At 39.1% G+C, this 72,089-nt stretch overlaps 1 protein-coding gene and 1 non-coding gene across 2 annotated transcripts; one reads left to right on the forward strand and one right to left on the reverse strand.

The window, feature by feature from the left end:
* Positions 1-9,338: 9,338 nt before the first annotated feature.
* On the forward strand, positions 9,339-9,411 carry trnar-ccg (transfer RNA arginine (anticodon CCG)). Its single transcript has one exon. It is a non-coding gene; the product is annotated as a tRNA-Arg (tRNA).
* Positions 9,412-10,885: 1,474 nt separating this feature from the next.
* nol11 (nucleolar protein 11) lies at positions 10,886-57,666 on the reverse strand. The gene is made up of 18 exons (XM_067459469.1): positions 57,487-57,666; positions 57,161-57,274; positions 57,024-57,080; positions 35,802-35,950; positions 34,733-34,790; positions 34,494-34,635; positions 34,211-34,414; positions 29,280-29,356; positions 29,051-29,171; positions 28,858-28,955; positions 28,506-28,556; positions 12,669-12,853; positions 12,448-12,573; positions 12,073-12,300; positions 11,891-11,969; positions 11,498-11,590; positions 11,298-11,405; positions 10,886-11,201 (listed from the first exon to the last, which is right to left on the reverse strand). Exons 1-18 carry the CDS (start codon positions 57,631-57,633, stop codon positions 11,088-11,090), a joined length of 2,151 nt encoding a protein of 716 aa, XP_067315570.1. The 5' UTR covers positions 57,634-57,666; the 3' UTR covers positions 10,886-11,087.
* Positions 57,667-72,089: the final 14,423 nt, after the last annotated feature.

Below are 72,089 nucleotides of genomic sequence, written 5' to 3' on the forward strand. Positions count from 1 at the left end.
ATACTCCCACCTGCTGGTTATTCTATATATCACACTGTTTTTTGTTTTTTTTGTTTTTTCAACACTTATGCTCTCACTTAAATGACCAGTAGAGGGCAATATTGTATAAGTTTTCAAGCAAAAAACCTTGCCTCTGTGTGTGTGAATGATTTTCTAGCCTGGTGGGGACTTAAACCTGAATGCACACAGACTCATGGGGACTTCCCAATGGGTAGAAAAGCTTATAAATCAGACAGAATGAGTTACTTTGAAAATGCAGAAAGTTTCCTGTGATGGGTAGGGGCAGTGTAGGAGGACAGAATATATGGTTTGTACAGCATAAAAACCATTACGTCTATGCTGAGTCCCCAAAAAGATAGTGAACCAGACATGAGTGTGAGTGTGTGTGTGTGTGTGTGTGTGTGTGTGTGTGTTGGGAGGGGGAGGGGGGAGGGAGGGGGTGGATGGGCTGAGCTTATAAGGGTTGCCTGCAGCATACTTCAGCATTACTACTGTGTGTGTGTGTGTGTGTGTGTGTGTGTGTGTGTGTGTGTGTGTGTGTGTGTGTGTGTGTGTGTGTGTGTGTGTGTGTGTGTGTGTGTGTGTGTGTGTTATTTTTTCTAGCCTGGTGGGGACTTCAACCTGAATGCAAACAGACTCATGGGGACACGTGTCACTGATTTCTACAGTGTGTGTGTGTGAGCCACTCTTCTGTCTAAAACGATTACCTCTCAATGTTGTGCTTTGGCCTGCATTAAAGGATTAAACATATTCTGGGTTTGAATAAAAAAATAAATGTATAAAACCAGTTTATTTGTAGGGCATTGAGAATATTGTTTTATATAATTAGTTACCCCCCCCCCCCAGGATCACTCTCTCTGTGTGTGTGTGTGTGTGTGTGTGTGTGTGTGTGTGTGTGTGTGTGTGTGTGTGTGTGTGTGTGTTTGTGTGTGTGTGTGTGGAGGGGGTCTCTCTCACTCTGTGTGTGTCACCTTGTCTCTTGTTTTTTAATAATTTAACAATTTCATACAGGCTATCACAAATATCTATCACTTTATTGTGAAAAATAAGTAAAAAACTAAAACATATATTATATCTTTAATTAAATACTGGTCTTCTGAACTTACAAAATTTGAGCTGCAAAAAATACATTTGCACATAATTAAAAGTGATATCCTAATACTTTTAATTGTTTTCTATAACATGGGCTTTAAAGAAGGTCATGTGCTGTGTTTGCAAAGATCACGTATGACACCTCTTTAAACTAATTATTTATTGATAGAATTTAAATGGATAAAAAAATAATAATTTCATATGATCTTATAAAAGTGGATGTTTATAATAAACTTCCATAAATTATATGCACGCATATTACTCTTCCCTGACACTGATATTAAAATCATTGTTGCGGTCTCTGTGATTTGGCTTAATTTATTTTTAAGAGAAGTGTAAGGATAATACAACTTCAGCATTTGGACAGTATTCTGCAACTCATTTTGAAATTGACATTTGACATCACCTGACATAAAATTAAAGAATAAAATGTAATTGATCTCATAGATGTGACTGTTGTGGTTCCTGGTCATAGCAGCACCAGTTGCTGCAGTTAATGAGGTGAATTCAAATGACTTTGACATAGTCCCTTTATTTATTTTTTCCCATATTAAATGCCTATTGGCCTGATGTGCACAGTTAAGCTGATGCCACCGGGGTGGCGGTGCCCCCGACTTGGGCCCGTCATCGCTGCTCGCAGCTTTAATTTATTATTATTTTTTTACGCGACTATTTGGGCATTTTTGGGGCCCTTCCCATGGTCGAAAACTCTTGAAACTTTGCACACGCGTCAGAATGCGCGGCCATCAGGGCCGGGCTGAGGCTGGGACCCGGGCGTGGCAGGGGGGCTCGACAGCGCCCCCTAAAGTGGGGTCTGAAAACGGGGTCTATAAATCAAACACACTTGCACGTACACATATGAAACTCGGTACACATATAGAGCTCATCGGGCCGAACAACTTTCGTGCTCTAAGTCATGCGTCAGCACAACAGGAAGTGAGCTATTATGGGTTGTTCGGAAAACGCATGCTGTGGAATTTGCGATACTCCTCCTAGACGATTCACCCGATCAGCACCAAACTCGGTCAGCAGGAAGTTAAGACACTGAGGATGCTAAATTGCGAGCAACTTTTTGATATCTCAAACGGTTTGGCCGTGGCGAAGAGACGAATTTATGGCGAGAAAAGGGAAACAGGAAGTGTGTAATAACTTCTGCATACATTAATTCATTTTGATTAAACTTCAGCTGTGTGTTCGTTGTAAGAGGCCGATCACATGGATATGACTTTTGTGAGTCAAAGTTATAGCGCCACCAACTGGCAGCAGGAAGTGTCACTTTTGTCCAAAGAGGAGGGTTAGTTTTATCTACATTCACCAAACTCGGTATATATATAGTACTTTTCGAGCCGGACAACTTTCTAATTTACAGTCATTAGCTCTGACCAACAGGAAGTCAGATAATTTGGTTGGAAGATAACACAAAGTGGAAAGCGAGCTCTGAGTTTTTACCTTCTCCTCAAAAGCGATTCATTCAATCTCCTCCAAACTCGGACAACATGAAGTAAATATACAGAAGATGCTAAAATGCGAACGGTTATTGGATATCTCAAACGGTGTTCCCGTAGCAAAAGCCTAAAAAACACAAAATAGGGACACACGTGCCTGGTTCATAAATAAGGCTATACTCCCACCTGCTGGTTATTCTATATATCACACTGGCTGTTTTTCTGGGGGGTTTTTTCTGTTTTTTCAACACTTATGCTCTCCCTTAAATGACCAGTAGAGGGCAATATTGTATAAGTTTTCAAGCAAAAAACCTTGCCTCTCTGGGTGTGTGAATGGTTTTCTAACCTGGTGGGGACTTAAACCTGAATGCACACAGACTCATTGGGACTTCCCAATGGGTACAAAAGCTTATAAATCAGACAGAATGAGTTCTTTTGAAGAAAGTTTTGTGTGATGGGTAGGTTTAGGGGCAGGAGCAGTGTAGGAGGACAGAATATATGGTTTGTACAGCATAAAAACCATTACATCTATGAGTCCCCAGAAAGATAGTGAACCAGACATGAGTGTGTGTGTATGTGTGTGTGTTTGTGGATGGGTGTGTGTTTGTTGTGGATGGGGGATGGTGGATGGGCTTAACTGATAAGAGTTGCCTGCAGCATACTTCAGCATTACTACTGTGTGTGTGTGTTTGTGTGTGCGTGCGTGCGTGCGTGTGTGTGTGTGTTCTTTTTTCTAGCCTGGTGGGGACTTCAACCTGAATGCACACAGACTCATGGGGACACGTGTCACTGATTTCTACAGTGTGTGTGTGTGTGTGTGAGTGTGTGTGTGTGTGTGAGCCACTCTTCTGTCTAAAAAGATTACCTCTCAATGCTGTGCTCTGGCCTGCATTCAAGGATAAAAAAAATTATTCTGGGTTTGAATAAAAAAATGAATGTATAAAACCAGTTTATTTGTAGGGCATTGACAATATTGTTTTATATAATTAGTTAAATAATTGTGTTAATACAAATAATTATTAATAAAAAATATAAATATAAAAAAACATTACTAACAAAAGAAAAAACCCATTTAATTGTCTTTAAAAAAAAAAAAAAAAGTAGTGTGTGTAACTTAAAAAAATGAGAAGATTAATGCCTTTTGTTTAAGGACAAAAATGAGAACCAATGAGCTACCGGCATATAGAATAACCAGAAGGTGGAAGTGTAGCCCTATTTAGTAACCAGGTTGGATATGTCCAAGGGAACACTGTTTTGAAGATTAAACTATTGTTGTTATTGAAAAACAGTGTTTTCAGACAGTGAAATAAAAACAATGTTCTCTCACTGTTTAGATTTTGTGTCTGTCATTCCCCTCCCCCCTCACTCTCCCTCTCTCAGGATCACTCTATGTGTGTGTGTGGAGGGGGTCTCTCTCCCTCTCTCAGGATCACTCTATGTGTGTGTGTGTGTGTGTGTGTGTGTGTGTGGAGGGGGTCTCTCTCACTCTGTGTGTGTCGCCTTGTTTTTTGTTTTTTTCATAATTTAACCCTTTCATATCATAGGCTATATCAGCAATTTCTATCACTTTATTGTGAAAAATAAGTTTAAAAAATGTATTATATATATATATATAACACTGGTCTTCTGAACTTACAATATTTTGAGCTGCAAAAAATGCATTTGCACATAATTGAAAGTGACCTATTATATCCTAATACTTTTAATTGTTTTCTATCACATGAGCTTTAAAGAAGGTCATGTGCTGTGTTTGCAAAGATCACGTATGACACCTCTTTAAACTAATAATTTATTGATAAAATTCAAATGGATTAAAAAAATAATTTCACATGATCTTATAAAAGTGGCTGTTTATAATAAACTTCTATAAATGATATGCACGCATATGATATGACACTGATATTAAAATCATTGTTGCGGTCTCTGTGATTTGGCTTAATTTATTTTTAAGAGAAGTGTAAGGATAATACAACTTTAGCATTTGGACAGTATTCTGCACTCATTTTGAAATTGACATTTGACATCATCTAACATAAAATTAATGAATAAAATGTAATTGATCTCAGAGATGTGAGTGTTGTGGTTCCTGGTCATAGCAGCACCAGTTGCTGCAGTTAATGAGGTGAATTCAAATGACTTTGACATAGTCCCTTTATTTATTTTTTCCCATATTAAATGCCTATTGCCTGCTGTGCACAGTTAAGCTGATGCCACCGGGGTGGCGGTGCCCCCGGCTTGGGCCCGCCATCGCTGCTCGCAGCTTTAATTATTTATTATTTTTTTACGCGACTATTTGGGCATTTTTGGGGCCCTTCCCGTGCTCGAAAACTCTTGAAACTTTGCACACGCATCAGAATGCGCGGCCATCAGGGCCGGGCTGAGGCTGGGACCCGGGCGTGGCAGGGGGGCTCGACAGCGCCCCCTAAAGTGGGGTCTGAAAACGTGGTCTATAAATCAAACACACTTTCACGTACATATATGAAACTCGGTACACATATAGAGCTCATCGGGCCAAACAACTTTCGTGCTCTAAGTTATGCGTCAGCCCAACAGGAAGTGAGCTATTATGGGTTGTTCGGAAAACGCACGCTCTGGAATTTGCGATACTCCTCCTAGACGATTCACCCGATCAGCACCAAACTCGGTCAGCATGAAGTCAAGACACTGAGGATGCTAAATTGCGAGCAACTTTTTGATATCTCAAACGGTTTGGCCGTGGCGAAGAGACGAATTTATGGCGAGAAAAGGGAAACAGGAAGTGTGTTATAACTTTTGCATACATTAATTCATTTTGATGAAACTTCAGCTGTGTGTTCGTTGTAAGTGGCCGATCACATGGATATGACTTTTGTGAGTCAAAGTTATAGCGCCACCAACTGGCAGCAGGAAGTGTCACTTTTGTCCAAAGTGGGGGGTTAGTTTTATCTACATTCACCAAACTCGGTATGTATATTGTACTTTTCGAGCCGGACAACTTTCTCATTTACAGTCATTAGCTCTGACCAACATAAAGTCAGATAATTTGGTTTCAATCTTGAAAAATCATAAAAACAAGCTCTGAGTTTTTACCATCTCCTCAAAAGCGATTCATTCAATCTCCTCCAAACTCGGACAACATGAAGTAAATATACAGAAGATGCTATAATGCGAACGGTTATTGGATATCTCAAACGGTCTTCCTGTAGCAAAAGCCTAAAAAAGACAAAATAAGCACACAAGTGCCTGGTTCATAAATAAGGCTATACTCCCACCTGCTGGTTATTCTTTATATCACACTGGCTTTTTTGTTTTTCAACACTTATGCTCTCACTTAAATGACCAGTAGAGGGCAATATTGTATAAGTTTTCAAGCAAAAAACCTTGCCTCTGTGTGTGTGTGTGAATGGTTTTCTAGCCTGGTGGGGACTTAAACCTGAATGCACACAGACTCAAGGGGACTTCCCAATGGGTACAAAAGCTTATAAATCAGACAGAATGAGTACTTTTGAAAAGGTGAAAATGCAGAAAGTTGTGTGATGGGTAGGTTTAGGGGTAGGAGCAGTGTAGGAGGACAGAATATATGGTTGTTACAGCATAAAAAACATTACATCTATGCTGAGTCCCCAAAAAGATAGTGAACCAGACGTGTGTGTGTGTGTGTGTGTGTGTGTGTGTGTGTGTGTGTGGAGAGAGAGGGAGGGGGGCTGATTTCTACCTGCAGCTTACAACTGTGTGTGTGTGTGTGTGTGTGTGTGTGTGTGTGTGTGTGTGTGTGTGTGTGTGTGTGTGGAGAGGTGGGGGGGGGGCTGATTTCTACCTTTAGCTTACTACAGTGTGTCTGTATTGTATAAGTTCTGAAGCAAAATAAACTTGCCTGTGTGTGTGTGTGTGTGTGTGTGTGTGTGTGTGTGTGTGTGTGTGTGAGTGGTTTTCTAGCCTGTTGGGGACTTCAACCTGAATGCACACAGACTCATTGGGACTCGTGTCACTGTAGGGACCTAAACTGAGGTCCCAATGGGTACAGAAGCTTATAAATCATACAGAATGAGTTCTTTTGAAAATGTAAAAATGCAGAAAGTTGTGTGATGGGTAGGTTTAGGGGCAGGGGCAGTGTAGGGGGACAGAATATATGGTTTGTACAGCATAAAAACCATTACGTCTATGAGTCCCCAGAAAGATAGTGAACCAGACATGAGTGTACGTATGCAAGTGTGTGTGTATGTGTGTGTGTGTGTGTGTGTGTGTGTGTGTGTGTGTGTGTGTGGAGAGGTGGGGGGGCTGATTTCTACCTTCAGCTTACTACAGTGTGTCTGTATTGTATAAGTTTTGAAGCAAAATAAACTTGCCTGTGTGTGTGTGTGTGTGTGTGTGTGTGTGTGTGTGTGTGTGTGTGTGTGTGTGTGTGTGTGTTGTGGATGGGGGATGGGGATGGGCTGAGCTGATTTGAGCTTGCTCATAATTGAAAGTGACCTATTATATCCTAATACTTTTAATTGTTTGCTATAACATGGGCTTTAAAGAAGGTCATGTGCTGTGTTTGAAAAGATCACGTATGACACCTCTTTAAACTAATTATTTCACTGTAAAAAATTATTTAGAAAAAAAGTTATCTGGTTGCCTTAAAATGTTGAGTTCATTGAAATTGGAATTTTGAGTTAATATAATGAAATTTTTTTGAGATTCGACAACCTTTATTAAAAGATTATTAAAATATTTTTTAAGCATATTAGGTAATTGTGTGTGTTTTATTTCTGATGACGCAGTGAAACATGCCAAATAGTGCTATTTTCATGATTTATCACATTTTTTATGTGGTTCAGATACAATAATATTTTGAGTTTCTATTTATTAAACAAATTTCCTTCATTGTATCAACTCACATTTTTAATTTCAATAAACTTAAAATTTCAAGGCAACCAGGTTACTTAGTTTTTTAAGGTAAACCAACAAAAAACAACCAACATTTTTTACAGTGTTGTTGATAAAATTCAAATGGATAAAAAAAAAAGATTCACATGATTTTATAAAAGTGGCTGTTAATAATAAACTTCCATAAATTATATGCACGCATATTACTCTTACCTGACACTGATATTAAAATCATTGTTGCGGTCTCTGTGATTTGGCTTAATTTATTTTTAAGAGAAGTGTAAGGATAATACAACTTCAGCATTTGGACAGTATTCTGCACTCATTTTGAAATTGACATTTGACATCATCTGACATAAAATTAATGAATAAAATGTAATTGATCTCAGAGATGTGACTGTTGTGGTTCCTGGTCATAGCAGCACCAGTTGCTGCAGTTAATGAGGTGAATTCAAATGACTTTGACATAGTCCCTTTATTTATTTCCCCATATTAAATGCCTATTGCCTGCTGTGCACAGTTAAGCTGATGCCACCGGGGTGGCGGTGCCCCCGGCTTGGGCCCGTCATCGCTGCTCGCAGCTTTAATTTATTTTTATTTCTGTTTCCCTTTTATCCAGAGAGACAGAACTATTTGCACTGTATTTATCAATGAGAAATAGGCTATCATCTCAAATAGCCTAATAGACTGTGGCTTACATTAATGGGGTCCCTTGCAAATCGCAACAACACGAATAATGTGACCAGCAACATATTTCTGCTTTAAATATTGTGTGTAGTTAGCAGTGTGTGGTGTTTTCAGACATTTGTTTTATTAAATTGCATTTGTCAGCCCCGCACTCTTATTCTGCCTGTTTTCAGCTGTTTGACCAATCAGATGAAAGAGGCGTTTGCGCCGCCCACGCGTGGAAACGAAATATCGAACCCATAAACCGATTTATAAACCACAAACGAAACATAAAAAATCGAGCCAAAATCTCATTTTTTAGTTTGTTATACTGAACAAAAAAACGAATAAACACCCGATTTATCTGTTCTGGTGATTCCATTCCAAACAGGAAATTAAATGATCAAAACGTACACGGACCGACCTGCCTAGTATAAAATCAATTATAGATATCTTTAATTACAATTTGTACTAGTCAAAACTCATTTGAAGATATCCATAAATATTTTCCAAATGGAAGAATATGACTAGTAAAAATAGCATTATAGATATCTTGAATGTATATTATGACTAGTCAAATTAACTTTGTAGATATATTCAATGCATATTTATGACTAGTCACAATCACATTGATATCTTAATTGCAATAACGACTAGTCAAAATTGCAGAGGAGATATCTGGAACTGGAATTATGACTAGTCAAAACTGATTTATGACTATGTGGGAAGATGTATTTAATGCTTAAAAAGGCTTGCCATAAAACTGCATCCTTCACATGACGTGTCCTCCGGAGGACGCAGCCTTCTAAATTTAACGAAGAGACACAGCTACAGTGTGGGTAAGGTTTAGGGATGGGGTCGGGAGAAGGGGATTATTTTCATTTCGTGATTTATAAACACCCATCAGTTTGAACCGCACCCAAAGAACCGGAAGTGATCGGCGCTACTATACGTGTCAACACTGTAATATGATTTCTGTTCAATAAAAAAATAAAAAAAAATAAAAAAAACGTGTCAACACTGTCTATGGTCAACACTTCACTTTTCTCCGTTCAAGTCTATGGGGTCGCTGTGTCATTGTTTTTACTATCTACTATGGGCACTTCACGTCTTCCGTCTCCGTTTTCGACTCCTCCCTCGCCGATCGGTTAAATCATTGCTCCAATATTCACAAAAAGATAATTATTGGCCCAAAAATGCTACTATTTATTATATAATTATTGTATGTTTGGCCGCATATACTATACATATTTCAAACTATCATGTTTCCACCCTATGTGTTGTGATGACCCAGTGGCCTAATGGATAAGGCATCAGCCTCCGGAGCTGGGGATTGTGGGTTCGAGTCCCATCTGGGTCGATATTGCTGAGTAAACTTTTTTTGCTCAGTACTAGCAAATAGTATGCATATAATATAAAAATAACGGTATGTCCAGTATGAAATTGTTTTTTTTTAGCATGTTCTTCACCCACTTTAATGCACTGACATATTTTAGTTTACTTAAATTAGTCCCTTTGAAGTGAATTGCTGCTTTGTTTTTATTTTGTAAAGACTTAACAAGAAAATAATTAATATTTGATCACAAGTTCATTTGGAAAACATAATTGGACCAACTGATCTCATACATTAAACCTTGATAGAATGTGTCTGTTCAGAGTCTTAACTATTGCTCATTTAATCTGATTAAAAAAACTGTCAGACCAAAATTGTTTTAGAGATTAAGTGAAGTTGAATTAATCCTTTAATCACTAAACTTCATCTTACTTTTAAATGAAAATTACCCTGTGATTTACTTACCCTCAAGCCATCTTAGGTGTATATGATTTTCTTCTTTCTGATAAACAGCTATATTAACGAACACCCTAGCCTTTCCAATCTTTATAACTGCAATGAACAAGTTTGAAGCTCAAAAGAGTACATCCATCATACACGTACTCCACACAGCTCTATGAGGCTCTATAAAGGCCATCTGAAGCAAATAGATGTTTTTTTGAAAGAAAACTATCTACATATAAAACTTTATAAACTTAATTATAAGTTTAATTTATACAAGTAAAATATCTAGCTTTCACCAGACCGCCCTCCCTATTCAACATGCAAAGAAAGGGTGACTCCTCTCGTAATTCAAAACGTTTGTGCTATGTCCTAGACATGTCTTGTCAATTACACCTTTTCCACTTTTCCTTCTGAAATGTTCCATAACTCATGGAATTATTAAATTACCAAATTAACTACAATATGTTTTAACTAAACAAAGAAACCAACATGCCATTTTTGGACATTTTTGTGTGTCAATTCAGGGAAACATCTTACCCCTAAAGTTTAATTTGTTCTCTTTACTTAAAAGTAAAAATATTTTTTACTCTGTATTATAATGATTCAGTTTTTTGGACACATTAGATTTGCAATTTCACATATCACTATATTCCAGGGACACAAAATTAAGGTCAATTAATCAATTATAGCATACATTTATAAAACTTATAGCAAGGGTTGAGGACAACCCGAATGTCTACCAAATCTAAAGAGTGTTGAATTTGTGTTGGTTTTGTCGACTCCAACCCTAGATTAACAAACTCAGAGTAGGTTTAATGCTAAAGTTTACAGGAAGGTGTTGCTACAGTAGTTTGGCATTCCGGTCGCAGGAGCATTAGTGACCATCAGTGCCTGTTGTCCATTGATTAAAAACCTTGTTATAAAATAATTTATTTTATTTAGGTTTAAACATTAGGCTTTAGTTGACTTGATTTATAGATTTTGTGAATTATACAAGTTCCGTAGAGGCCATTTCTGGTGTTCAATTAATTTATAAATAAATAAATTAGAACATGAATGAAGAATGTTAAACATGTCTAATATGTTTTTAATTATTGAAAACATTTTGTATATTCATTGAAAAACATTTTCCATGAATTTCAGCCTTTATTTCATAATTGTTTGGAAGATAAAAAAAAAATCAAAAGAATTTAAATCCATTTTACTAAAAACAAACCAAGAAAACTTTAATTTTATTAAAAATTATTTGTGCAAGCAATCTAAAAGATTTCAATTAGTTCTATGGAGTACATGCCAAAATCTTCAGATTGTTTGGACTCTTTGAGCACTTGAAGACTTCCCTCAATTTTGCCAAGTTCAGCATACAGTTTTACCTGAAAAGGGTTGCAAGACACTTTACATTGTTATTTCAGCTTCACACAATACAATAACTGTCATTTACAATTAGCAGTAAGGGATCTGTGTCATACCTGTGCTCTCACAAACTTGTGAAGATCAGACACCAAGCTTTTGGCTTCTGGTGCCACAGCCAAGACTGTAAAATGAGCATCTAGTAACAAGCAAATCCAGTCTATGATCTTAAAAAAGAGGGGGAGGGGGGGGGGGGGGGGGAATAGTTAGACAGACGTTACCTAGATATATATTTGTTCAAAACTGTTTGATGACAGACCTGAGAAAAACTTGGTTTCCTTAGAGCTGGGATTTGTTTGTGGGCATCATGAGAATATTTGAGATGAAGGAAAAGTAGATACTGTAAAAAGACCTAAAACAAAAATGAATTGAGAAGGCAAATGTCATTAATGACTTTAGTTTTTTTACAAGCCTAATGGAAAGAATACTGATAATTAATGAACAAATAAGCAATATGCTTTATAATAAAATATTCCACATCATGCCCAATGTTTAGTGTAGCACCATTTTTTCCCCACACTAGAGATTAAGGCCCCATCTCAAATGGTGGGGGTGTTTGGGGGGCATCCACCTCTGTTCCACAAATTGGGATACTAAAGAATGGGAAACTCTATACCAACCTAGGCTAAATGTGTTGGTGTCAGATACTCACAATGACCTGCGGAACCGCGAGATCTTTTAGATGTGGTAGCAGGGGCTTTTCACTGTACGCTGTCTGCAGAACCTCATTTCTATCCAATAGGTTAAAAGAAAACATGCAACCAGAACAACAAACAAAAATCTGAAAAATACTCAAAGCACACTTTTTAATACACTGGTTTTGATGAAGGATACAGTAGAGCAGCCTTGTGTAACCCCACAGGACATCTCATATTCAGAGCTAAGGGATGTCTTTGTAGCTTGATGCTGGGGGCATCAGGGACATCACTCTCTAGTGCTGATGGGCAGAAGCCATTCTGTTGTCCATCCTCCTCCAATTCACTTTGTGTCTGAGTCAGCACTTTCATGAAGATGACACTCTCTGTGTCAAGATTCACAGTCTCAATCTCTGAGTCTGGAGTACTATAGTCAGACAAGATTTTGCATAAAATTAGTTTTACATCAGTTTAAAATGAAATCACCTCTTTAAAAAAAATGAAATGATCAAAAGCTTAGTGCTGCTGCTAGAGTGGGCTACCGTTATTAAGTGTGTAAAAGTGCAGGACTCACCTGAGTATAATTTTAAGACAAGCACAGGTGACCGCTTCAGGAATGTCTGGAAAACACTGGAAAGCAACCTGACAGAGATAGAAGTCTTTCTGCACCATGGCCAGAGACAGCAGTTCAGGGCACACACTGCATTAAAAAAAAGAAAGAAAAAAAAAAAAAAAAAAGACAATAAGTAGCTGGAAGACATCGGTGTCCACAGAACTGATCATGTGTGGTCAAACCTGTAGCAGAGGAATCGAGTCTCCAACAGCTGTAGAAATACAGACTGAGGGTAGAAGTTGGCCTCTGTCTGGGATCTTGACACTAGCTCTAATGCCACCCTGCCTGATGCCAGCTGGAGGTCAGTCTCAGTCATCAGGCGAATAAACTCACCCACCTCTGCTTGTACATCCTCTACGGCACCAGTCTAGCAAAAATAAATAAATAAATTAAACAAACACAATCATTGAAAATTGTATTCAAACAATTTTCAAACAATTGTGTTCAAACATTGAACACAATTGAAACTGCAAAGGCTGTTGAATATACATACATGTGAGCCTTTATTTGACAAACAACCAACCTACATGCCCAACTAGATCTTAATGTACAGTACTGTTGCATCCTTGAGCATCTATGGGTTTTGGAACCTATTGTAATAGTTGTGTTTGGGCCCTTCAATTGTTCTCAGAGTTAATACCGGCATCTCAACATCATATTGCAACTGTTGTGAAAAACTCAGCAAGGAATATAATGGAAAACCAACATTTATGCCAAGGAAAAAAGTACCTGGAGGATTCTCTTACAGTGAGCAGTGGGTAGTATTACAACATATCATGGACACAGTGTCCACACCAGACATGACAGTTCAGTACAGCTTGAGGTGGTCTATGCTGGATGTGACAAATCAATTAGAAAATATTGTTTCTCTTTCGTGTCATTAGCAGCGCGAGTGCTTGAAGTATGTCAAAAATAGAACAGGGCAACAGTTTACTGTCAAGAATTTGTGAAACCACACTGCATCCAGTGTAGAGAGCATTACTGATAACAATGGATTTTAATTGCTTTTGTTGCGTCCGGTGTGTAAACACTAGGGGTGTAACGATTCGTTTTTATCAACAATTCGATTCGACTAAAATAAATCAAGTCACACTGATTGAAATTTTTGGCTAAAAAGTTACTGAATCGATTTCAAGTCACTGAATCGTTTCTGATCATATCGTTCTAAATGAACCAATATAGTCCTTAAATCGTATCGGCGACCTCAAATCGCGATACGAATCGAAGTTAAAACGAATCGTTACACCCCGAGTAAACACAGTGTCCTGCAGGGCCGGCCCGTGGCATAGGCGGAATAGGCAAATGCTAGGGGCGCCACTCGTCCATAGGGGCGCCAAAATGTGATTTTTCCGGTTTTTATTACTGCTACTTTGTATTAATATTAATTCGAAATATTACCTTAAAATCCCCAGACCATCGCATCAATCTCCTCCTGCCCAGCGAGTGCTTTAGTGTGTCAGATATTGAACGCGCAATCAGTTTAACGTTGGGAATTTGTTGTTGCGTCGCCTCTTGCGCATCTAATAGACAGGAATGTGCTTGTTCGCTCGCGCCAGTGAAAGTTGCCTATTATTTATGACGGATGGCTAATGTGTCAAAAAGACTGAAGCCCTCTGATACAGGAATATAAAGGAATAAGGGGATAAAGACAGAGGTAAAGTGATGACATGAATGAACAGTTTATCTAAATGCATTATCTAAATATGAATGTTGGCTAATTAATTCCAGTTATTTTATCTTAAGCTTTATGTAAGCAACTGTTCTGGGTGATCAGAATCTGTAAAAAATGTTTATAAACATATATAATTTTTTTTAATAGCCTAATGTTTTTACTCAGTTGTGCAATTGTAAGGGTACATATGGCGTTTTTAAAATGTATTTTCTGAAATTAGTAATATTTATATACAGGATCTAAAATAACTAAAAAATTAAATAAAATGCACACTAAATATAAAAATTTCTTAAAAGTTTAATTCATGGTGAAAACATGAGCATGCATAGTTTAGTGGAGGATGTGTGTGTGTGTGTGTGTGTGTGTGTGTGTGTGTGTGTGTGTGTGTCTGTCCTTGTTTATATTGTGGGGACTGATAGTAGTCACTTTTCGAGCCGGTCCCCACATTTAAAAATGCTTATTAATCATACAGGATACGTTTTTTTGAGAAAGTAAAAATGCAGAATGTTTCCTGTGATGGGTAAGTTTAGGTTTATGGGCAGTGTAGTGGGATAGAAAATACGGTTTGTACAGTATAAAAACCATCACGTCTATGGAGTCCCCACAAAGATAGTGAACCAAACGTGTGCTTGTTTATTTTTATTTAAAAATTATAAAAAACAACCAACATATAAAAACTTTGATAGAAGGGGCACCAAGTAAAATCTTGCCTAGGGCAGCAAATTGGTCAGGGCCGGCCCTGGTGTCCTGCGTTACAAAAAAAAAAAAAAAAAATTCAGTAACACTTAACTAATGTTAAAACATGAGACCTTACGCCCGTTTCACACATACTCTGTCTGCAGTGCGCGTGCGGTGCGTGTTGCGTTGCAGGAGCCCCACACCCTGTAGTGCTTTCACATATGCTGCGTTTGCAGTCCGCAACTGATCCACTGTTGCATACAAACACAGCATTTATTCATTATTTTTTAATTTAAAATCCAAAAGTTTTTACTGAACGTGCCTTGTCAGAATTCAAATTCTCTTTGTTTACTCTTTAATAGAAGTCAGGTTACGTAGCCTACTACATTTAAACAACATTTTATTAAATTCATGTATTCATATTTATATACTTTAGATTTAGCTCACACAAGTGGCAAAACATTTAAACACAGGTTATAGCCTTAAATCACAAACATTTTAAATTAGAAACTTACAATAGTCTATTCAAAAACAGCCAACTCTTCTTTCATTTTTTAACTGTGCGTTTACTTAAAGGGGCTAGGAGATTGAACCCGCCTTGCCCTCCCTCTGTCCCTATTTGGGACCTCAGGCCCCTTCAGGCAGTCGGACCAGCTCTTTGTTTGCTTCGGCGGCCGCACTAAAGGTTGTGCTGTCACGAAGTAAAAACTCTCGCACTGAATAGTGGAATGCGATTTCACTAGCATATAGGTCTAAGAACCTAACCTGCCCTATAGGCATTAAAGCCCACTCCACATGGCCTCATCTTGGGCTTGGTCACATGGCATTTCCATGGAAGATATCTGTGTGGTGGCGGGCTGGGCCTCTCCATCCACACTTTTATCAGATTCTACAAATTGGAGGTCCCAACTCTACAAGCAGGGCTTCTCGCTCATGCGACGTCAATACGGAGTGGGCGGTCGAGTACGTTGGGTCCGCAAGACCCCATTTCGCCTGGCAGTGTGCAGCGCATTTTTTGTAACAGTGCGCGTGGCTCCGCATCTGAAGATGAGCGAGTTCTAGGCGAATCTAGCCGAGAATGACGTCTCATCACACCGGCACCAGTTTGCACATACAAATTAGGTTGCTTATATTTACTTAATGAGCCTACAAACGCAGAAATAAGCCCTTTTAAATAAAGATCCATGTTTAATCAAATAAAAAATAAATCACGACACTAAAACGTTTACTGAAATTAAGAAATCGTTAATTTAGTTGCATACATATAGTTTGTTCTCATGTCACAAGTAATAATATTACGGTTTACCGAGTTTTACGCAAATCTTTAGCAGTGTGGTTTTTTTTGGTGAAATGTACTAAAATAAATATAATTACCTGTGTACATTAGCCCACTTCTCGCCGCTGTGTCCACCTCTGTTGTTTAAAAAAATAGCACAACTGCAAGCACGTCAAGTATAAACACCTTGTCTGTTTGGGGAGGAGCGCACGCAGTCAGCGGAGGCTCGCCCCGCGGAGCCAGGCGAAAGTATAAACAACGGCTCTATCTAGACCCTGGCAACATGATTGCTTATCGTGTTCGGCCTATACACAAATAGTTCCTAAGCACCATTTCACTCTACCATAGATCCGACTATGTCCAATCAAGTCTTTAAACGAACCGACTCTTCTGGTTCTTTTCATTCCCCTTATGAAGCCTGCCTATGTCTCTCTAGAGGTTTTTTGACACATTCAAAGGGGAATTCTGGGTCAGTCAGCACACACTGCATTTTACATTGTGTTCCCATACGCAATATGAGGAACCTCTCGATAGGGAACATAAGCCCCGTTTCCACCACAGGAACTTTACCCAGGAACTTTGGGTGGTACTCGGTGTGTTTAGACCTGCAGGAACCATGGTCTAAATGAAGTTCCGGGTAAATATTTCCCCCTCCAAACGGCCCTGCTCGCGAGGTAGTACTTTTTCAAAGTTCAGGATCTTTCGGGGGCGGGACTTGGGCGCTAAACATGCTGATTGGTTGAGCTCAGGCAGCATTTTATTTCAACTCGGCATTTTTAAGTCTTTTGCGAGGTTCGGTCTACGTTCAGTCATAATCAGTCTTACACGCCGCACTCATGTTGACAAGAGAGGAAACTTAATTTTTCTGAGGGGTTAACTTTTTATTTCGTAAGTTATGAAGATAATGTTGGAGTAATGACACAGCGTATATTGCCCCAGGCTTTTACTTTAACTGCGCCTGACAGAAGATTTTTTTTTTTCTCAGATGATTATTTAAAAAAATAAATAGCTTATAATATAACACTGTATTAGTCCTGGTGGCCGTTAAGAGTTGCTATGGCTTCAGTTAACACATAGCTGCTGGAGAAAACAGCATTGACATTTTTGATGTGGCAGACAAACTGCTTGTGACAAAATGATTGCGATTGAAAGTCATTACATGTAAACACCAGATCGGTTTAGATAACGTCTCATGTAAACAGTCCACTAAATCTTTCAATCGGTACACACAAAAATGATTACTGTCCGTTAGGGCTGTCATTTTTGAAAAAAATCAAATTTAAACGGAATTAAAATATCAAGCAATGCATTCGAATATATTCAATTATCTACAACGCATCATCTCCAGCAGCTGGAATGTGTTTACGGATGCCATAGCAACTCTCAACGGCCACCAGGACTTATACGGTTTTATAAAAGCTATTCATTTGTTGTAAAGTGTAATAATCATCTCAGAAAAAATAAATTCTAATGTCAGGCGCAGTTTAAGTAGTTAATGATTGTTTGCTTACATAGGCTTAGGGACAGTGTCATTATGCCAACATTATCTTCATAACTTCTTTTGAAATAAAAAGTTTATCCCTCAGAAAAATGTATTTTCCTCTCGTCATGGTTGGTGCGTGAGCGCGACGTGTGCTCTTCAGTGGAGAAGGCGCGCTGTGTACATCACATAAGGACGCACACTCAAAAGTAATCCGGTCAGGTCGTTTACATGGTGAAATGTTTAGTTTGATCGATTCATGAAAAGGTTTATCCACCCATCTCAAAACGATTACAATTTCATTCAGTTTGGGCATTTTTATTACGATTGAGGTGTTTATATGGAGCATTTTCCTTCAGATTGGACTTTTAAACTGATTACAGTGGTCCATGTAAACGCACCGACAGTAAAAAAATTGCGCTACATGGCACTTTAAAAACCGGATAGTTTATTTATAGTTCGATTACGGATATTTCACGTCATCTTCGAATGCATATTCGAATATCGAATAAAAAGTGACAGCCCTTGTCCTTCACTGGCTTGGAGGAGCAGTCACGTGCAGTCCTACATCACCGGACTAATTTGCCTAATCTTCTCGGAACTTTATTGGGGTCGAAACGCAGGGGGGGAGAAAAGTTCCTGTAAAAAAGTTCCTGGTACAAATTGTTCTGGGTAATTTTGGTGGACACGGGGCTATACTCTGTTACTTTCGTAACCTCGGTTCCCTGAGAGAGGGAACGAGTATTGCGTCCCACGCCGTGTTCGTGCTTCTCAGGTATCGCTTCAGTCGATTTTTAAAACCTGACACCTATGGCAAATATAGCCTCCTGTATGCTAATATAAGCCCCTTTTCCGGTGGTCTTTCCTGCAGTTGCTGCGGCCCGGCCAATCAGAGCGCTCCTCGTGCCGGGCTATTGCCATGCAGCGACACTGCGCTTTACATAGATACCTTTATTAATAAAGTTTTGCTTCATATTCTCGAGAAAAGGAGTTTTTCCCATACGCAATACTCATTCCCTCTCTCAGGGAACCGATGTTACGAAAGTAACCGAGTACGTTAACTAAGGTTTACAAATGAAACCTTATTGTAAAGTGTCACCAAAAAAATACTGTCATTAATCAGAGGAAGCAACACACCAGAATCAGAACAAAGACAATGAACCAGCTAATGTGTAAATTCTGTTTTGTTAACCGTTTGGTACGGCATTCACGGTTCAATACGCACTGGTAAATTTCATTTTTGCTTTTAATTAAATATTTCCATTTCTCTCCGTTTTAAATATTTATGTCAGTTTATTTCGGCTCTGTTTGAGTGTGCCTGTGAGTCTACGCGCTGATATGAGCAAATATCCAATCATATGCACTAAAGTTAGGGTGTGTTAGCCGTGTTTTAAAGCCTTGCCGGTTAAACATTTAATTGGCATGCTACGTTGCATTGAGTACGCGCACTAAACGTCTATCAAACACACGTGATTACTGGACAGTTTTACTGCGCTAATACTGTCAAACACACAAAGTTAACATATAAACTCAGTCGGTTATGTCTAAAGTGAAAATTGCTTGCATCTATGAGATGCGAGCAGGTCTTCAATTGACAGCAGCACAGCCTAGTGAACACGCTGTCCTTAAAGGGACAGTTCCCCTCTAAAATGATTTTAATAAATAAAAAACAACTTTAAATACAGTAGCTTTTAATGAATGTTGTATATTGAAGGATATGTAGTTTTAATTTTAGCCTATATTTATTCATTCAAATTCATACTTAAATGCTAATGTACATCTCTGAGCTGCCACTGCAAATCTTTTTATATGTGTACAAGAGTGTAAGTAAAGTTTTATGTTTAAGTAAGGGTTTTCAAGTCTTTTAAGTGAAATAAAGAAAAGAGTATTGCAATAAAAACATTTTCTCCTTAACCTCTTTCTGTTCCTGTTGCCTAAGAATAGACTACTAAAAAAAACGAACCAAAAAACTGCAGTTAAAAACCGAGGTATGTATTGAACTGTCGATTAACTGTATTGTTGCATCCCTAATCCTTATATATCATATATATATATATTTGTGAAGATTGTGAAATACTCAGACCGGCCCGTCTGGCACCATGCCATCCTCAAAATTGCTTACATCACCTCTCATTCCCATTCTGACATTCAGTTTGGAGTTCAGGAGATTGTCTTGACCAGGACCACACCCCTAAATGCATTGAAGCAACTGCCATGCATGATTAGTAGGGCTGTAACGATTCACTCGTTTTCTCGATGCATCGATTACAAATCCTGACGATGCATATGCATCGATCTTGAAACATGTATTTTGAATCGTGAATCGTTAATTTCGGCCGATACTCGATTTTAAATGCTAAGAATCGGATGAATCGCGATTCAATAACGATTCAGTGCTTTTAAAATAAACATTTGATTATATCTACTACATTAAGATGAATTAATAGAGATGTTGTGTTGCGACAACTGCGTCATCTGTGACCCTACAGTCACAGCTGATCTTCTTCACAGACATGCATGCGCTCTTTGCCGCCTTCACTGGATTGCTCGCGCTACGTCGTATTATAGCTAATTTATATAAAATAAAATACTAAAGCTTTAGGGAAATGGGTCATACCGACCAAATTATTTTATTTTATTTTATTTTTCAGTTTTATTTATTTATTGTTGTTGATTGTTTTTTTTTAAATTCTGTAGCACTTTGAGATTTTGTTTAATATAAAGTGCATTATAAATAAAATGTATTATTATTATTATTATACCGGAGCATTTGAAATACAACCCGCTTATTCAAGGATGCACATTTATTGCATGGACGGAGCAAACATTGTTGTAAGTGTCTAAAATGCATACGCACAGTTCTGATGAATAATACATGAAATGTAACAAAATGTTTTTTTAACTGAATTTACGCAGCAAACTGCCAAACCAGTTATTTAGAAGAAGAATTTCGTTATTATTTATTTTATTATTATTATTTAAAAGAAGAAGAATGATATTTAAGAATATTATTTAAAAGAAAAAGAATTTTTTATTATTTTGTGAGTCTGAATTGTTTTCAGTCCCAGTCCGTGCGCAGCTGTCGGCCCTACCCTGAAACGTCATGCATATGCCTACAAATCAAATGCTTTGGTATAGTCACACAAATTAAACATTGAAGTCCATGCTGCACAAAAAAAAAACACTGAAGTTTATAATTACTATGTTGATGTTTTTTTTACAGTGGGTCATATTATAGCATATCTTTGCCAGTGTGTTTTGTGGTGTTAAGAATTGTTTTTCTGCGCATTTTCGCACTAACTCAAAACGTGCGTACACCACCTCCTGAGTTGGCGTAGGATTTGAGCGTGCCGTACGCCAACGTCCATATCGATAAATCTCAAAGTCAGCGTGGTTTTGGTTGTAAGCAAGGTGTACGCTGGAAATTTGGTGTACGCACTTTTGATAAATAAGGGCCATTGATACCTGTATCTGAATTATCAAATTTTGCCGCACAATCTGCATAAATTGAAAATAAAAAATTGTGTGTAAAATGGAGATTGACACAATTCTAAAGAGAGGGAAAAAAACAGACAACTAAACAATATACATTCAAACTAGAGGTTCTGACAAAATGGTCATGGCGGAAGTCTATTTAAAAGGTCATGGTCACTTTATTTATAAATAAAATAAAGTAAATAAGTATAGAAATAAATAAATTGACCTATTTAAAGGGATAGTTCACTTTAAATGAAAATGTTGTCATCCTTTATTTAGCCTCAAGTTGTTTTAAAACTGTATGAATTTATTTCTTCAGCTGAACACAAGGCAAGATATTTTTAAGAATGACAGTAACAGTTAACTGGAACCATTGACTTCAATAGTATTTTTTTTTTCCTACTATGGAAGTCAATGGTTCCAGTTAACCGTTTGGTTACTGACATTCATCAAAATATCTTCCCGTGTGTTCATCTGAAGAAAGAAATTCATACAGATTTGAAAGAACTTGAGAGTGAATAAAGGATGACAACATTAATCTTTTAAAGGGATTGTTCACTTTAAAATGAAAATCCGACTCCATTCAAATTATTTTTTGTTTTGTTCAATGTCTCATTCAAATTATTTTTTGTTTTGTTCAATGTCTCATTTATCACAGCTTGTTTTATTATTGGATGAATGACTGTTTGTGAATAAATCTGTTACTTTGTTACTTTTAAATCTGTTAACTCACTTGTCGAACCCTCCTGGCGTAAAAATAAGCAATACAAAGGCATCTTTACACAGCCGAGTTAAGGCGGGTCTAAAGCGGGTCTGTGTCTGCTCAAAATTCTGTGTAAAGACGCGATGCCGCATTAAAGCACACTTAAAATATGCCGGGTCTGACCAACCTCGGCCCCTAGTATCAAAGTCGACATAGAAACGGTTTTGATTCAATGTAAATGAATGCAAACTTGTGCCGCCTTAAACGACATCATTGTCATGACAACCGCCTGTCAGCCAGCTCACTAGGCGCAAGAATCAAGAAGCAGCTAGGAGACAAACCATCTAGGAATTAAAGTAAATGATTTCGGTACTCACATCGTCAAACTAACCACTGTAGTGTTCACCGTTTGTAATCTTCCTTTAAGACTGGCAGATCAACGCACTGCAACATTTTCCCTCAGAAACAGTAAATGCTTAACCAAGTCGGCGTCACTGTGCAACCCAGTATTATAATCTCTTTGAGAGAACGATATTTTATATTAGATTTGATATTTTCTGATATATTCTATCTGCTGTCCTACATGTCATTAAAATAGACAGAATTTTGGATTTTTCCCTTAGGCATAGTGCAGCCTAACAACTTGAAATAGGCTATAGCCTATAGCTACTCAATCATTATTAGGGATGGGTATCGTTAAGGTTTTAACGGTATTACTACTCTTAACGATACTGCTTATTGGTCCGGTACTTTAACGGTATTTTTTATATATATATATTAGGCCACATTATTTAGGCCTGCACATTATAAGATACACATTATATAGGCCTGCACAGTGCTTTAATTTCAGGAAGAATTCTAGTAGGCTAATCAAATGTAAAATGACACTAGTTTTATCATAGATAGGATAAATTAATGCTTATTAAAGCTGAAGTTATTCATTCAAGAGCTGCGAGTGATTTTATCTTTGCATTTGGTTGTTTAATTCGCAGTAATTCATCAGCATGTTTATTTACCATGCTGCCTCTTTAAGACAGACGTGCAGATCTATAGGCGACTGATAATCGGCAGATGCACTACATTTTCTCCCAACTATCCATATAATAACAACGTCCATTTTAGACACAAACTGTGTTTAAGAGACTCTCTAAGCCGGTCATTTTGACATAGATGTTTGTGTACATTTAATCGTTTAGACGCGATTGTGAAACCGAAAGTGTAATTTGCTCGTCTCGTTGCGGGCTGTTTCGGAGCTCGCGCTGACTTGGGAACAATCTCTTGCACACATTTTTGTGCTTTTAAAGGGGGGGTGAAATGCTGTTTCATGCATACTGATCTTTTTACACTGTTAAAGACATGGAATCCCATACTAAACATGGACAAAGTTTCAAAAGTTAAGGTGGACGTTTGATGGGAGTATTTCTTTGTCAAAAATACTACTTCCGGTTAGTCATAAGTTTCGGCAAGTTTTTTGCGATCATGCGTCCCCTTTGACGTTAATGGGGGCGGAATTTCCTTGTATGGGCCTTACGGACAATTCTACCGGAAGAGCGTGAGAGAGAGAGAGGGAGAGAGCGAAAGCAACAGGCTATGCCCATCAAAGCGCTGGCTCGTAGGCTGCGCTGCACAGGTAATGTGCACAATTAACAATGACATCAAAAAGTGCGTTTTTGGTTGCCAGACCAAGACAGTCCTGCACAGATTCCCCCAAAACCCCACGGTAAGGCAACAGTGGATGGAATTTGCTTTTCCGGATCAGCAACTGAGTTGCGCGAATGTTTATATCTGTTTGCTGCATTTCGGTGCCGACTGTTTCATAAACAAGGCCCAGCTTGACGCCGGATTTTCCATTCGCCTAATGCTGAAGGATGGAGCAGTCCCAACGTTAGAACCGCGGGCGGTGAGTTAGACTGCTTCAAATGTCTGTGTCTATGCTCATCAAGTAGCCCAAACATGATCACGTATAGTTACTATATATATTACTATATATAGAAATTGATCAATGGAGCATGCGATGTGTAGTGCGTGTACATTTGTATAGCTGGCCACTATATGTGTAACTTTATGTTTGTGTATTGTAAAAGCACTCCAAACAACAATACACAAAGAGTGGGGAAATATGTTGAACTAAATAAGCGCGCTTCTTCATTCAAATGTGCTACTATTCCGTGTTGTCTACACAAACCACGCGTAAACACACACACACACGTGCACAACTGCACTTCCCACGTTTACACCTTCAAAGACAAAAATACGACGATATAATTCAAGTATAAATATGTAAATAACACAAGCCGCTAAGCATATTATATAGTTAGTGTATAACTTGTACCACATAGAGACGTCCTGCTCTAGTCGTTTTTGCTGCTGCTCCTGTTCAACTGCAGCCTCTGGGTCTGATTCCAGATCATAGATGTATGGCTGTATCTGATTAAAAGCCATATTTTTAGTTTGAATAAAGTTTTTCCCGCTGTTAGGGATGACACAGCTTTACGACGCACTCAACACGGCGGCGCACACGTCACTATTTAGCTCCGCTCACACGATACGCCCCCACCCGCTCGGCTTTTTTCGGAAAGACTCGGAACAGCGCATCTTTCTTATATAATTATTAAAAAAATAAAGACTTTTCGGAGATATGCAGGATGCAATGCTACTCTATAGGTACTCAAGATTGACATGACACTGACTGAAACTGAGTGTTTCAACCCCCCTTTAATCACTCTTTTTATTATTAAATGCGTCCCACAATTTACCAACAGTAGCTAGACTGTATTTTACAACAATCACTGATCGTGCTGATTCTGTCATTACGTTTGAGTTATAGGGAGAAATGACAGCGTAGGCAACTGCTGCAAGGGGAATTAAGTTGCGCTAGATATAAATATCAAAATTATAATCTTTGCCAAAGAAGCTAAAATCTAAAATAAAATCACATTATCACAATCTAGTGTAAAGTGAAACTAGGCTATATTTGAATGTTTAGTTCTGTCCTCCGTGGGCTGTCGTTTTGCTCTCTCTCTCTCGTCACGTCACGTGCATTTTCAGAAGTACCGACAGCAGAACCGATAACGTCCGAGCTTATCGATACAACGGTCTTTCAAAATTCAGCCCCGGGGCCCGTTTAATACCGGGTTTCGGTACCCATCCCCAATCATTATGGTATTGTAATTTGTCTATAAGCAACATTGTGTAATATTTGAGTTTATTTAAAGTTGTGTATTTTTTAATTATCATTATTATTAGGCTATGTGCATATTTATTTAGAACATTTAGCTTATTACCGTTCCCCAGTCGGGTTATAGCCTAACTGCCAGAGAAGGGCTAAATTTAAATTTGCATGGTGGTAGTTTTTATCATTTCGTTATTTTGGCTCAAAATTTCGTTTTTTGGAAATATTAACTGAATTTAGAAATCCTTTTGAACAATTTTTATTAGCCTAATAATACAAAAAGAATTAAGACAGCGTTTGGAAATTTTGAAGTGCATAAACAATATTCCCAGAATCCACGGACTTTGTTGTTGTTGTGACATAAAAGTAGAAAATGTATAGATTTATATAAAACATTAAAAAATTATATATTTGTATTTATTGTATTTATTATAATTATTATATCTGTATCATATGGCAAAAAATGACAGAGTGAGTTGTTCCCGCTGTCATAAAGGAACAAAATGCTTAATTTCGTTTAATTTCGTTGGACAAAGGGTTAAAGAAAACGTAGCCTATAATGTCTTAGTTAGACTATGTTTAAATATTAGCCTATAACATTATTTTTTAATTAAATAGCCTAACTGTCTGTAGGCTATATAGGTCTATTCAATAAAGAAACAAACAAAAATCGTCGGTAATGGATTGACGTGTGTAATGTTTTTCTGTTCACAATTAAACAGAATTGTCAAATATTCGGGCTCATGTTATACGAGCTGAGAACTAAACTTTGTTTTGGGGAAATATTACATTCCTGACCACTTTTACACTCTATGGGCTCAGAGAGATAGGGTATGCAGCCTGGTGCTATAATGGAGATTCCAAAGCGCTCTTCTTTGGTCAGAACCACGGAGAACGATCACGGACAGGTCCGCCCTATGTACCGAAACTTTTCACAATGCGACAACATATTTAAAGAGCATTAAGCTATAAAAATATCTATTATATAATACTACTAAATTATTATTATTATTATTATGTAAAGGGAGGGGAAGCAGCCGCAGCGAGCGCAGACACAGTGCGGCCAGAGAAACGGAGGAGCGACTGCAGTAGGCTATGGTGTTTGTGCAAAACTACGGAAAAACTGCAGAAAAAGACCGGGTGTTGAAACCTGTCACAGAGAAAAGAGTGGGTGTATCCCCACGGATGCGATGCCCCTGTAGCCTACATGTTGTGAATGCTCTAAAGTGACTGTTTCTTTGAAAAAAAACTTTGGACCACTTTTAATCCTGCGGTAATCTACCTGTAATAATGTAGGCTATACTTTCTTTATAACATTGTCAATCAGGCACAATTTTATTAAGAAATATAAAATAACTAGGCCTATAGCCTACCGTAGCCTACAATAGAATAATTGAGACCTACAGAATTATGCCAAACATCAAAAGCGTTATATAGCAGGCAGAACAAAACCTATTTTAGGCCTATTTTTATACATTTCAGTATTTGTTTTAAATTAATTTATAACACTTTGTTAAAACAGTAGTTTTAAATAATGTTCAACGCATTGTTACCCACAATTTTAATTCCTGTGTAAATGCATTTATGCCGCTTCAGAGAAGGATTAAACGGTCTGTGTAAATGCACATTTTCACATTTAAAGATGCCTCAAGTGTCAAAATGCTTTTACTAAATATTTACTCTTATTTTGATTATTACTGTATCCCATTATTTAAACGTTTTTATCACATGAATAACAATAATGTGTGGTTGAAAAGAGTGCTGTTTGTTTGTAAAGCTGCTTCATATGGAAGCTGCTCTCTCCGGATGAGCAGCAGTGCCAACACAGATTTGAATGTTGCAGTGTGATGATCGTACTTTCAAAGGTTAACCAAAGTCTCATTTGAAACTTCACACTTTCGCTTCACAAGCATTTACATCAGTGGCCGACCCTCTCAAATAGTGACAATAGGCTAGTGTAGTAGTAACAAATAGTGAGGCTGTCTTCTGGCGTGGAACAGAGTGAGCGTTTTCAATTAATTCCTATGGAATTTCATGTGTAAGTCAAGTCTCAATGGAAAACTTGCTCTGCTTGCTGTGGACATCCGACATTCATTAACATGAGCAGCGGAAAAACACGCACAGTTCATGCTCTGCTGATGCTTGCAACGTAAAACAGGCATAAAAATAAATAAAAACAGCAGATTTGTAGTCATTTAGGGGGGGGTGAAACACTCAGTTTCAGTCAATCTCATGTCAATCTTGAGTACCTATAGAGTAGTATTGCATCCTTCATATCTCCGAAAAGTCTTTGGTTTTATCATATTTATAAAAGAAATATAGGCTGTACCGAGTCTTTCCGGAAAAAACCGAGCGCCTGGAGGCGTATCGTGTGGGCGGAGCTAAAGAATGACAAGCGCGCAAAGCGGTGACGTCCTCAAGCGTGGAGAAACCCATGGCTATCTCAGCTAATACAGATAATGATCCAGAATCAAATCTGAGGGAGAAATAAATTGAACAGGAGAAACGGCAACATAAGGACGTCCGTCTCTGTGGTATGTAAGTTACTGTATTTAGTGGCCTCTCCACATTTCTGTGTGTTTACTCGCAGTGTATGAGGACATGATTCGGTTTATGGACTATTGTATGCGACTAGACCTTAGAAGTAGCAAGCAAAACGGTTTTGCACGTCAGAATACTGTAACGTTATACAGAGAACAACAATGGAGTAACCGTTAGCGCATTTGAATGATGAAGCACGCGATCGTGTCGTTTACTGATGTTTACTCATGCGTCTGTAGCCAAAAGCAGAGACATTTGAAGCAGTTTAAGTTTACTCACCAGCTGCTTCCAAAGCAGGACCGAAGCTTTATCGCTGGGAGTGCTCCGTCAAAAACACACTTCTTTGGTATGATTTGGTAAAGGCCTGACAGCAGTGGCGTGTAAATCCATTTTGAGACGCAACTGAAACGATGGTGTGAAGCTTCCCGTCATTTCTGCGTTCAAATCGGTTCAAATGCAGCGCTGCCTTCCCGGAATGCTGTGCTGAAGCGTTGAAGTCGCTCGACGTCACCCATAGGAATAAAGAGAAGCGCGGCGCCACATAAGTGTTCACGGACGACTGGATCTGCATCTGAGAGACTGTTTACGGCGTGCTCTAGTCACGCGCGCGCACCCTACCGGGAGAAGAGCCCGTACAGCCCATACAAGGACCTTCCGCTCTTATTAACGTCAAGTAGACCCATACTCGAAAAAAACTCGCCGAAACTTGTGAGAAACCGGAAGGAGTATTTTTGACACAGAAATACTCCATCAAACGTCCAACATTAGTTTTTGAAACTTTGTCTATGTTTAGGATGGGAATCCAAGTCTTTAACAGTGTAAAAAGCTCAGTATGCATGAAACAGCATTTCACCCCCCCCCTTTTAGGAATTAGATTGTGTGGGTTTTTGAATAAAGATTGCGATTCTTTTAAAGATAAATCGTGCAGCTCTAATTAGCCAAGTAGGAATTTGTGTGATTATATGAGCTAATTTATCTTGAAAGTTCTTTTTTGAAGTTTCTGATAAAGCAACCTTATACCTTAATGTGTTCTATAAGTTGATCCACTGTTAGTCCAGACTTGACAATAGTCTGGAAGAAAAAGTAAAGCAGAATATATTAAGTGACAAAAACAGTCAGAACCAATACATTTGAAACCCAAATGTTGCACATTGCAAAATTGCACATTTTAATTACAAAATAACAAAATTTGGACTAAATTAAAAACATTTAAGAGAATCAACAAAATTCGGAAAAAATATTTTCTGCATACTAATAAAGAAATAGTGTCACACAAAAACAACACAGTTCAATATATTCACAAGATAGTTAAATGTATATTCACAATAAATAATCAGTCAACTAAACATTTACTTATTAGAGTGTATCTTACTTTTCTTGTAGACATCCTGCTCTTGATTCCTGGTGTATGTGTGATGTCAGCATGAGGTTGGGCAGTCCAAGTAGTCAAAAGGCTGCATGACTTGGATTCTGAAGAAAAGTCATGACAAGTTTTGCCACATTTCATATATGCTACAATAGAAAAGAACACTGCAGATGTTTCATATTTCAACAAAAGTATTTACCACTCTGGCTCTGCTTCAGTTTTCCCATAGTAGATGCAAGAGATGACTTCTGGCACTCAAAAGGAACTACTGACAGCATCTTCCCATGAGGGACGTATAGCTTCCCAAAATAACACCACAACTGTATTCAGGAGAAAATGTTACACTGCAGCTTTAAACTTATGTATTATCTTTGTGACACATAAAAATAAATAATAGAAATTAATAAATAAATAATACATTAACCCACCTGACCACAGATCCTTCCAGCCATTTCTTTACTAGCCTGAAGAGTTTGGAAATGTGTGTTCCAGATGCAAAGGTAATCTATGAATGACAACATTTCAATGATCAGCGGGAGAAGAGCCAATCAGATATTAAATAATAAAAGAGGGGAGTAAAACTTTTTTTAAAATCCAGCATTAAACATCATTGGTAAGAATGTGAAGAGCATGGGAGAGTAAATAATAGCCCGTAGTTGGAAAAACAGAGCAGTCATAGACGCAAAGGATGCAGCAGCAAACATTAATAGGGAAAGAAAAGGGTTGATATTAACATTACTATTCTAAACCAAAAGTGCAGTTATTGCCTACAAGCTACCATATTTTCATTGTGCCGCTCAGTGACAGCAGAGGGCGCTGATGAACTGCAGAATGCGGCCGGTTACCCCGGACACCCGGAAACAAACAAAAACCGCGTGTAGCTTTTAAAACATCCATTCGTTTTTGTAATCTCAATGTTGTTCATCAAAGCACCAAATACTTAATACTTAAAGACTTAATAAGCTATTTATTTTCAAACAAACATTTTTATGTTTTAATCTGGACTACAACATGCCCTAATAATTAGAACGTTCTGTTATTGTTCAGTAAAACTTTGAGACATACGACTTCATTAGTTAACATGTTAATTCATTATTCACCAAACTGACAATGAAAAATACTTATAAAGAATGAATCATTCTATGTTAATATCTTAGTTACTGTTTAATAACATTAAAATCAAAATCAAAATAACTTTGTTAATGGATCTAAGATAAAACTAACAATGATCAGTATTTCTTAACTAACATTAACAAAAACATTATTTTCTGTACCAAATGTAGCTATTGCTCAATCTTAGTTAATGCATTAAATAATGAGACCTTATTGTAATTTGTAAGCCTACCTGTTGTTCTTTATAGCCTACTTTTTTTGCAATTTAATCTGTTTGAAAATTGTACTTTTACAGCTCTGAAAAATATCAAGAGACCACTTAACATTGATTTCTCAATGAGGGGTCTCTTAATTTTTTTTCCAGAGCTGTATATATGCATTATTGTATTTAAACATTCAGTTATTTTTGTTCTTACAATAATAGTTCTTAAAGCTGTTATGCTATGGCAACACTTTTTTGCAACTTATTTCAATATCGTATATCGTGATAAAACTTCATCAATTAATCGCAACATGAAAAATTGATATCGGCACATGTCTCTCTCTCTCTCTCTCTCTCTCTCTCTCTCTCTCTCCAAAATGGTTTGGGTAGAAGGTGATCGCGTTGAAAATAAAGGCATTTGTCTAGCGTAAGAAGCTCATTTGAAACATTGCCGCGGCTCATTTAAGAAAATGACAGCTCCGAAGAGACGCCGCTTTAGTTCGAGGTAGTGCTAACAATAATAAAGAAAGACGATCAACACCTTATGTGTTACCACTGAAATGTAGATGTAATATATTTCCAAAAGTAAGCCCATCTTAAGCAAAATGCACGCTTCATACTGTCGTCTGCCCTGGCTCTAACCTCGAATGTTTTAGCCTGTTTACTTTTTGCAAACCTTGTGAGCGCACAAACCCAAACGCTGTGACCTCGCGTCAAATGTTTTTGTTGGTTTATTAAGTACAAACAGGCGAGTTATGAAATTGAGTGCGAGGGATATGTTCACTTCACACAAAAAGATTTTTGAATGAGATGGCTAACTGTAGTAGCGTCTAGTCCACTGTATAATAGCCTAATTTAGAGATCACTTTTTTTTTAACCGACAACTTTGATCGGTTAACGTTGATACAGTCAACCATCGGTCAAAATGTCATCGGTTAACATCCCTAGGCATGTGTTAACTTTACCAACTGTCTTGCTTGAAAAAAAGGTTCTAAATAAAATAAAAATGTACTAAATAAAATAAAAATGTAGTCCATACTACCTTTATTTGTTTTGTATATCATTTCAAACTGCATTTCCACATTGCAATTTTGTATAGACTATTCATAAACTGAATTAACAGAAAAATTGCTATATCATTATGTATATTGTTATCGGGATATCAAATGAGCTATATCGGGATATGAAATTTTGGCCATATCGCCCAGCCCTAGCTGTAACAATATAAGACCTGAAATATTTCAGTTGATGTGCAATGAATCTAAAATACAGGACCTAGCTGACAAAAAAACAAAATATGTATTGAAATCGAATGCGTTTCTGATGTGTTTATATTTCTGTCGGATGCATGACCATACAGTCTGGTTTCTTACATCACTAGTTGTTACATCGCTTTAACTGCTTGAGGTAAATGTTACTGTTAATTAGGGATGGGTATCGTTAAGGTTTTAACGGTATTACTACTCTTACCGATACTGCTTATCGGTCCGGTACTTTAACGGTATTCTTATCGGTACTTTTGGAGATTATATATATATATATATATATACATACATACACACACACACACACAATTAACAAAAATACACAGCCTACACATGCAGTGCTTTCCTTTTTTTAGGAAGAATTCTACTAATCAAATGTAAAATTACACTGTTCATCATAAATAGCCAAATTAATGCTTATTAAAGCTGAAGTTATTCATGCAAGAGCTGTGAGTGATTTTCTCTTTGCATTTGGTTGTTTAATTCGCAGTAATTCGTCAGAATGTTTATTTACACCGCTGCCTCTTTAAGACTGACGTGCAGATCTATAGGCGACTGATAATAGGCAGATGGACTATATTTTCTCCTGACTATATCCATATACTACGTCCATTTTCGACACAAACTGTGTTGTGTTTAAGAGACTCTCCAAGCCGGTCATTTTGACAGATGTTTGTGTACATTTGATCGTTAGACGCGAGTGTGAAACCGAAAGTGTAATTTGCTCGTCTCGTTGCGGCTGTTTCAGAGCGCGCGCGTCGACTTGGGAACAATCTCTTGCGCACATTTTTGTGCATTTAATCGCTCTTTTTATTATTAAACGCGTCCCACAATTTACCAACAGTAGCTAGACTGTATTTTACAACAATCACTGATCGTGCTGATTCTGTCATTACGTTTGAGTTTTATGGAGAAATGACAGCGTAGGCTACTGCTGCAAAGGGAATTAAGTTGGGCTAGACATAAATATTATTATAATAATCTTTGGAAGACAAAATCTAAAATAAAAGCAGACTATCACAGATCTAAAGTGTAACCAGGCTATGTTTAAATGTTTGGTTCTGTCCTCGGCTGTCGTTTGTGGAGCTCTCTCGCTCTCTCTCTCTCTCTCTCTAGTCACGGGCATTTTCAGAAGTACCGACAGCAGAACCGATAACGTCTGAGCTTATCGATACAACGGTCTTTCAAAATTCAGCCCCGGGGCCCGTTTAATACCGGTTTTCGGTACCCATCCCTACTGTTAATGTTAGCATTTCCTCTCAGCCTCGACGACAAAGTAAAGTACATACATACTGCTGTTCTTTCAATGCTAAAGCATCTAGTCACCAAAAAAAAAAACTTTATAATGATTTGGCAACATGTACTGAAGTGTTCTGTATTCATACCGTTTCCCTTTCGCTGTTTTAAACGCGCGTCAGATGTGTCAGCGCGCTCTGTGCAGCATGTGCTGTGAAGCGCGCAGCCTCACGAGTCCTCACATGTTAATGTAAACAGTGATAGTTTTTTATTTGGCCTCTAGAGGCTGCTTGTGCACTATATAATACCAGCAGCCCCTTCTCAGCGCTCTTGTAGGCTACTGTGCAATGATAGCACCCTTCTCAGCCGCTCCCGCAATGGAGGCAAACCCGGAAAAACTATCTGTATTGATTTTTGACGATAACCGATTGTTCCACCAATCAGCTAACGGTGCCGATTAATCGGGCAAATCCGATTAATCTGTTGACCTCTATTAAACTGTTATTCCCTTAACTAAAACGAGTTGACACATACCTCTCTCACCTGAGTGCGTGCACTTAATCTGTTACGCGCAGTGACGATCTGATAGCATTTAGCTTAGCCCACACAAGCCCAGTTTATTAACTATGGTACCAAACAGAGATCAAGTTAGAAGCGACCAAACACCTCCACGTTTTCCCTATTTAAAATATATATACACACACAGTGATGGGAATAACCGTTATAGATAAACGGCGTTACTAACGGCGTTAAAATTTTCAGTAATGAGTAATCAAACGAATGACTGTTTCACCCGTTACAACGCCGTTACCGTTACTGAGAATAAAATGTGGCGTTACTATAATTGAGCTCACTGAAGCAGTTTTCATCCAAACAAGCGCGCTCTCAGCGGACCTGCAGCTGTGTGTGGGATGAAACGATTACCGGTTTCACGATAAACCACGATAAAATGTACTGACGGTTAGTAATATCATTTAAAATTTCATTATCATAATATTGAACCGTTCGGTTCGGCCTTCACGGTTCAATACGCACTGGTGAATTGAGTTTTTTCCGGTTTTGTATTTAATTATTTATTTCCATTTTTCTCAGTTTAAAATATTACTCTCAGTTTATTTTGGCTCTTTTTGAATGTGCCTGTGAGTCTATGCACTTACATGAGCAAATATCCAATCATATGCACCAAAGTTAGATGGTGTTTACCCACGTTTTAAAGCCTTGCTGGTTAAACATTTCATTCACGTGCATGCACTGTTTTGCATTAAGCACATGCACTAAACGTCTGTCAAACACACGTGATTACTGGACAGTCTTACTGCGCTAATACTGTCAAATTCACACAAGGTTAACATATAAACACACTGTTATGTCTAAAGTGAAAGTAAAATCGCGTGCATCCTATATGAGATGTGACCAGGTCTTCAATTAACCGCAGCGCAGCCTAGTGCACGCGTGTCCTTGAAGGGAAGTTCACCTCTATTATATATATAATTAAAAAGCTAGCGAATAAGGTGAAATATCAGGATTAAAGATGGAGCGTCACCTTTACAAGCTCCCGCAGAGGGGTGGGGGAATCCAACCACAGCAACATGAGCCTCATCAAGTGCAACAGCAGCACCAGATATCAGTTTTTCCTGCCCCAGAGGCAGATTAAGACAGAGGGAGCGAGGTAGAGCTTGGACACCTTCAGCTCCTGTAGCTGAACTTCTGAGTGGCAACACGCTCTCATACAAGCTTCCATTCAAATCTGAAAATGCAGAGTAATCAAGTTGCTTGTAGTACAAAATTCTTTCTGTTAAGATGACAATGAACGAAAGGAGACTTACACAAGCACAACAGGTGTATGTTATGACCCCTGCATGTGGCAGAGAAGCTGATAGGTGCAGATTGACCAGGTTCAGTCTCAAATCTGTGTTTCACAAGAATGTTGGGGTTACATCTTTGAGCATACAGCCAGTGCTCTCCTCTCTGAAACAAACAAAACCTTGAAGTTGATTTACAGGATCTCTTCATTAAGCACTGATAGAAAAAATATCCACAACGAGTCGAAAACTTCAAAGAGAACCTGTTCTGTGCTAAACAAAACAACAAGCTGGTGCTCCGCCTGAACAACAGTACTCCATCTGTGAAAAAGAGAGAAAAAACATTACACCAGGAAAGCCCGAAGCGTTTTGCCAGATTGAACATTTTAAAATGCTTGTGCACTATTCGATACTCGGTTATATATATATATACACAGGTCCTCCTCAAAAAATTAGCATATTGTGATAAAGTTCATTATTTTCCATAATGTAATGATACAAATTAAACTTTCATATATTTTAGATTCATTGCACTCCAACTGAAATATTTCAGGTCTTTTGTTTTAATACTGATGATTTTGGCATACAGCTCATGAAAGCCAAAAATTCTCAAAAAATTAGCATATCATGAAAAGGTTCTCTAAACAAGCTATTAACCTAATCATCTGATTCCTGAGGCTTTTAAAAACTCCCAGCCTGGTTCATTACTCAAAACCGCAAAACAAATGATACCTACTATTTGATCATCCTTGCTATATTTTGAGTTATGAGTCTTTAAATTTGTGAATGTCACTCAGAAAACAACAGTTTTAGAAATGTCAAGGACTGAACAAAGAGGCTAACTTTGTTCCCAATGCTGCAACTTTTTCTTACTTTATGAAATATTTACTTTATAAACTATGTAATATTTTTTTTTTTTTTTTTTGTGAAAGTATGAATTATAAATTCTTACTTTCACAAAATTTGATCCAGATATAGGACACATATAGGGGGACATCACCAAAAAGGAATTAGGCTTCGACCATATTTCCTACCCAAGTTATTGCATATCAAATAAAAAATATATATATTTTAAAAAAAGTATTTTATAAGCAGTTTCTCAGCACTAGATTGTCCAAATATACTAAACATTTTCTAAAAATATAAAATGTTTGCTAACAAATGATACCTACCATTTGACTCTCCTTGCTATAGTTTTGGAGTTATGATTCTTTAAAGTTGTGAATATCACTCAGACAAAAAAACTCTAAAAATACCCTTAGGGCTTAAGGGGTTAATATAAAGGCTTACTAAAAAAAGAAATTATATAGTGAAAAGCCTGCAAGCTCTGACCTGATCGTTTCTTCCTCTGCCAAAACATCTTCTATAGGCTGTTGTGGGGAAGCGAGCAAGGAGTCCAAGAACCTGACAGCCCCACAGCAAAACAGCACCACAGCTTCAGAGTCAGCAGCTGGCAGCACTCTGTGAACATCAGCAGAAACCTGAAAACCAGCACAAACACTATATTTCAGTAACGATCAAAAGCTACACATGGTATTAAAACAAGTCCCAGACAATCCATTTGAAATTGTGTAATTTGAGTCCACACGCAAGTGACCACTAGAGATGTGATGTAAAGGAAATTACCACCGATTAATTAACATATGCCAACAAACACTGGTAATTCCCATATCATTTGGGCGGTGGAGTGACTGAGTTTTCCCTCTTTTGTAACTCACTCAGAAGTTAAGCTTCCACAGGAAGGAACTGAAAACGCTCACTCTGCTCCACGCCATTATAAATTCTTGTGTGGCTATACGCATTTTACTATTGATGTTAATTTCGGTAACAACCATTTTTTTCCATGACTAAGACGAGACAAAACACAAATGTCCTAAAAAGGATGTTAACTTCAAAATGAAATTTTCCTGATATTTTACTCACCCCCATTTCATCCAAGGTTTTATACATAAATTAAGGTTTCTACACATAATGGACTTTAATGTTTTGGTCTGGTAGTTGGTGGGTTTTGTTGTAAAACTTGGCAACTCTGTCTGCACGCATGCTGAAATAAACGATCTTTGCCGGTGTTGTAAAAAAGAAAAGAATTTAAGGATACACATTTACTTACCAACATGATCAACATTTCAGAGAGAAATAGCGAAGGTGAATGCATATACAAACAAGCTCTCCGTTTAGGATTTGAACAAATATAATCCAAGCGCCTTTGATTACGTGCATGGTTACGTTACTGTTTATCATCCGATATCGTCTAAAGCCCACCCTGATGATTTCATTAGTCAGAACGCTTTCTGTTCGGGCATTAATTACTCCTCTATGGATAGAGTCCAGACCGAACTGCCCATCCTCAAATGTTGTGGGCGGGGCTGAGTTCGGCTGGCCAGGCTAGTCACTTCCACAAATTTGTAAAAAATAAATAGTGAATGAATATAGTCACCCATGGCAATAAAACCAACAAAATGCATGAATCTTGTTTGGCATTACAACAACGGCTAGTCCAATGGTGTGCTATCTGTCTTTAATATAATCGCTTAGGTAGGAAATATGACCAAAGTATTAAAAGTAAACCACAACAATAAGCAATTGCTTAATATAAGTAAAACATTAAATAATATATATGTAAATAAATGATAATAGGACAAAAATACAACAAAGATACAGATACAAACAGTGCTTTAGGTATAAGTGCCGCTTTCCCCTGTTTGTGTTGTTCTTTGTTTAACATTAACTTTACTCATACTTTTATTTGGTCATTATGCAAGATGGTGAGAAAGATCTACCTTCGCTTTCATGATCACAGAAAAGGAAGAACTGTCAGCTGAAAAATAAAATCCTTTTTATGTGTCTGTGGGGTACAGTCAGAGAGAGGCTCATGCCAATAACACAAAAGCTGATTGGCTGAAATAGAAGATGCGTGTTGGTCTCATATGTAGTTGTAATACAGCGAACAATATTTGAACTATGAAAAGGTTTTTCAACTGTGTTTTGTAGTATGTGTCCTTAATAACATTATAAAAGTTTACCAAAGTTTGACCACTAGAAAGGTGTAATTTTCAAGATGGCGTCCAAGGCCTTAGGCCATGGGCAGGAAGGCCTTAAATTATCCTAAACTCCCTCATTATTTGACCTAGCCAAGTAAACTTGGTGTCTAACGCCATGTTTTCTGGGTCTATGAATCCATTGGACTTTTCTAAATTGCACTGACATAATTACATACTTATGGAATACATGTCATGTAACTCCTCCTACTTAAGTAGTTTTTGGACACATACCCTTTTTTGCTAAAACACAGATTTGGCATTCAATGTAAAAGTTATTGCAACTAGAAGTAACTTAAATTTGAGTTGTATAACTTTGATCATAAAAAAACTCTAAATTAGCCCGAACATAGGCCTGTGCGTGAACTAGGGTTGGGCACCGAGAACCGGTTCTAACTTGGAACCGTTTAAAAATAACGATGCCATTGGAATCGTTTAGAAAATTTGTTTTCGGTTCCGATCTTCGGTTCCAAGCGCGCAAGTTTTGGTTTCCATTGCCGCCTGATTTCCGGTGCGTGCGCGCCCGCTTGTTCTTTTAACCATGGGGCACGGGGCTCTCTGAAGTATGGATTTATATCACTTTTAAAAAGCCTGGGTCGGCACAGTGCAACAAGTGTTGTCAAAAATATTGATACTGAAATATCTGAAAAGATACAATAGCCTACTCAGTTTCTACAGTATCGATCCCAGCTGCGCTCTCCTCTCCGACCGACCATCAGCGAGTTGAAACGCACGGCAAACGCACGGACTTTTCCTCATGACAGCGTTTTACTGTTAGTATTAGTGTGTGATCGGTCTGAATTTCGCGCATGATTGCACATAATTCTACTAATCCCCGCAGATGTAGTGCTCACATCTTAAGCAAACACACTAGGGCTGGGACGGTATGGATTTTTTTAACCACGAAGAAATTCCCGCAGTTCAGCAGTAAACCGCGTTTAATCCCGTTATATAAAAAAGAAAACAAAAAAAACAGGCCTCGCACCCTCTTTGCCCCGCAAAGATGCATCGTGCCGGTCTGTGCTTTGAGATGAATGTGGGACACAAGCTGGATACACACCATCTAGAATATCTTCATCTTCATGTTTTTTTCCTGATGTTGTTAAACGTCTGAAGAGTGAATTTTATCTTCCACAGGTCAAGACATTTAGGCTATGTTTGATTATTCACTGCTAGAGAAAACGAAAGTAAAACCGCTGCGTTTGAACTGCGCTATTCAAATAAACTTGACGCTCCTCAAGTCTAATAACAAGCACAAACTGTGTTAAATATTTCGTCTTACAGTGTTTTTCTACTTTACCACAGTAAAAGATGTGAACGGGTATAATAGACAAAAACAAAAGCAAATGAAAGGAAGAAACGTTTATAATTCCCTGCACAAATGAGTGCGGCACGAGTGAAGATTTGGGAAAAGAAACGAGATGTCCTGTGGGATAAAATGGACTAACGTTAGGCCTTTTGTTAAAATTCACGGAAATCAAAATAGCGGATGACCAGATTACAAAACAGAATTAAAAAGCTGGCAAATCTTAAATTGGGCTCAGCCTCCCGCTCTCATTCGGCATGAATCCAGAGCCTGTTTTCATGGCTGCAATGTAACATCTGCAAATGTATTTCCCTTGTAAAAGCCTTGTGCTTCACCCCTGTGGTAAAAATCACGTAAAACAGCATTCACATAAAAAAGGAGATATTAAAATAAAAAGTGCACAACTCCTCCTAAGTGGAAGCAAGCTAATTTTTCCCCTCACGTGCTAACTAGCGCGGATGAGTCCTTATTCGGGTTAGTAAAATTACAAAATGTAGTAGAAAATATATTTATGTAAAGAGATAAAATACAGAGTAGCCTATCGTAAATTATATATTTTTAAAAAAATAAAAAAATGATTAAGTGAAAATGCTGTTTTTTCTAGCAAAAAATATAAAGGCTGGAATGTAAACTTTTTTTTCTTTTCTTTTTTACGGTGATGGCGGTGACGATCTCAGACCCGCGTTAGGCATCACGTGACCGCGGTATTGTGGTAAAACGGTAACCGTCCCAGTCCTAAAACACACACAGTTATAAAGCTGCCTCTGACATACAAGTAAAACATTTGCTTCTTTTTCCAGCTTATTTTTGGTCAAATATACAAAAAAAAATCTCAGTGCACATCTTGAAGAGTATTAATGTAAACACAGTCATAAACCGTTCAGGAAGAAATGAAGAATGAGTAACAGGAACAGTGTTCAGGATCCATGAGTGCGGCAGTTCTTAAAGGGACAGCAGTCATTTGTTATTCAAAGTCAAACTACTCTTGACTGATCAACTTGTGTAACTTTAATGGTTTCATATGAAGCTATTTTTTTTTTTTACAAAAAACATTATCCAAGGTTATTTTAAATTTAATTAGCCTACTTGCGTTTTTTAATTCAGTTTCTTACCTGAATGTTAGTGTAAAGGCCATCAGAGTAGTTAAGCATTATTTTGATCATAGCTACATTATATGGTTTTATTATTACGGTATCAGGCTTTTATTTTGATAACCAAAAAACCGGAAGTATGAGAACCGAAATGTACCTGGCGAGCGCCGAAAAGACAAAAGGAAAGTTGGAAAGGTTCACGGTTAAAAACAGTTAAAACTACAAGGTTTAGCTTCAGTCAATTGGAGAACAAGGTTTGTAAAGAAATATATTTGAGCTATTTGAAATGTTTATCGTAAAATGTATAACTTTGTAATGCTATCGGATTGAAACTAGTGCAATGAGCTGTGTAACGTTCGAAATGTGATGGTAATGCATGGTTTATTTGCTTTTACTCAGCTCTTACGTTGGTTAATGACAAGGACGGCAATAAAATTCACTTAACCATCAGTTCTGGCCTTCTCAATATTGATTGGATGCTACAGTAAGAGCTTGACCACCGCCACATGCTGCACAACGGGGCTAAAGGATCCATCGGCAATTCCCGCGAAGTCCAGCAGAGGGCAGAAGTTGGTCAGAAAATAAAACAGTTCAACGAAAGGTGCTCAAAATGGAAGAATCACAGGCTGCTTCAGTAAGTCAAATGGACATAAATGAACAGATCACAAACTTACAACAAGAAATTCAAGATTTAAAAGACTCACTTAAAGACGAAATTGAGGATAGATCAAACATTATAGATTCAATCAGGTGCAAGGAACGAATCTTAACAGAGTTTCAAGACAAAGCTCAAAGCATGTCAAGTTTGCCAAGACGTTCTGAAAGAGTTAAAGTACCAACAGAAAGGATGATAACATTCCAAAGGGAAGAAATGAGTAAAAGGGAAAAAAGACTAACAACTCTTTATGAACAATGGAAAATACAGGCACGCGAAACAAGAGAAAGGTTAAAGGTAGATATCACAGACAAGGAGATGTCAGAACTCGCAGACATAATAGAGAAAAGGAGAGATGATGTATTGAAGTCATATTCAGAAATAAGAAACCAAATGGCACCATCATCTGACATAAGGAGAAAGATTGATGCATGCGATGCAGTAACTCATGACATCGTAAAGATAATTCTGGAAAGATTAAGTGGTGTTGATGAGGATTTTGATGCAGAGCGCGAAAGAACTCGTTTACGTGGACTCTTAGAGCATGAGTATGCCCAGTCCATATATGGCTCAACCGCAGGTTCAAATCGCAGCCAACGGTCCTCAGCTTCACAGCTCACAGCAAAACGAGCCGACGCAGCAGCAGAGCTAGCTGCAAAGGAAGCTGAATATGAGATCGTACTAGAGGAACAAAGACAACAGGAAAGGATAAAAGCTCTAGAGGAGGAGCACAAGAAACAAATGGCAGCTCAAACATCAGAGTTGGAACGCTTGAAAGCACAGAGGGAAGTGAAAGCAGCTCGAGCCAGGTTTGAAGCATATAACAGTTATCACAGGTGGATGATGTAAAGTCAATTAAAAGTGAACAGGTGAGCCCATATTTCACACCCACACCAGCGCTCTCTTTCATTCCTGTGCAAACAGCTCCCCCTAGTGTCAGTCAACTAGCTCAAGCAGTGCAGGACAGCATTAAACTGAACAGACTTCCCACGCCAGAACCAACAGTGTTTAGTGGCGACCCTATAAGCTTCATTGAATGGAAATCCACTTTCATATCACTGATTGAACAAAAGGGCATCTCAGCAGCAGACAAATTGTACTATTTGAAAAGATACGTAACAGGCCCAGCGCGAAAATGCCTTGAAGGCACTTTCTTTAGAAATGATGAGGAAGCATATAACGACGCTTGGCACAAACTAAACCAAAGGTACGGCCAGCCTTTCGTGATTCAGAAGGCATTTAGAGAAAGGCTATCAAATTGGCCTAAAGTGCAGTCTAGAGATGCTGATGGACTAAGGGCATTTGCAGATTTCATAAATGCATGCATGCTTGCAATGCCACATGTAAAGGGTCTACAAATACTCAATGACAGTGAAGAAAACCAAAAATTGTTGCACAAACTACCAGACTGGATAAACGCGAGATGGAACAGACAGGTAACAAAGACTTTAATGGAGGGCGGTGAGTTTCCAAGTTTTATTGCCTTTGCCTCCTTCCTCTCATTAGAAGCTGAAGTCGCCTGCAATCCAGTCACCTCCATTCATGCACTTCGCTGCACTGAAACAAACAGTGACAGAAGGAACACAAAGGAAATCAAAAGGAATAAGGCAAGTGTATATAACACAAACACCACGGAACAAAGTGATAAAAGGACAATAACAAAAATACTCAATGGCTCTCCATGCACAATGTGCCAAGGCACCCATCAACTTCACAAGTGCCCTGACCTCTTGAAAATGTCTCTAGAAAACAGAAAGAAGCATGTGAAAGACAATAGACTTTGTTATGGCTGTCTAAAACCAGGACACAGTGCTAAGGACTGCAAACGCCGCCTCACTTGTGAGACATGCACAAAGCGACACCCGACATGTCTTCATGATGAAAACTACAGGAATGGTCTGCAAAGAGAAACACGTGTGAGCACAAACCATGCAGCTCAAGGTAGCTCATCTGAAACAGCAACAGCCATGTCACTCAACGTTGCCAGATCTGAACAGTCAGTCAGCACCTCAATGATAGTTCCAGTATGGCTGTCCACTACCACTAATCCACTCAAGGAAAAGCTGGTCTATGCCTTATTAGACACACAGAGCGACACTGTATTCATTGATCAGGATGTCACACATGAGCTGCAGGCAGATGTTTGTCCAGTAAAGTTGAAACTAACAACTATGATGGGTAGAAATGCAGTTGTAAGCAGTGGAAAGGTGTCTGATCTCTTAGTGAGAGGTTATAACTCAGCCACAGTCATTAAGCTCCCCACTGCATACACAAAGGATTACATACCTGCTAACAGAGAACACATACCTACATGTGAAACAGCCAAACAATGGAGTCACTTGCTGCCGATTGTAGACGAGGTCCCTCCACTCCTCGGTTGTGAAGTAAGTCTTCTCATAGGCTATACTTGTCCTAGAGCTCTCGCACCCAAACAAGTAATCTTAGGCAAAGAAAATGAGCCATATGCCATTCACACTGATTTGGGATGGAGCATAGTTGGCAACTCGACACCATACCACGAAACCTATTCAGTGAGCAGTCTCTGTCACCGAATCATTGTTAAAGAAATCCCTCCCTCAACTCCAGCAGATGCAATACGTGTTTTGGAGAGAGATTTCAAAGAGACTGACGGGAATGAAAAGACGGTGTCACAAGAGGACTTAGTATTCCTTCAGAAACTCGAGCATGGCATAACACAGACTGAAAATGGACATTTTGAAATGCCATTACCATTTAAAGAAAGACCACAAATGCCGGATAACAGACAACTCGCCGAAACCAGGCTAAATCAGCTCAAGCGCAAATTTCTGAAAGATGAAAAATACAAAAAGGAATACATGAAATATATGAGTGACATCATCAAAAGGGGTGACGCTGAAAAGACTGATGAGGATGGACCGCCCGGAGAGACATGGTACATACCGCACCACGGCATCTATCATCCAAAGAAACCTGATCGGTTGCGCGTGGTCTTCGACTGCTCCGCCAAACACAAAGGCACCTGTCTTAATGAGCATTTACTGAACGGTCCAGATATGATCAACAACTTAACTGGTGTGCTTGTGCGCTTCAGACAGCACCAAGTAGCTCTCATGTGCGACATCGAAAAAATGTTTCACCAGTTCGAAGTCAAAGAAAATGATCGCAACTACTTACGCTTCGTATGGTGGAAAGACGAAGATATGAACAGCCAGCCACAAGCGTACAGGATGACAGTACACCTCTTTGGTGCTGTTTCATCACCCGGTTGTGCGAACTATGGACTCAAACATTTAGCCAAAGAGAACAGTTCCGCATATCCAGTTGGCTCACAGTTCGTAGCAAGAGACTTCTATGTAGACGACGGAGTCACCAGCGCAGAGACAGTAAAGGATGCTATACGACTGGCAAAGGAAGCACGTGAACTGTGTGCAAAGGGTGGACTAAGGTTACACAAATTCGTGTCCAACAACTCTGAAGTTTTAAAAAGCATTCCAGCTTCAGAGCATGCAACAGATACAAGAACAAAGGACTTGACTTTTAATGAGACACAGACTGAAAGAGCACTTGGCATTTATTGGAATGTGGAGAAGGATTGCTTTACTTTTAACATCACGCTAAAGGACCAACCACCAACCAGGCGCGGCATCTTGTCCACAGTCGCAGCAATATACGACCCCCTTGGCTTCATTGCTCCCTATGTACTCAAAGGAAAGGGGATTCTCCAAGAAATGTGTCGTCAAGGAACAGACTGGGACGACCCGCTACCTGAGCAGCTTAAGCCACGGTGGGAGTTATGGAAAGGAGATCTACACAATCTAAAAAATGTGCAAATCAGCAGATGTTATGTTCCTGCAGATTTTGGAGAAGTGGTAAAAAGAGAAATACACCACTTTTCTGATGCAAGTGCCACAGGATATGGACAGTGTTCTTATTTCAGACTCATAAACAAAAAGGAAGAGGTCCACTGTACCTTCATCATGGGCAAAGCACGCGTCTCTCCAACAAAGATCACCACGATCCCAAGGTTAGAGCTTACCGCAGCCACAGTATCAGTCGCTGTAAGTAACACGCTAAGAGAGGAACTGCTCTATAACAATATTGAAGAGTTCTTCTGGACAGACTCAAAAGTCACTCTAGGATACATAAACAACGACGCGAGGCGGTTTCACACGTTTGTTGCTAATAGAGTGCAAAAAATCCACAACAGTACCTCACTGCAACAATGGTTTTATGTGCCTACCAGCGAAAACCCAGCAGATATAGCATCCAGGGGCACATCTGTAAATGAACTGCTTTCATCTAATTGGTTCACAGGCCCTCACTTCCTGTGGGAAAAGAAAATACAGCTTCAAACAAAAGAGACCATTGTACTTACAGTAGGAGACCCAGAGGTGAGAAAGGTACAGACACTAAGCACTGCAACCGTTGAACATACAAGCCTTAGTGACCGACTCACAAGGTTCTCATCCTGGTCCCGTGCAGTCAGCGCAGTCGCACGTCTCAGACGATACCTGCTCAAAGACAAATCAAAGACACTCACAACTGTAACTGAAAGACAAAATACAGAAACTGTGATTATCAAAGACTTACAAAGACAAGCATATCAAAACGAAATCGAGACATTAAACAAAGGCAAACCACTTCCAAAGAGCAACAAAATGTACAACTTGGATGTTTTCTTAGACAGGGACAATGTGCTTAAGGTGGGAGGAAGGCTCCATCACTCATCTCTTCCCAGCTCATTTAAACATCCAACAATCATTCCCAGAGAACATCACGTCACAAAACTGATAATTGCTCATTGCCATGAGAGGGTCAATCATCAGGGAAAGGGCTACACAATGAATAGATACGATCCACGGGCTATTGGATTCCAAAGTTAAGTCAAACGGTTGCATCTTACATTCGCCAGTGTGTGTTTTGCCGGAAACAAAGGAGACCTGTGGAAGGACAAAAAATGAGACTTACCATCAGAAAGAATTGAACGCTCTCCGCCTTTCACATACTGTGGTATGGACGTTTTTGGACCGTTCCTGACCAAACAAGCAAGGAAAGAATAAAAAAGGTATGGCCTCCTCTTCACGTGCTTTTATTCACGTGCAATTCATGTTGAAATGTTAGAAGACCTATCAACGGACACCTTTATAAATGGACTCAGATGCTTTATCGCTCTAAGAGGCTCTGTCAGACAAATAAAATGTGATCAGGGTACTAACTTTGTTGGTGCCAAAAACAAACTGAGTGCAACACAAAGCGAAATTGACATCGACAAACTGACAACCTTCCTTGCAGATAATCAATGTGATTTTGTCCTAAACACACCTCATGCTAGCCACGCAGGTGGAGTATGGGAACGGCAGATACGGACTGTGAGAAACGTTCTTAATGCAACACTGGCTCTCACACCAGGTCGACTAACCGACTCCTCACTCAGAACCTTCTTATATGAAGCGGCTGCTATCGTAAACAGCCGCCCCCTTACAACAGACAGTCTCAATGATCCAAACAGCTTGGAGCCGCTAACTCCAAATCATCTCGTCACAATGAAAACATCAACTCCTCTGCCACCCCCAGGACAGTTCGTTAAGGAGGACTTATATGCACAAAAACGATGGCGTCATGTACAGTACTTGCTTGAACAATTCTGGAGCAGATGGAAAAGGGAGTACTTGCAGAACATAATGGTCAGACAAAAATGGCACAAGCCTAAAAGAAACATGCAAATAGGCGACATAGTAATGGACAAGGATGAAATGCAACCACGATCACAGTGGAAGCTTGGACGAATCTTGGACACTGTAAAAGATACAGATGGACTTGTCAGAAAGGTCAAAATAGGCTTTGCAGACAGAAATCTTAACAAAAGAGGTCAACGGGTGAACAAAATGTCTGTAGTAGAACGTCCAGTACATAAGTTAGTTCTGCTACTAGAAGATGGTAAAAGGTAAATTTGTAATGCTTAAGTGTATTGAAATGATGACGTTACAGTTGTAACATGTTTCTTAGGTTATTTCTGCATTCCGGTTATGTAACTTTAACTTGAAGAAATTATTTGTGTTTTTATATGTGTAACAGCAAATAATTTGGTGGGAGTGTAAAGGCCATCAGAGTAGTTAAGCATTATTTTGATCATAGCTACATTATATGGTTTTATTATTACGGTATCAGGCTTTTATTTTGATAACCAAAAAACCGGAAGTATGAGAACCGAAATGTACCTGGCGAGCGCCGAAAAGACAAAAGGAAAGTTGGAAAGGTTCACGGTTAAAAACAGTTAAAACTACAAGGTTTAGCTTCAGTCAATTGGAGAACAAGGTTTGTAAAGAAATATATTTGAGCTATTTTAAATGTTTATCGTAAAATGTATAACTTTGTAATGCTATCGGATTGAAACTAGTGTAATGAGCTGTGTAACGTTCGAAATGTGATGGTAATGCATGGTTTATTTGCTTTTACTCAGCTCTTACGTTGGTTAATGACAAGGACGGCAATAAAATTCACTTAACCATCAGTTCTGGCCTTCTCAATATTGATTGGATGCTACAGTTAGACCTACCTGAAAAAATAAAGCAGTCTATTTCATTTGTATCTTTTATTCTGTTGCATTTATTTGTGCTATTGTTTGTAATATGTTTATTTGTTCTTTTTTATTACTGTTTATTCGTCTTTTTAAATTAAATTTACCTTTTGAAATCAAGCTTACTTGTGCTGTGTGTAAGGTACTGCAACACAATTACCCCGTTGTAAAAAATACATTGAGTTAGCAAATATTTGTGAGAATTTTAATAGTAATTGATCAATGTTTATATATGAGAAAAAAGCTTAAAAGCTTTATCATATAAAGTGATCTCTTCAGAAGAAATTTGATGGCGGACAAAAAAAATGTATATAAAAAATATCTAATTGACAGTATATGCAGCGTTTTACGTACTATAAGAATATCCCTTAAGTTTTAGAACTGAAAACGTCCTTGTTAGTCCAATAAAAGCTTTTATTGATGCCAGGCACAGCAAACGACAGGTTTTTCAATTATGTCAAATGGAGGCAAGTACTGCCTATGCAGAAGAATATTAATGCCTACTTCATCACTGCCTTTTTAGCTCTGCCCACCGATTCACAGGTGACAGTGCAATAGAATAACTGAGAGAAAAGCACCAGGAAAGGTACATTTCACTGAAGTGAAAGGCCTTCATGACAGTGACAATGAGAGAGAAGACATCACAATTATACAATCTTATTTCAGCGAACAAGAAAAGGATGAGAAATCCTAGAAACAAGCAATCATTCAGACAGCTGTGCGATTGATCAAAAGTGATATCAAGTCCAATGTCCCATCCGTTATGGATCAGTATCTTTGAGAACAAAGTCCCTTAGCTTGACTCTGTCCTTTTGTTTGTTCCTGAGACTCTCCGTACACTTTTGAATGGTGTTTTTGTGGGTAAGGAGACAAGCCGATAGGTTGCAGGAATTTGATGGAAACCATGAATTTACCCTTCATGGAATAGGATTTGCTTCATCATACAAGGACATTTTGCATTTTGAAAAGAATGTAGCAGATTCAGTAGATGTGTTACCAGATAACATTGATGTGCTGGACATGGCACTTGTTTTTGCTGGGGACAATGTTGACCACAGCATCCTTACTATTGATCAGAGGTCTTCAACCCTGCTCCTGGGGACCCACTGTCCTGGGGACCCAAGTTTATTTCCAACCTGCTTCAACACACCTGCCTGTGTATTTTCAACAAGTGATCCTGAAGAGCTTGATTAGCTTCACCTGTCTTTGATTAGGGTTGGACCTAAACTCTGCAGGACAGTGGGTCTCCAAGAGCAGGGTTGAAGACATCTGCTATTTATAGTAAGGGGACCTTCCACTGAATGGGAATCATAGTAGCAATCACTACAGGGTGAAAAAAGGACCATGACAAACGGGTTTCTGCTCCCACATCAATCATGGTGTGGATTGGAAAGGAAGGTGACATGAACACAGTGGATTGGGGATGGAAACTGGTGGACAACTGGTTCCTGCCAGTTATGACCAGTAAGACTGCTGCCCCAGAAAGTCTCCTACAGATAAATAAATGAGGCATTTACATACCGCTCTCATATGTACTACTGCACACCCAAAGCACTTTACACATGTCAGGGGTCTCTCCTTAACCACCATTAGTGGGTAGCTCCATTTGGATGATGTGATGGCAGCCACAGTACAACAGTGCCAGTAAGGGCCATGATTGGTAAGGGCCAATGAAGGAAATTTGGCCAGGACACCGGGGTTACACCCATACTCTTTATGAGAAGTGTCATGGGAGATTTAATGACCACAGAGAGTCAGGACCTCAGTTTAACATCTAATCCGAAGGACGATGCTTGTTACAGTACAGTGCCCCCATCACTATACTGGGGTGTTAGGACCCACACAGACCAAAGGGTGAGAGCCCCTGCTGGCCTCACTAATACCTCTACCAGCAGCTACCTAGTTTTTCCCAGTTGGTCTCCCATCCATGTACTGACCAGGCTCAACCCTACTTAGCTTTAGTGGGAAACCAGTCGTGGGCTACAGTGTGATATGGCTGCTGGCAAATGATCCACTGTAATTACACAACTGGCTGCTGAACACAACGGTGCAGTTGCAGGGCATATGGACTACCATGCATGAACCAGAGAAACCACCAATACTACACATCAAAAACCCCAGTGTTAAATTAACCCTCACCAGATTTTGGCTGCATTTACACTGCAGGTCTTGATGCACAATTCCGATTTGGTGACTATATCCGATTTTTTTGACGACCCGCTTACATCTTTTCAAAAGCGACCCGTATCCGATATTTGCATTTACACTGTACACTGGGAAAACAGCCCAAGACGTTCTTAACCAGTGAAAGGAAGTAAAACAGTGCGATATGCGATGGACGCAGACAAAATGATTGCACAATGTTTTGCTGTCTGCACTGTTCTACACATCTTTAAAGTCTGCAAAACATTTCTCTCTTAAGGCGGAGAAAAAGAGGAAAGCCCTTGACAGGGTTGCCAGGTTTTCACAACAAAACCCGCCCAATTGCATCTCAAAACTGTGTTAAAGTAGCCCAATGCCGCATGAAAACTGCAGACTTGGCAACACTGGATCGCAGTTAGTGTCCACCTGAGTTGACGTCATTCGCCTCCGTTCTTTTTTCAATGACGTACGACTCTCATTTACTGGGGAATATCCGATTTGACCGCTTACATGGCAGACGCAAATGCACGCATCCGAATCATATCGGATTTATTACCACATATGAGTGAGGCCTGAATCCGATCTGAGGATATCAGAATTCATCCGTTTTTTTAACTGCTTACACATTCACATATCCGATCTGAGCCACATGAGAGGAAAGGGGGAGAAAAAAAAAAAATTCGGAATTGGGTCACTTGAACAATGCAGTGTAAATGGGGCCTTTGAGTCCACACCCAGGAGTGTTAAAAGTAACACTGAAACGGTGTTAAAGTTAGAGATAATTAAGTGATTAATTGAGTAATGATTGACTGTTGGTGATGAACACCTACTGTTAACAAGCACAATCACTGAAGGGAAGAATCACCTTTTTACGTGACCATTATGGGGTTCAGTATTTGCTTTAGTTTTAATTTTTAATATAAGATTTTGTCTGTGACAAACCAAGAGAAAATGTATCCAAAACAGGTGTTTTTGGTTATGTTGTGACATAAATATGATCAAAGATTGGGCTGAGAATAGTCCCAGTTAACTGCATGATGATTATGCCACTATCAAAATATAACGACACCTGAAGACATTTTCTCTGTGCTTGATTTGCCGCAACAAGTTTGTTTTTCTAAACACAGTTGAAGCATTCAGGGAAAAAAATAATGTTTTAAAAGTAAAAGTCAGAAGCTCAACTACAGCAAACACTAATCACCATAATATGCTGATGTACTTGTTAAGAGCAGGTGTTCATCACTAATTGTCAATAACCACTCAATCATTTAATTATCTCATTTACATTAACACTGCTTCAAAGTTATTTTAACACATGAGTGTGGAGTTTGCTGTGTAGGCAAAATTATATGAGAAAGGAGAAATATGCAATTACTTAATGGGAATTGTACTTATTTTTTGCATAAATATGCTTGTAACCAATTGCCTTAATATATAACTGTACTTGTAATCACTTATGCAGATATGCTAATTAGAATATGACATGGCCAAAACATGTATCATGCACCAGTATTCCTGGTCTAGGAGGAATACAAATTCTACAAATGGTCATTTTAAGAACCTGACTGCCACCGTTTTGAAAATGGGGACTTTATTGAAGTCAAACTTTGGTAAACTTTTAGTATGTTTTTAAGTACATCTGATACTACTGTATACCACTGAGAAACCTTGTGTTTGATTTTTTTGGGGGTCAAACCATATTTGCAGCTGACTATAAATGGTAAACCCCTTTCAGCTTTGGTGGACACAGGTTATTCCCATACACTGGTACAGGCCCAATATATACCCAGAGATTCCTGGAGTGAAGGAGAGACAGTAACAATGTGTTGTGTGCATGGGGATAGCATGACTCAACATGGGCGTAGGTTCAGGGGGGGACGCTAGGTACTAATCCCAATCAATATTTTTAGATGGCAAAAATCTCCCCACCAATATTTTAGCGTGCTGCTATATGGATCGATTCCGACGGCCAGGACAAAACAGATGAAATGGTTTCCACTGGAATCGTCACGCATTTACAAGCAAAATGACGCGTCCCGTATCAAACTAATACCGGACGCGATGCACAAGATTGCATTTTAGCGGCTTTGCTGCCATAGCGACAGTGTCTCAAGAACGTGCGCTGGAAACTTGCGGGGTTTTGTCGAGCTCGAGTCCACCATTTGAACGCAAGAGAATTTCCAGATATAGGGCTGAATAGGGTCTGCATATCAATGGGTCTGTCTAGTGACTTACGATGAACCTAAGGCAAAATGCACATTTTGCAGAGAAGCATTTCAGTGTCTCAGACTGTATGGCTTAAAGCAGCAGCGCTGACACATCCTTGGTTCTAAAGGTAGGTCTATAGTTTTTTTTTTTTTATGGATAATATGGTAATATAATATTCCACACATTATTAAAACTTGGCAGTCTTTTTTTTTCTAGACATTAGACCAGTTAATTAATAGATTATAGCCTAATTAATGTTATCATTTAACTATAGCCAGGCTATATTAATAATTAATCCGGTCATATAAAGTTTGACATTTAAAAAATATTTAGATAAAAATGGGATAAAAATAATTACATAATATAATCATAATAGTAAATTAATAAAGAAAATTAAACATTTTTGAATTGTCAGAATTGACGGCTTAAAGAGAACAAAAATAAGCCCAAAAATTTAAAAAACCTGTCAATTTCCTCACCCTCAAGTTGTTCCAAACCTGTATACATTTCTTTGTTATGTTGAATAGCCTACATAGGAAGCCACATATCTACCATGGAAGTAAATGTGCCCCAAAAGCAACCTAGTTAAAAAAATTCTTCAAAATATGTTCTTTTGTGTTCAGCAGAAGAAAGAAAATCATACAGGTTCGGAACATCATTTGGAGGAGTAAATTATGACAATTTTCATTTTTGGGTGAGCCATGCCTTTAAAGTGCACCAAATAGGCTACTAAAGAGTTCTTTAGAAATAAATAAAATAATCCAATGTAAAATAATATAAAATATGTTCTAACACAAATTAACTTATTTTCAATATAAAAAGTGATTGTGGACTGGATTTTTTTACTTTTCTTGGGCATGTCAAAGATTATTAACAACACTGGCTTTGATGCATTGTTAGTTTTTGTGCAGCATCAGATTCACTTTTTTTTCTCCCTCATTTATATGCAGTTATTAAACCACATTCCAAATTAGGCCTGCACGATATTGGAAAAAAATTACATTGCGATATTTTTTTCCCCAACGATATATATTGCGATATTGAGAGCCATCAATCCAGGCTAAAGTCAATAATTACCATTCCGTGATATTAATAATTTCACTAATAAGCAAGCTTCATTACAAGTGACAAAAAGAAATGTTGGAAAATATGTGCAAACATGAAACTAAACTTCCAGTAGGTGGCAGCAGGTCTTAACAAACGTCTTAACAAGTGAGTCACTGAGTCGTTCATTCAAACGATTCATTCGAACGCTGAATTGTTCACACTTGTTGCTATGAGTGAGACGTGTTACGGGTCTGCTATGAACGATTATCACTGCTGAAATAGAACAACAACACTAAATATTGCATCTAAAAATGTAAGTGACTAAGTGAATGTTAATTAGTTGTTTATGGAGCTGTCATATCAGTGTCATTTTCAGTCGTGATGGTATTCAGGAAAACGCTCTAGTGTTGTGATTTCTCCTCGAGAGGCTGCACGAGCGTCAACAGTGCGACCTTATTATCATCAGTTCATTATATATTATTATCCACAATCGATCGCCACTTACACTAAACCAATGCACAAACATTCTTGCATTTTGGTGATTCACTAGTTATTTTTTTGTTTTAATCAGGCACTTGTTCGTCAGTCAAGTAAAATTACCTTTCACTTGTCCCTTCAAAACACCCACATGTCCTGGACAAGCGTTAATGTCGAGCCCTGCTTTGTATTCGTCGTAAAGAGATTTGTTGTGCCGTTTTAAGTGATCAAACAAATTGGTGGTGGTTTTCTTGTTTTGTGGCCACAAGACACCATGCAAAGTACCTCTTTTTGTTCAACATCCTCCTTTATGTTGCCAAAATAGTCCCAAAAAGATAATTTCTGGTACGAACCTTTTTTTCCCCCTATTCGGATCCTCTTCGTCGCGCATTTTAGCCGGGAATGTTTGGCCGTGAGCGATGAGCAGCGACACAGCGAACCAGTCACTGAGCAGGCATGAGGAACGTGCATGTCACTCCAGCAACACACTCGTGTTTACTGTGTGCTTCCTTAATACACCATGGGCTACTACCATAGACCGTAAAAAAATACTACTACCCTTCACATCGCATGTTCCGGCGATGTGACTATCGCACAAGCGCGCACATCGCGATGTCGATGTTAAAACAGAATATCGTTCAGCCCTATTCCAAATTATTATGTAAATTGGATGCAAGTGTCAAACAAAAATAAAATAAAAATGAATTAAACTCATGGATTGTATTGTGTCCCAGTGTTCTTCAGATCACTGAAATTAATCTTAGACACCTGTGATAATTAGTTTGCCAGATGAGCCCAATTAAAAGTACTTGAGAATGATGTTCCACATTATTAAGCAGGCCACAGGTTTCAAGCAAAATGGGAAAGAAAAAGGTTCTCTTTGCTGCTGAAAACAGTCAAATAGTAAAATGCCTTGGACAAGGTATGAAAGCAATAGATTTTTCACAAAAACTTGAGCGTGATCATCGTACTGAAAAAGGGTTTGTGGCTGATTCAGAGTACACACGGGTTCGTGCAGATAAAGGCAAAACGAGGAAGGTTTCTACCAGACAAATTCATCGGATTAAGAGAGGAGCTGCTAAAATGCCATGACAAAGCAGCAAACAGGTATTTGAAGCTGCTGGTGCCTCTGGAGTCCCGCGAACCTCAAGGTGTAGGATCCTCCGAGGCTTGCAGTTAGGCCTGTTGCGATAGTCAATAAATTAATCAATTAATTGCATTAAAATCAATTAATCGCAAAAAAAAAGAGCTTGATAATTTTTCCGGCCACGATAATTTCCATTTGCTTTCTTGTTTGTTTTCCTCGTCTCTCGCTGACTGCACGCACCTCGTCTGTTTGGGGATGCGTTTATAAACTTATGAGACGTCATGCTCGGCCGAATTCGGCTGAACTCGTGGCTCTTCGGTTGCGGAGCCGCACGCATAGTTAAAAAATTTGACATCTACATCATCTGTTCACTACGTGAATATATAGTAAAGTGTCATTTATTTCTGTGATCAAAGCTGAATTTATCTAGCTCGGCTCTGCCCTCCATTTTCCTTCAGTACTACGTCTGGGACTGCTGTGTAGTCTGATGCTGCGTCCCGTACATTGCCTTTACTGCAGTCTGTCTGATTATTGTCAAACAAAAGATGAGGAATCACTCACTGCTCTAGATTGAATTGCTTTTGTAAGGATTAGTCTTTAATTTAAACAGTTAAATATGCAGCTATTTTACATTTGATTAGCCCACTTTATTCATTTTCTCTACCTAAAAACTAATGTTAGACCTATAAAAACCTGAAAACCATTGTTAATTACACTTCAATCAAATTACACTTCAAATATTTTTCCCCAAAGTTAGTTTGGCATTGTAGTCAGTTATCATCACAATGATTTCATTTCAATTGTTCGTTTTTTTAAATAAGTTTAGTTTTAGTTAATTATTTGATGCTATAAAACGGCTGTGTGATGTCATGATTGAGAGCTGAGATCAAGGTCTTCTCTGAGTGAAGTTGTCACTGAGGCACTAACAGACTTTTTTCTGGATTTTTGGGAGCAGATTATTTAATTTAATTTCCATAACTGTTTATTTCACACCAACATAATTAATTGTTCTGCATCTGTGAGAGTATGGGTGTGCTTTTGATATCGCCATTGTACTTCCTGCTCTGCGCAACTCCGGTCCCGGACTTTTTTTATATTTACTGTTGCACTAAAATTCAAAAGTGAAGAATTTATGTTATTTATTTACTTGATTGTTCAAGCTACCTTACAGAAGTGCTCTGTTTGTTAGAGTTGTTGAATGTTAAAATAAGGTGAATAAAATATAAAATAAGGAACATCCTGGTTCGTTTTTTCGCTCTTCTTTATTTTTTTAAAAAATATATTATAGAAGTATCGGATCGGGACTCTGTATCGGCAGATACTCAAAATCAAATGACTCGGACTCAAGGGCAAAAAAACCTGATCGGGACATCCCTAATTTTAACATGGGGCTCAATGAGATTTTGCTCCCTTCTGGACCATGTCCCTAGTGGCCAATTGAGGAATTGCAGTTTACATTACTTCCGTATTGGCTTCACGAGAGATTGCGGGAGGTTGCCGCTTGGTTTTAACAGAAATGAGAGACTATAAATTTTGATCTCCTAAATGCAAGTTGTCATAGTTTTGGAACATACCAGCTTATTCATAACTTTAAGGTTAACACAGTCATACTAAAAGCTAAAAATATTCAATTTTGATTTCAGCGGACCTTTAAAGAGACGGTCCTGCATTTAAAGCAGCACTAGGTAACTTTTCAACCTTCATAATATATATTTTCAAGACTCTTGTGATGATACATCGACTTACAATAGGTTGAATGACACATCTGCCACAGCCTGACAGGCTCTGTATCGTTTTTTTTTCATCATACTTTTAAACTTTGGGTTTCGGGTAGTAACACGAGAACAAAAAGAACTACAAAATTCTACTGCTTTGCGGCATATACATCACTTCCACCACCACCCCCACTCCCTTACATTCGGACGTGAAGCCCAATTATAGTTTGTTGTCCGTTTTCTAATCCTGTCCAAAGCAGCACTGAAACATAAGAAAGCAAAGGGTTTTTTGGAGGAAAGCAATAAGAGGAAACGAAAAAGTGAGGGATTAAAGGCAGGACGAGGAACAACATTGGGCCAGCGTTTGCTCGTTGGCGTAAGCTGAAGGAGGCGTGCCCGACCGATGCTGACTCGGCTCTCATGCTTGCTTTGGTTATTACCTAACGTTCCCACTCAAACATTGAATTGAAGTATCATAGATTCTGTAAAACGGTAACCAATAGACTATATAGGCTACTACAATGACGCTGGCTTGTAAACGTGAACGTAAACGTGATCATTTGGCGTTTGAAAAAAATAAAACCAATGAAGTTATATTCATATGACATGCTGAAACGTATGCCACTGTACCTGGGGTGAAGACATTTCACACGCGACGCAAGCAGAACAACTGCATGTGAACTTCTGTATTGTTTTCAACCCGCGGGTCCCGCTTTTATGAAGTTATTTGGCCCGCCCCGCACCATTGTATACATTTTTACAACCTGCCCCGCGACCATTAAATAGACATACGGGGTACGCAGGTTATCAGACGACCCGCTTCTCACTAGTTCAGGGCTATCATGGTTTTCATGTCAACAAATGCACGCGCGATGGCATCCTCTGATGTAAGAGGACAGAGTTTTCGACAGTAGTAGAGGACAATATTTTTTCCCAAATGTAGGGGGACCCCGAGGGCAAAAGTTACCTAGTGCTGATTTAAATAAACAAAAATGATTGTCACAACAAAAAAAAGATACACAACACAGCAGTTGGAAGCGAGGTGGCCAAAGGGGTGGCCAAGCTTAGGCCACCCCCTAGCTCCACCCCTGGTCTGAAGTCCACACAATCTCCTCTCGAATTGGAACAGTAACGTTACCTGGGCAGCGACTGATGACCTTTAACAAGTCCACAAGTACAGACAAGAACACATATTGAGAACGACCAAAGTCGCCTGGCAAAGTACTTACTGTCGCTTTGAAAGCCTTTTCCATGTTGACATCATGTTCTTTCCAAACTCTGACAACCTAAAACACACAAAAAAGCATAGCAAGTTCTTGACATGAGAAACTTTATTTTTATGAGAAACTAATTTAGGTATCCTTACCCTGTCATCAGTTACAACCACATATTCCTGGGACTGCGTATTAAACACAGCGGGGCAGGTGATTTTCTGCCCCTGTTTTACTGTCCAACTTCCAGTAGGCTTCTGATCAGACACCTGGTAATCAAGATACCGGTTAACAGTTACACAAACAGCTACAAAATCTCTTACGAAATAACATGGAATTAATAAAATAACATTTGTTGCCGTTGGAAAATTTCTTGTTTATGATGTAGCACGCTAGAATTTAAGCACACTAAAATTTAACCCCGCACCGCGTGCGATCAATTCTTGTAAGACAAAGAGTATTTGTATCTAACTTATTTTACCTTGTAAACAGTAACAGATCTCAAAGAGTCAGTGACGAGAACATGGTCGATATCTCTGCCCAATTCAATCCCAATAACTCCTGAATTCGAGGAATTTTGCGCTGGCCCAACTCCACAGAGCATGTATCCCTCGTACAGCGCTGCCATGTTTCTTTACATACGCACGCTCGAGTGTTTCCTTTTTTTCTACTACTACGCAAAGGCGTTGACAAACCAACTTGTGTATTTAACGCCGCCAACTGGGCTGGAGTGAGAAGAATTTGTGGGTGGAGAAGCGGCGAACAGACAACGCCAGCTATGGTCCTATCCCCCACGTTAGGCAACAATTTTATATATATATATATATATATATATATATATATATATATATATATATATATATATATATATATATATATATATATATATATATATATATATATATATATATGGCCGAAATTCACTGGGCGGACTGTAATTTGGAGATGTGTTTAATTTTTTGCACAGTTTAAGATAGGCCACCATCTAATTAAGTGGGCCTTATGTTAGGTGACGGAAATATCGACAGGGATCGTTTTGACAATGTTGTCATCTCAAAATAGGCTTGTTTGAGATGCGCCTTGCCTCGCCTGAAAAAAAGGCGAGACCATAGACTGTAAAAATAGAGACTAGGCGGCTGCAGTGAGGGGAGGAGAGAAAAAAGTTCAGGCAAGCCGGACAGTTCTCTCTTCTCGTAGTGGATCAGACACCTGCGAGATTAGTTGCGGATATCGCGGGATTCACACTCGTGCGCTCTGTTGCTGATAAACTGGGTGTAATTTAAGTTCTGTTGCTTTTATATGAAAATAAATATTATGAACAAGACATCCAAAGTTTTGTTATTTATTTCCATTCGAACGGCTTGTTTATCAAGCATTTTTACTTTAATTACATACATGTTTTTATATAGGCTATTTTTATTAATATGACAACAATCACATAACCAACAGAGAGATCGCACTCTCTGAGAGTTTGAGAATATCCACACATAATTGATACACATAAAAACATGATATCAGAGTTTTAAAATCAAATATTTTTTTAAAAAAGAACCATACATCGCGGTTGTTTAAACCAATAAGCATTAAGCTGTGTCAGCAAGTCGTTTCCCATCATGCTTTTGCTCCGCGCAGTCGGTGGAGAGCAACTGCGCTCGACTGCAGAATCCGACACATCTATCGCAAGCCATTTTAGCATTTAAACCTTTGTCTGACTATCTATAAATATATTTAAAGATAGTAACAATTGTATTTTGACTGTAAATATTACTGTTTTAACTATTTTCGATTACATAAATGCAGCCGTGGTGAGCAGAATACTAAACATTAAAAAAGCTGCATTATACTTTATTGTCAATAAATAGCCTACATTGAGATGACTTAAAAAACACACATAAAGCATATATTGTCGCAATCGTCTGATTGTCGTCGTCACGTTTCATCACTCATAACGATTGTTTTCCTTCAGCTGCAGCTCCAGCTTGACAGGGTATTACGAATCCACTTTTGGACTTTCTGTGAGAGCGCCCTCCTCATAGTAAGATTCGGAAAAAATTACAGGTCATGCATAGATAATTTTTTTGTCTCTGAATGATGTATTCACATTGGTTTCTATGTAAATACACTTGCCCCTGACCTCAAGAAGTGCGCTATCAACCGAGTTTAGAGAAGGCTGTCGTTAGCGTCCCTGTTAACTTGCCCACCCCCGCACAGGGTAACACCGGTTCGAATCCCGCTCGGAGCGGGTCGACTCGACTAGGATCGGTGAGACCCAGTAAAAGTGCGGGGGACGAAAATACATTTTATTAAAATTGAGGGGGACATATCGCAAGCCATTTTAACATTTAAACCTTTGTCTGACTATCTATAAATATATTTAAAGATAGTAACAATTGTATTTTGACTAGTGATAATTATAATTCGACTAGTCAAAATGACAATTAGAGATATCTGCAATTATAATTGCACTAGTAAGAAATATGATTCGAGATATCTCTAAATACATTTTGACTAGTCAAAACTCTATTAAAAGGTGTGTTCGACATCGGCTGCGGCTGGATGCATGCGATCGGCGAGAGTAGCCGAGTGCAGGCGGGGAGGAGCTGCAAACGGAGACGTGAAGTCGGACACTTTCTGCTTCCCGTGGTGACGCTTGAGCTGTGTTTGCAAACTTTATCACAGCTGAAGTTAAATAAATGCAATATTTCTCAAATACACAGATGTTTCAAATGATATTTTCATCCAATACTTTATATACTGCTTAATAAAGCGCCTATTTGGATAAGATTAAAGGTTCAACATATAAACCACACTATCAATGACGTCAATGATATCTGTAATGACGTCAGAGATATCTTCAATAGACGCGTCACACATACGCAAAGGTAATTAGAGATATCTCTAATTCAATTTCGACTAGTCACAACTCTATTTTAAGATATCTGAATTGTACCTGCTCCTAGTCAAATCTGCGCTGTTGTGTAGGGTTGTGACGTGAGGAAACTTTCCACCAATAATCGACGAGTGACAACATTTGGATGCATATGATTAAATGTCTCCAGCAGACCCAGTCAAAAACATTTAAGAATGATTTTTAAAAGATTACAGGTTAATAAATGTTTAAATAACATTGACATGATGTAGCTACTGATTACATTGATTAGTACATTGCGTTGTGTTTACTCGTGTCATAAAGGTAATAATCCACAAGGTGGGAGTGGTGTGTTGTATTATAGCAAAAGATCTGCGATGTGATATTCTGCTGTGTTGAGTGATGAGCACCAGTGTGTTGAAAAGTTATTTTAAAATGATAACATATGTAATGTTGCACCAGAAATAAGGCCAAATGCTTAGCTTTAAATGTGTTCGTTTGGGAATAAAAACTAACACAATTTAATCCACAGCATGCACATCTCAACATTATTTATTACTTTAATATATAGCCTAGAATAAGAAAACGACCTTCTTGATCTTCTCAGCCATATTATATGTCACTTTTACACATGTCCCAGGTACATTTTTATTTTCATACGTTTGATTTCCTTCTCTATAAAGGAGCTTAAAATGACCAAAGACGCAGGACTTTTATTATACAATTCTTAAACAAAATGGCAGATGACAACGGTTTCCGCGGTAGGATTGGTTAATAAAATGTTTAAGGTGTGGCTTAGCTAAGGCATATTTGCATGCATGTTTAAGATATCTATAAAGGAGTTTTGACTAGTCAGAATGTTAATTCCAGATATCTACATTTATATTCTTCCTAGTCACAAAGCTAATTGCAGATATCTCCAAAGAAAGATCTGTCTAGTCAAAAATCAGACAGAGATATCTATAATTAAATTGCAGATATCTTTAAATGAGTTTCGACTAGGAAGAATTCCAATTCAAGATATCTCGTATTAAGTTTTGCCTAGACAAAAATCCAATTCAAGATATCTTCAATTATAATTTGACTAGTAATAAATTATTTGCAGATATCTACAAATGTATTTTAGATATCTTTAAATTTGATGAATTAAAGATATCTTAAATGTGATTATGACTAGTCAAAACCCAGTTAGAGATATCTCTAATTATAATTTTTACTAGTAATAATTCAGTCAGAGATATCTCTAATTTAATTATGACTAGTGCAATTGTAATTTGAGATATCTCTAATTAGAATTATGCCTAGTATTAAATCAATTAAAGATATCTTTAATTACAATTTCTACTAGTCAAAACTCATTTGAAGATATCTGGAAATATTTTCCAATGGAAGTCAATGGAAGAATGTGACTAGTCAAAATAGCATTATAGATATCTTGAATGTATATTATGACTAGTCAAATTAACATCGTAGATATCTTCAATCCATATTATGACTAGTCACAATCACATTGTAGATATCTGGAACTGGAATTATGACTAGTCAAAACTGATTTATGACTAGTATGCGAAGGTGTATTTAATGCTAAAACGGCTTGCCATAGATATCTATAATTAAATTGCAGATATCTTTAAATGAGTTTTGACTAGGAAGAATTCCAATTCAAGATATCTCGTATTAAGTTTTGCCTTGACAAAAATCCAATTTAAGATATCTACAATTATAATTTGACTAGTAATACATTATTTGCAGATATCTACAAATGTATTTTAGATATCTTTAAATTTGATGAATTAAAGATATCTTAAATGTGATTATGACTAGTCAAAAACCAGTTAGAGATATCTCTAATTATAATTTTTACTAGTGCAATTGTAATTTGAGATATCTCTAATTAGAATTATGCCTAGTATTAAATCAATTAAAGATATCTTTAATTACAATTTCTACTAGTCAAAACTCATTTGAAGATATCTGGAAATATTTTCCAATGGAAGTCAATGGAAGAATGTGACTAGTCAAAATAGCATTATAGATATCTTGAATGTATATTATGACTAGTCGAATTAACATTGTAGATATCTTCAATCCATATTATGACTAGTCACAATCACATTGTAGATATCTGGAACTGGAATTATGACTAGTCAAAACTGATTTATGACTAGTATGCGAAGGTGTATTTAATGCTAAAACGGCTTGCCATACAGAATGTTAATTCCAGATATCTTCATTTATATTCTTCCTAGTCACAAAGCTAATTGCAGATATCTCTAAAGAAAGATCTTTCTAGTCAAAAATCAGACAGAGATATCTATAATTAAATTGCAGATATCTTTAAATGAGTTTTGACTAGGAAGAATTCCAATTCAAGATATCTCGTATTAAGTTTTGCCTAGACAAAAATACAATTCAAGATATCTTCAATTATAATTTGACTAGTAATAAATTATTTGCAGATATCTACAAATGTATTTTAGATATCTTTAAAATTGATGAATTAAAGATATCTTAAATGTGATTAGGACTAGTCAAAAACCAGTTAGAGATATCTCTAATTATAATTTTTACTAGTAATAATTCAGTTAGAGATATCTCTAATTTAATTATGACTAGTGCAATTGTAATTTGAGATATCTCTAATTAGAATTATGCCTAGTATTAAATCAATTAAAGATATCTTTAATTACAATTTCTACTAGTCAAAACTCATTTGAAGATATCTGGAAATATTTTCCAATGGAAGTCAATGGAAGAATGTGACTAGTCAAAATAGCATTATAGATATCTTGAATGTATATTATGACTAGTCAAATTAACATTGTAGATATCTTCAATTCATATTATGACTAGTCACAATCACATTGTAGATATTTTAATTGCAATAACGACTAGTCAAAATTGCAGAGAAGATATCTGGAACTGGAATTATGACTAGTCAAAACTGATTTGTGACTAGTATGCGAAGGTGTATTTAATGCTAAAACGGCTTGCCATAATTCTGACTAGTCAAAACTCATTTATAGATATCTTAAACATGCATGCAAATATGCCTTAGCTAAGCCACACCTTAAACATTTTATCAACCAATCCTACCGCAGAAACCGTTGTCATCTGCCATTTTGTTTAAGAATTGTTTAATAAAAGTCCTGCGTCTTTGGTCATTTTAAGCTCCTTTATACAGAAGGAAATCAAACGTATGAAAATAAAAAATGTACCTGGGACATGTGTAAAAGTGACATATAATATGCTGAGAAGATCAAGAAATTTGTTGTCTTATTCTAGGCTATATATTAAAGTAATAAATAATGTTGAGATGTCCATGCTGTGGATTAAATTGTGTTAGTTTTTATTCCCAAACAAACATATTAAAAGCTAAGCATTTGGCCTTATTTCTGGTGCAACATTACATATGTTATAATTTTAAAATAACTTTTCAACTCACTGGCGCTCATCACTCAACACAGCAGAATATCACATCGCGGATCATTTGCTATAATACAATACACCACTCCCACCTTGTGGATTATTACCTTTATGACACGAGTAAACACAACGCAATGTACTAATCAATGTAATCAGTACCTACATCATGTCAATGTTATTTAAACATTTATTAACCTGTAATCTTTTAAAAATCATTCTTAAATGTTTTTGACTGGGTCTGCTGGAGACATTTAATCATATGCATCCAAATGTTGTCACTCGTCGATTATTGGTGGAAAATTTCCTCACGTCACAACCCTACACAACAGCGCAGATTTGACTAGGAGCAGGTACAATTCAGATATCTTAAAATAGAGTTGTGACTAGTCGAAATTGAATTAGAGATATCTCAAATTACCTTTGCGTATGTGTGACGCGTCTATTGAAGATATCTATGACGTCATTACAGATATCTTTAATAGAGTTTTGACTAGTCAAAATGTATTTAGAGATATCTCGAATCAGATTTCTTACTAGTGCAATTATAATTGCAGATATCTCTAATTTTCATTTTGACTAGTCGAATTATAATTATCACTAGTCAAAATACAATTGTTACTATCTTTAAATATATTTATAGAGGCTTGCGATACTTCATCTGGAACGCCCCTTTTTGCTTGACACAAGTGCTGCGACCCAATTCGCCTACTTATACTACGTCCTAAAAGTATGTACTCTTTTTGTGAAGAAAAAGTATATACTTTTGAGTGTATAGCAGAAAAGTATGCAAGCTTCGGGACATACTACTTCGCCATCTTTTTAACGGACTCTGTCGCTTAGTTACGTGCATCCCATCACCGTTTATCTGCTCTTACAATTATCGTCAGATTCGTCACAGTTCAAATCCTCCACATTCAGTTTAATCTCCTACCGTATCGGAGAGAAATGTAGCCGCTCGTTGATCTGCCATTTGTGGGTCTTTAATGCAGAGACTCTCCTCATGTGTTTGCAGTTTAAATATAATGATGCATTAAAAAGTTAATGGCCAAACGTGTCATTACAAAAGTTCATAATGCTGCTGCATGTGAAATATAATGTGGACAACACTGAATAAATATATTTTTGTCAGGTTAAATATTGATAGGGTCACTCAAATCCCTTTATCTAAACTTCTCTACTTAACCGCATGCTTAACCGTCGAACTCGCACATCCGTCATGTTTGTAGTTTTTTAACGCTTTTTATCCGCGTTTGTAGTTCTAATCGAATCCTCGTCCAACTCGCAATGGGTTGTGGGCAATATCAGCCGTTAGAGTGCCCATCGATCCATACTGTGAATTCGGACCGGAAATAGTAAACCATCCGGGAATCTTTGGAATACTCTTTTCAACACACTACGATTTGGGACATACTAATTCTATTTTCGAATACTATTTAGGATGGATAGTATGCGAATTGGGACGCAGGGAAGCTTCGGAGCCTCGCTTCAGATGTCCCATTGTCATGACCCTGGGCTGATCTGTCCGTTCATGTCCTGTCTCTGTCATGTGTTTGTGTTTTGGAGCACTTGGGCTTGCTTTTAGTCACCTTGTGCTTTGCTGTCACTGTGGTGTCTGGTCCCACCCCCTTGTTATTCCACTCATTACCTCGTTATTGTTTCACTCTTTCCACCTGTGCTGTACCTATTAGATCTCCTATTTAAGTCCCTCTTGTGTGTTGTCTTGTGCCAGTTCGTTGTTTGGTGTGGCTGTGCAAGCACTCCTCTAGTCTGGTTGTCTGGTATTCTCTGATTCTGGCTTTCTGTCCTGTCTTTGTGAGACCAAGCTTTAAGGACTGTTTGCCTTTGGATCTTCTTCTTTTAGTTTTTTTTTTTTTTTTCTGCTACGCTTCTGTTTTCTTTAGGTGGATTCCCTCTGCATCTGGCCCTGGTCTCGCTCTCTAACGCTGCCCACAGATCTCCTTTGCTGCCCTGCTTCATGTGCTATCTGAGCGCCGCCAGCCCTGCCTACTCTGTGCCTCGTGCTGCGCTTCTCCGCCTGGTTGATAGTCCTAATATTCTTCGGCAGAAGGCTCTGCTATTGACTCTTGTGTTGCCTTTTTGGATTTTTTTGTCTGGCCCTGTCCAGATTTTGATAAGACTTGTGACTCCTCTGTTCTGCTGTATCTATCTGGACTATTGTTAGCCCGTTTGGGTTGTTCCTGTTGTTTCAATAAACTGTATTTTGGTGCCTGCAGACTGAGTCCGTGTCCCGATCTGACAGAACGAACTGGCCAAGGATGGACTCAGCGGGCCCAGATCCTCTTCGATCAGCAGTCACTCAGCAAGGCATTCTCTTAGGCCAGCATGCCTCTCAGCTAACGACCACATCTCGGGAGGTGGAGTTTCTAGGTTCCCAGTTGGCTGACCTGAATGTCCAGCTCCAGGAGCTTCGCAGAGAGACAGCTAGCAGAGCAGAAGACACTGACAACCTCTCTTCTCTCCGCCAGGAGCCAGACCCTCATGCAAACAACCCGCCACCCTATGATGGTAACCCTAATCCTTGTAGAGCATTCCTGTCCCAATGTTCACTGGTGTTTGCCCTGCAGCCCCGTCGTTATGCCATGGAACAGATCAAGGTTGCGTATGTCTTAACACTGCTGACAGGAAGGGCTCGCGACTGGGGTACGTCAGTGTGGGAGGCTCAAGCTCCCTTTTGCTCTTCGTTTGAGAAGTTCCGTCAAGAGATGGTGAAGCTGTTTGACCGGTCAGCTCGGGGTGAGGAGGCGGCGGCTCAGCTGGCACGACTTCGTCAAGGAGACCATTCTAGCGGCCTCATGTGACTGGAACGAGGGGTCATGTAGAGCTATGTTCCATGCTGGACTCAATGAGGAGATCCAGGATGAAATCGCCACCCAGGAGCTTCCACAAGACTTCGACGCTCTGGTTGACTTGGCTCTCCGAGTGGAGAGTTGCCTTCGCCTCCGACACCGACGTTTGATTGGCCGCCTCCCCTGGAGGGGGGAGAACTTCCCACTGAAACCAATTCGGTTTTGCCTTCACCTATATCAGCTGATCCTGAACCCATGCAGTTGGGGCGCCTGCGTCTCACTCCCCAGCAGAAACAAGACCGTCTCACCCGGGGTCTTTGCCTCTATTGTGGAAAAGCTCGGCACTTTGCCAACAAGTGCCCGTTAAAAGCCAGAGCCCATCAGTAGCTAGGGGGATCCTGGTGGGCGCTTCCCTCACTTCTCCCCCTCTGTCCCGCACCCTTCCTGTTATGGTCCAGTTTAGAGGGTCAGTTCACTCCTGCTCTGCCCTGGTGGACTCTGGCGCTGGTGGAAACTTCCTGGACCGTGGCATGGCAGAGCAGTGGGGTATTCCTGCTATTCCTCTCCCCAGTCCCATCTCTGTTCGTTCCCTTGATGATTCTCCTATCACCACCATCACTCACGTCACACCCCCTGTAAGTCTTGTGGTTTCTGGCAATCACCGTGAGATCACCGAGCTGTACCTCCTGCATTCCCCGAGTTCTCCAGTTGTTCTGGGGCACCCATGGCTGGTACAGCACCGACCTCACGTGGATTGGGCCAGAAATTCTGTTTTGTCATGGAACCAGTCTTGTCTTGCGTCTTGTATGGGTGCTGCCTCTTCTCCTGGCTCTGTGTTTCCTGTTTTGCAGATGGAGGCGGCTGATTTGTCTGGGGTCCCGGTGGAATACTATGATCTTTGTCAGGCCTTCAGCAAGTCCCGAGCCATGTCCTTGCCTCCTCACCGGCCTTATGATTGTGCCATCGAGCTCCTCCCAGGCACTTCTCCGCCCAAGGGTCACCTTTATTCCCTGTCTGGTCCAGAAAGAGAGGCTATGGACAAGTATATTTGTGAATCTCTTGATGCCGGTCTCATCCGTCCCTCCTCGTCCCCGGCTGGTGCAGGGTTCTTCTTCGTCAAGAAGAAGGATGGCTCCCTGCGTCCTTGTATTGATTACAGAGGTTTGAATGACATAACTGTTAAGAATAGGTATCCCCTGCCTTTAATGTCATCTGCCTTTGAACTACTGCAGGGAGCCAGGGTCTTCAGTAAGCTGGACCTCCGTAATGCTTATCATCTGGTCCGGATCCGAGAGGGGGATGAGTGGAAGACAGCGTTCATCACCCCCTCGGGACACTTTGAATATCGGGTCCTCCCTTTTGGCCTGACCAATGCCCCAGCTTTCTTCCAGGCCCTGGTCAACGACGTGCTGAGGGACATGGTTAACCAATTTGTCTTTGTGTACCTTGATGACATTCTAATATTTTCTCCTTCCATTCAGGTACACACCCAGCATGTTCGTCAGGTGCTACAACGGCTGTTGGAGAACCAGTTGTACGTAAAAGCGGAGAAGTGTGTTTTCCACGCAGAGTCAGTTTCGTTCCTGGGCTACATCATTTCGGCGGATGGCATCAAAGCCGATCCCGCTATGGTAAGGGCTGTAGCCGAGTGGCCAACTCCAGACTCACGCAAGGCTCTGCAGCGGTTTCTGGGATTCGCCAACTTCTATCGGCGTTTCATCCGGAACTTTAGTCAGGTTGCTGCACCCTTGACGGCTCTCACCTCCACCAAGGTACCGTTTAGATGGAATTTGAAAGCCCAGGGGGCCTTTGATGTTCTCAAGTCCCGGTTCATCTCAGCTCCTGTTCTTTCTTTTCCAGACCCTGAACGGCAGTTTATTGTGGAGGTAGATGCCTCTGAGGTTGGGGTAGGCGCGGTCCTGTTTCAGCGGTCCCCTAGAGATGGGAAGGTACATCCCTGTGCCTACTTTTCTCACCGCCTGAGCCCAGCTGAACGGAATTATGACATAGGGAATCGGGAGCTATTGGCGGTCAGGCTGGCTCTGGGCGAGTGGCGTCACTGGTTGGAGGGGTCGACGCAGCCCTTCTTGGTTTGGACGGACCATAAGAACTTGGAGTATGTCCGCTCGACCAAGAGGTTGAGCTCACGCCAGGCCCGCTGGGCACTCTTCTTTGGCCGATTCAACTTCACTCTCTCGTATCGGCCAGGCTCTAAGAATATCAAGCCAGATGCCCTCTCTCGTCTTTTTGGGGTTCCTGGGGGAGGTGCACCGGCTGATACCATTGTTCCTAAGGAGATGGTGGTGGGGTCCCTTTCCTGGGGTGTCGAGAAGCGTGTGGAGGAGGCCATACGAGAGAGAGAGGTGCCGAGGGGGTGCCCGGATGGTAGGCTATTTGTGCCGGCTGCATTGCGCCCTGAAGTCCTCCAGTGGGGACATTCGTCCAAGTTAGTCTGTCATCCAGGAGTCCAGAGATCGCTGGCCGCCATCCGCCAGCGATTCTGGTGGCCTTCCATGGCCCAGGATGTCAGGCAGTTCGTGTTGTCCTGCTCGGTTTGCGCCCAGAACAAGAGTTCTAACCAGCCACCCGTTGGTCTGCTTCACTCCCTACCCATCCCCTCCCGCCCCTGGTCACACATAGCCCTTGACTTTATCACTGGTCTTCCCCCATCTAAGGGTAACACTGTAGTTTTGACAGTGGTGGATCGCTTTTCCAAAGCATCCCACTTCATTCCCCTTCCCAAATTGCCCTCAGCCAGGGAGACTGCTCAAGTGGTGGTTGATCACGTATTCCGGATTCACTGTCTTCCTGTAGACGTGGTTTCCGATAGGGGGCCACAGTTTGTCTCCCGGTTCTGGAAAGAGTTCTGTCGGCAGTTCGGGGCCTCTACGAGTCTGTCGTCAGGTTTTCATCCGCAGACCAATGGGCAGTCCGAGCGGGCAAACCAGGATCTGGAACAAGCGCTCCGCTGCCTGACATCCCAGAATCCGAGCTCTTGGAGTCAACAGTTATCCTGGATCGAGTACGCCCACAATTCCTTGCCGGTGGCAGCCACAGGTATGTCCCCATTCCAATGTTCCATTGGCTTTCAACCCCCTTTGTTTCCTTCACAGGAGCCCGATGCTGCTGTTCCATCTGCCTTAGCCTTCATCCGGCGGTGTCGCCGCACCTGGAGGAAGGCTGAGGAGGCCTTGGCCCGGGCTTCCAGACGAACTAAGGCAGCGGCCGACCGTCACCGGACTCCTGCTCCCCGCTATGTGTGTGGTCAGAACGTATGGCTGTCTACCAAGGACCTACCTCTCCGGGTGGCCTCTCGCAAGTTAGCCCCCAGGTTCATTGGGCCATACCAGATCACCAAAGTGTTGAGTCCGGTGGCAGTTAGGCTCAAGTTACCTCCTACACTTGGTCGGGTACACCCAGTCTTTCATGTTTCTCGGGTTAAACCTGTGTTTCGTTCTCGCCTTAACCCATCTGTTTCTATCCCTCCCTCCCTCCCCTCGTCTAGTGGATGGTTCCCCAGTCTTCACTGTCAGAAGATTGCTGGATGTCAGACGTCGAGGTCGGGGTTTTCAATATCTTGTGGACTGGGAGGGATACGGCCCGGAGGAGAGGAGTTGGATTCCGGCTCGGGATATTCTGGATCGGTCATTGGTCGAGGACTTCTACCGGAAGCGTGGTGGGCCTCTCCCTGGGGCGCCTGGGGGCGCTCCTAGGGGGAGGGGAACTGTCATGACCCTGGGCTGATCTGTCCTGTCTCTGTCATGTGTTTGTGTTTTGGAGCACTTGGGCTTGCTTTTAGTCACCTTGTGCTTTGCTGTCACTGTGGTGTCTGGTCCCACCCCCTTGTTATTCCACTCATTACCTCGTTATTGTTTCACTCTTTCCACCTGTGCTGTACCTATTAGATCTCCTATTTAAGTCCCTCTTGTGTGTTGTCTTGTGCCAGTTCGTTGTTTGGTGTGGCTGTGCAAGCACTCCTCTAGTCTGGTTGTCTGGTATTCTCTGATTCTGGATTTCTGTCCTGTCTTTGTGAGACCAAGCTTTAAGGACTGTTTGCCTTTGGATCTTTTAGTTTTGTTTTTTTTCTGCTACGCTTCTGTTTTCTTTAGGTGGATTCCCTCTGCATCTGGCCCTGGTCTCGCTCTCTAACGCTGCCCACAGATCTCCTTTTCTGCCCTGCTTCACGTGCCATCTGAGCGCCACCAGCCCTGCCTACTCTGTGCCTCGTGCTGCGCTTCTCTGCCTGGTTGATAGTCCTAATATTCTTCGGCAGAAGGCTCTGCTATTGACTCTTGTGTTGCCTTTTTGGATTTTTTTTGTCTGGCCCTGTCCAGATTTTGATAAGACTTGTGACTCCTCTGTTCTGCTGTATCTATCTGGACTATTGTTAGCCCGTTTGGGTTGTTCCTGTTGTTTCAATAAACTGTATTTTGGTGCCTGCAGACTGAGTCTGTGTCCCGATCTGACACCCATCACTACACCTGCTGTCAATCACGTAACCCTCTGGCACTGTTGGTTTGTTTGTCCTGCTTGTGGACTGAATAAAACTTTGAGAATTGGGAACTTTCTTGTCCTCATGCTTACCTGGATTTAAACATAACATTAATCATAAGCAAATACTTTGCAGTTAGGTTTGAAATTAAGGTAGGTATAGGCCTATCTTGCTTTGTCAATATAATATTTACCCATCATACAAATACAATTTAAGACATCATCCAGCTCTTTACTTTCCTTAGTGACAGAAATATTACACAGTTGGTGAAATACAAGTGCTAATCGTTTCCCATAAACCTTAATTGAATAATCACTAACAGTGAAGTTCCTTAAAAACTGATTTGTACTGATTAACATCTATCAAACCCTTGTAAAACTAGTAGAGGGATATTCAAATGCAAACTACAAAATGCTTTATAAGATGAAAACAAAAAACAAATTAGCAGTGAGTCTAAAGTAGTTGTTTTGATACTTTTATACCATATAGCCTAGTTAAATAAAATCTTTATAAGAGTCTCCACATTTACGAGACCTCACTTGGAAAATAAAAATGTAGACTATATATTCCAAGGTTATTATGTGGCACTAATTACATTGATTAAATAGTTTACACTTGCTTGACCCCATTTGGGAAATACAGATGTTTTTGTTTCCATTCAATATTTCATTTTTTAAAGATATGTACTACTTTAGCATACTTGTCTACAATATAAAGAATACAAATGTCTGCATTTAAGAAACACACGGGACAATTTATTTATATCAAAAACATGTTTCCTGAGATGGATCCCCTTTGCTCCTTTTGTGGAGTGGAAGATGAGTCTGTCCCTCACCTTTTTGGGATTGTTTTCATGTAGTTACTTTTTTTTTTTTTTTTTTTTTGAAGAAATTTTGTTTGTTTGTAGCCTACATGTTTCACTCTTAGACAATTTTTAATTGGAGTTTAAGGATGTCCCATTTGTTCCCAATAGCAGCTGGTGAAAAATATTAAAAGTGGTGCCTTTTGTAGATGTGATATCCTGCATTATGGTGCGTTTGAGGCCACATCTCTTGCCTATATAATAAAAGACCTCAAACCAGTCAATACCACCCTTGTGAAAAAGTAGTGTGCTTAATTGTATTGAAAGTGTATTTTTTGTGCACTTAATATATTTAAAGTATTTTTTTTAAACTGCACTTGTAGATAATATGATATAATTAAAATTAAGTGCCACTTAATTGTACTTAAAGAGAATACACTTTAATGACAATATTTCTAAACACACTTAAGTACACTTTTTTAAAATTCACTTTATAATAATATCTAATTAATTTGTATTTTTAAAAAGTACACTTTCATGATGATATTTATAAACACACTTTAGTGTACTTATAATAAGTGCACTTTATAATAATATCAAATTAATTTGTACTTTAACAAAGTACACTTTCATGACGATATTTATAAACACACTTTAGTGTACTAATAATGAGTGCACTTTGTAATAA

The sequence above is a fragment of the Pseudorasbora parva genome, chromosome 12 (genome assembly GCF_024679245.1).
Source record: "Pseudorasbora parva isolate DD20220531a chromosome 12, ASM2467924v1, whole genome shotgun sequence".
NCBI classification, from domain to species: Eukaryota; Metazoa; Chordata; class Actinopteri; order Cypriniformes; family Gobionidae; genus Pseudorasbora; species Pseudorasbora parva.

What these genes read in the sequence shown, in the direction of transcription:
- nol11 (XM_067459469.1), bottom strand. Translation starts at nt 57,633, where the DNA reads ATGGCAGCGCTGTACGAGGGATACATGCTCTGTGGAGTTGGGCCAGCG. An exon ending in ACTGAAGCAGAGCCAGAGTG is followed by an intron (nt 28,956 to 29,050) that starts GTAAATACTTTT and finishes ACTTTTCTTCAG; the next exon opens with AATCCAAGTCATGCAGCCTT. An exon ending in GGAAACCAAGTTTTTCTCAG is followed by an intron (nt 11,406 to 11,497) that starts GTCTGTCATCAA and finishes CTCTTTTTTAAG; the next exon opens with ATCATAGACTGGATTTGCTT.